Source organism: Corapipo altera, unplaced genomic scaffold (assembly GCF_003945725.1).
Source record: "Corapipo altera isolate COAL_440 unplaced genomic scaffold, ASM394572v1 46, whole genome shotgun sequence".
Classification (NCBI taxonomy): Eukaryota; Metazoa; Chordata; class Aves; order Passeriformes; family Pipridae; genus Corapipo; species Corapipo altera.
Window position 1 is genome coordinate 8436407 of NW_020884883.1, and position 54331 is coordinate 8490737.

Sequence of the window (54331 nt, forward strand, 5' to 3'; positions counted from 1 at the left end):
AGAGAGAGAGAGAGAAGGGAAACACATTTTTAGCGCGAGAAAGAACCCAGAGTACTTCCCGCGTCCCCCAGTGTGAGCCCCAATGCAGGGGCAGGTCCCGGGGGGTGACGGCCCCTCTCGGGCGGCGCCAGGGAACCCCCGGTCACCCCGTTCCGAGGGGTCTCTCCCGCCGCCGGTCCCGCTCCCTCGGCGCTGTCCCTGCCCCGCACGCGCGCCGGCCCCGCCCCCCCGCGCCCAGCCGCCCAATGCGGGCGCGGCGGCCCCGCCCCTCGGCCCGCAGCAGCCAATGGGGGGCGCGGCGAGGCGCGCGGCCACCTGCGGCTGCGGGAGCACCTGAGCGGGCGAGAGCAGCCGACAAAAGCCGTGGGAGCGGCGGGTGCGCGGCGCTGCTCCTCCCGACCCGCCCGGCCAGTTCTGCCGCCCGCTGCCTCCGCCAGACATGACACAGGACTACGACAAGTGAGTGAGCCTGGCGGGGGAAGAACCACCGCGGCCGGTCCGACCGGTGCCGCCGCCCCGCCGGGGGGCTGCGGCGAGAGGGGCTCGCCGCCCGGGGCCGCGCCGGGGGAGCCGCTCTGCCGGGGTCCGCCCCCCTCCGTCCTCTCAGCGGGGGAGTGACCGGAGGCTGCGGCGGGGCGGTGCGAAATGGGGGGGGCGGGGGGGGGGCGCCGAGCCCGGAGGGGGGTCCTGCGGCGCCGTGGGGCCACCCCGGCGGCCACCCCGCCCCGCGGGGCGAGCGGCGAGGCCGGGCCGGCTTTGAAACCCGATCCCTGCAGCGAGGCGTGGGGCCGCCCCCCGCCCCGCGGGACCGCGCCTTAAATGCGGGCGGCAGCGGCGGCGGCCGCGCCGTCCGGAGCAGCGGGCGCGGAGCAGCGCCTGGAGCCCCCTGTGCTGGGGCCGAGGGACCGGGCCGAGCCCCTGCGCCGCTGCCCGGCGGCCGCAGCGGCCCCCATGGACTTCTACGAGGCGCATCCCTCCGGCAAGGTGGACTTCGGCAGGTAAGGGGAGCTCCCGGCGAGCTCGGCTGCGGCGACCCCGGAGTAGCCGAAAGTGGGTGCGGAAAGAGTTAAACTGAGCTCGAGGTGTGTGTGCTGTAACTCCGCGGTGTTGAATGCGAGACCTCGCCTTCAAGCGGATCCCGGGCGGTGTTTAAAGATTCCCGTCTGTTCCTGCACTTGTCACCGTGTCCGTCTGTAGACGGTGGCCGTGGACGCTTGAATGCCAGAAAATGGGGTAACTCTGAACTGATTTGATTTGAAGAACCGATTATAAAATTGCTATACTTTGAATGGTTTGTGACTCAGCGCACTCCTTTCCTAGGGAAAGCATAGGTTTTTACCAAAGTTTTTATTTCAATATGCTACCCTATAAAGAGGAGTCCGGTGCAGCAGCTCCCTAACTCGTCTCTGTGATTAGGATTTTTCATAGGTGTTCTTATTTCCAGTGACACTTAGTAGATAAGGCCGTAGCAATTTGGTTACGTGCACTTCGCTGTTCTGGCACGCAGGAGACAGTGAAAGAAATCTTCGGTGCTGCCTCAGCATTAAAGGTGTGCGCTGAGCAGGAGCAGTTACAGCCCTGCTCAGGCTGGGCAGCCCTGAGCGTCGCCAGGTAAATTGCAGGGTGAGGGAGAAGAAGGCAGGATCTTGGATCAGTGAAGTAAGTAGGAATAGTTCTGTGATCTGAACACAGAGTGTTGAGGGCTGGGGGATCCTCGCAGGCAAAGAGAGAGTATCTGCTTTTTGTAATACTTCTCTGCTCCCATTGCATTCACGTAGAAAATGAAATTCAGAAATTATTAAAACTGCAGTAGGAAACTTAATTCCAGCCTTTGCTGGACGCATCTACTACTTTGTGAGCAGATCCGCATGCCAGTTATCTTTTAAAACTTAGGAAAAATATGTTTGCCTTCTCTTATTAATATATTCTTGTTTTCGTGAAAGAAGCTGTGTTTCTCCTGAAGGATTAAGTTCCTGCCAAACCTTGCACTTCTCTTGATAATTCTGCAAATAATTTTTTCAGCATTGTTTGTAGCGGGGTGGGTTACCTGTAGGGCAATGTGCATTATATTTGTGTGTTTCAATGACAAAGAAATCACACAAAAATATGTAGGTTTTGCATTTGCTGTGTTTCTGATTAGTTGCTGTTTTAGTTCTCAGTATTTTTGGTTCTTCCTAGGTTCTCTCTGTGCATGTGTGTTGCTTTGCTGGAGGGAATCAGCTTAGTGCTGTGAATTCTAGCAAGGCTCTTACCCCTTCAGCTTCACAGGGATGGATAAAGTGAACTGCACCCAGATTACTTCCAGTTACTTTTTCTCTATGAGAGTGTAACTGGAGGATTTACCCATTTGCAATGGATATTGGAGGCTTCTTTTATCACATTGTATAAGAATAGGAGTTTGTATCATGTCCCTGAAGAAAATTCTGCTTTGTCCTCTGCTGCTCCCCTGACTTTGATAGAAAGATGTCCTCGATACCAGAGGTATCCGCATTCTGTTGCGTACACAAATATGTGTGAAGACCTAAAGAAAGGGCTTGGTGCAAGAGCTTGTCTCCTTTGTCATCGTTGTTTGCTTTTTGCCAACTATATAATACTGATTTATAGCCAGAAAGTGCTCTTACAAGTCCTGGAAACTCCCACTTGCTTTCAGTGTCTTCAGCTCAGCCAAGCTGTCCGATGGAAGCTCAGCAAGATGACTTGTGTAACTGATAAAGCATCGAACGCGTAATTTGCTTTGCAATCTTTTTGGTAGAAGGTGGTGATAAATGTAGGATACTGCTAAGCTGATTATAGTGATTAGGGTATTTCACAACTTTCTATTTCACAACTTTTTGTACTTGTAGTATATTTCAGTCCCTGAATGCATCTGGGTAAATAGATGCAAAGAATGCTTATCTACCGGGGAAAGCGTGTGATGGTGGTGGGGAACTGCTTTTTGTGGGGTTAGTTGTCTTAAAATAATTATTTATTTATTTTAAACTATTAGCAGTTCATTAAAGATGAAAAGTTTGGGATTATTTAAGAAAATAAAGAGGCTTCCCCTTCTCCCTCAACCAATCTACAGTAAATTAATATTACACTTGCACCGGAAAGAAAACTGTTTGAACTGGTTTAAAAGTCAGATTTAAACATTATCTTGAACTGACCTGGGAGAAGAAGCATATATTTTGCCAATAGAACAAAAAAAAAAAAACTAAGTTGGCTGGGCTGGCAAGACAGCATTTTCTGCACATGTCCTGCTTTTGCCTATGGGTAGAAGGTCCAAGTTATGTTGGAGCTTTTCTGTTCTCAACAATCTCAAACTGTTCAGAGTAAAAATAATTTCTTTTTTATATATTGCAATATAAAGGGAATAACTCAGATTTTTTTCTTTTTTTTTTTCCTTCACTTATCTGTTGAGGGTGTTTCAAACTGGTGTCATGGTTTATTTCAATGGTAACCAGGCAGTAAATCTTTTGGTTTCTTCTCAAAGAGGAACACTTCCATGTTGATTTCAAGTCCCCTTGACCAGTTTCCCTGCACAGTCTGTAACTAATAAGTAGCTTCTAGGTGGTGTTTTTAGCTATATTCTGGGAGCGAAGACACTTGAAAGCACTGGAGGAAAGAGATGTTTTGTTAATTCACATTTTCTAGTTCCATGTGGTAACTGAAACAGGTTGCAGCTTGGCAGTATCACATAGGAGGCTTGGTAAGTGGTAGGCTAGTGTGTGTGTGTGTAACTCTTTCTGGGTTGGATTCAGAGCATGAGCAGGTCAGGTGCAGTCTTAAACGGCTTTGCCTTTTTATATAGGCTGGTGTAATCCATCTGAGTTTGGTCAAATTAATCCTGATTTACACCAAGCATGAGTGAGATCAGAATTAGGTTTCTGGGCTTTTTGTGTTGACTAATCCTTGTAGTACACTGAATCAGAGTGTGAACCCTGTGAAACTGGGGCAGCTTATTTTGAAGAATTTACAGAATGTTTTTCATGTGTTCTAACAGGTGGCTTTTTTTATTTCTTCTTTTTTTTTTTTTTTTATGATTCAAGTAAAAGACCCGTGTTGGTTCTTCAGAATGATTCTCTCTACTCTCAGAGACGTCCTTACACCAATGAAGATGAGGCCTGGAAAACCTTTCTTGAAAATCCCCTTACAGCAGCTACCAAAGCTATGATGAGCATCAATGGGGATGAAGACAGCGCGGCTGCCCTGGGACTGCTGTATGATTACTACAAGGTAGATTGGCGTGGGTACGCTCTGGCAGCCAGAGGAGCTCTTGTTCCACTTGTAGGAAAGGTGTCATTTGCTAGAGGATTTTACAGAATCTATGAATAGATCATGAGGACTTTAAACAATGTGGTTTTCAAAGGGAAAAAATTTCACATCTCTCTTTGTGAAATGTGGTTTATTTTTAGCTCAGTAAAATAAGATCCCCTGGATCTTAATGTAAAGGTTTGGTAGCACTTTGCTGCTTTTCAGCTTCCACAGCACTTTCCTTGCCTCTTGACCCTGGGCTCTGCAGAAGGCAGTGAGTTATAGAAATAGTCATGAAGAATGACACTTTGGTATCATATCCCTGTCTGAATGTAAATATACATGGAGAATGAAACTTCTCTTCTTTTGCTCATGTGGTGGACCATTGGCTTTGGCTGGGGCTTTGTTGTGTTACCTTAGTCTCAGCTGATACTAAGCTATGACTTTGGGTGGTGTGTGAGGCAGAACTGTCCACCTGAAGGAGTTGCTATCTTCATCTCTCTAACCCTCAGTGAGCTTCAGCTGCTGTAATCTGTTAATCCTTTGGCAATTGTGGTTCTCTTCCCCAGTGTTCATGGTCTTCTTGGAGACATGTGCCTTCCTAGTTGCTCACAGCTGAATTAAGTGGTCAAACAGATTCTGGTCTGCATGGGGTGCATTTTGCTGAGCTTTCTTTCCTAAATACCAGAAGTATAAGCCAGAGTAGTTGTCTCTGGTCCAGGTCAGAAGAGACCAACAGGCATTTCCAGGCAGGGAGGGGTCCTGCTTGTGTTAAGACACCTGTGTTATGGTGTCCTGGCTTACTGGGTGGAGATGCCTGTTTTTTCTTTGCTGAGCGTGCAGGAGTCTGACTTGGCTCTCGTGCCTGGCATTTTGGCTAGTGCCTTTCAGCAGTAGTGAGTGGAGTTGCCAGCCTCGGTATGTTCTTCAAGCACAAGGAGAGGTTGCCTGGTGCAGGCAAAATCCTTTCCTGCCCTTTTTAAAAGTTGAACACATCTTATGTATCAAAATATTCTTGTAATGCTTAATATGGAGATTAACGCTCCACACACACACACGACAGAATGCCACAGACTCACTGATGTGGATGTTATTCAGCTAGTTTTGTGAGAAAACTGGCTTTCTGCTTTGTGCCTGTGCTTGCTGTGCTTTTGGGGGGGGGAAAAAAAAGAAGAAACAACAACATGCTTTCACTGGAACAATTTTAATCCACAAAATCAATTTTGATCTCTAAACCTGTAGATTACAAAAGGAACGTTGATGTTGATCCTTCATGCTCAGCAAAGCAGAAGAGATTTGCTGTACATAAATGCCTAATTCAGGGTTTCCTCTTATGTTTGGGTATCAGTGGGTGTACAGAAAAAAATCAGTGGAAGAACAGGTATGCTGCACACCTGGGTGAAGCAAAATAGTTAGAGGTTGAAAGATTTATTGTGGGCTGTTATGGAGTAATGTTGGAGAGATGATGTCTAGGCAGTTCTAGTACGCCCCCTCTGCAATGTTAAAGGCAGCTGATGAGATCACTTTTGTATTAAAAAAACCCCCAAATCAGCAAAACTAAACAACTTTCATTTCCTTCCATTTGACTACTGGGCTACCTTGATTGCTCAACTGTGGTTAATAAGGCCTTATAGGCAACAAATTTTGAGAAAAATCTATCATTTGGGAGCACTGGCCAAATGCAGCTTGAAAGACCCTTGTTTTACAGACTAGCTAGTGCTGGTCTCCCAGCAGTCTCTAGCTAGATATTCTCCAAATTTTGCTGGTTACCACAGAAAATCTGAGAATTCTGCTGTTATTGGAGATTCATGGTTACGTAGAAGAATGAGGACTTAGTTTTCACTTGGGGATGTTTAAAATAGTATGCTGTTCATGCAGGTATTCTATCAGCCTTTGAGTTAGCACTAAAGTGGTAATTCTCCATGCTGGACCCAAGCTGGCAAACAGAGGCAGGATCTGAACAGGCTTCAGCAAAGGAGAGTGGTGGGAGTTCACTTGTCCATACACCAGAAGGTGTTTGCTTTCCTTGTTCCGGAGGCGTGTTGAGGGTGGCAAAAGTCCTGGGCCCTACATGTGGGTTGGCAGGGGAGCCTGTGTGGACTTGCTGTGTGGCTGAGGGGACCTGAGCACCATGGGCTTGTGCCAGTGGTTGCAAGAGCTGTTTGGGTTGCTGAGGCACTGGCTGTGTGCTCCATGCAAGAAACTGAGCCACCACAGCTCCAAGAGTTCACGGTCTGTGTGCCTTGGCCTTGCAGGGCAGCCGGGAAAATGGGTGTTCTATGTGTGTGGATAAGGTTACTTGTGTGATCGGTGTTTGTGTTTTCAGGGCCAATCGTGTCCATGGCATAAAATATGAGGAGCAGTATTGAGCTGTCTTAAATCCAGAGCACTGGTTCTTACCTTTTGTTTATAAAATATTTAGTATAGCTTGGGCCAATGTGTTGTGTGTGGCCATGCACAAATATGAACTGTAACATCTCAATATGCTTATTGGACCTGGTCCTCCACAAATCCCCTGGTGTCCGAGAAGAAAGGAGAGCCTCAAGTGGTCTTAGCGGGATGGCCTAGAGAGCATGTGTTCCTGGGGAGGTGGCTATGGAGCACTGTCCTTTCACAGGCTTTGAGTTCATCCAGCAGACTGAACTCTGCCAACCTGCAGAGGAGTAAACCTGCACTGCCAGCACAAACCTTGGGAAATCTCCTGGTCCTGTTCACCCTGGTGCTGATGCTCCAGCCAAGGATGGATGGCTTTGTACACTGGTTTTCCCACCACCTGGTGCTGACAGGAGCCCAGGGCTGACACAGCTGACCAAGTCAGCTGCAAGGGGATCTGTAGGGCATCTCCTGGCATGGGCTTGGCATCCCCAAACCCTGCAAATATTGGTCAAGCGGTAATGTTAATAATGACTGGCCATCAGGGAGTAACACTTTCATAATTTGACCAAAAGGCTCTGTTTTAAGGAAGTATGTTTTTTTTTTAATGGGAGTAAGAATTGAATTATAATATGTCTTAAATTTCCCAGGTTCCAAGGGAGAGGAGATCTTCAACAGCTAAACCAGAGGTAGAACATCCTGAACAAGATCATAGCAAAAGGTATTATTTTTTGTTATTGCTTCTCTGCTTAACTCCCTTCCCTCCTAGACCACCAAAGCTGCTGAAAGAAAGTAACTTGCTGCACTATTGTGTTGTGCTGGAAGAGACAGATTGTTTGCTTTTACTCTGTGCCTCAGATTCCTGTGTTGTCCCAGGAACAGGATGGGGATTGGAGAACAGTGTGGAGAGTTGAGGCTCAAACTGCTTCTTGTTGCCATCCATCCGCTTTTTGTGTCCTAGTGTCACACAGTCAGCATAGCAAAAGCTGCTCTCTCTAACATTAGGCAGAGTCCGGTAGCACAGGCACCCCTTCCCCAGGCTGTGGAGGTCACTGGTGACCCTTTTATTTTTGCATGGGGTTACTTCAGTTACTCTCTGCAGATGTTGCTCTCAGGTACCAGCAGCATTGTTGTTTCGTGCATTGGGCTAGTAGGGAAGGACTTCAAAGTGCTTGTAGTTTAGTTTTGGCTTGGTATTCGTTGGACTTCCTTTGTATCCTCTGGAACTCCTTTCTTCCCCTTCCTGCCCTCCCTCTCAAGCAGAAAATGATATTAAGTGAATGTTACCAATGTGAGGTTCACTCAAACCAGGCTTCCACTTCTACCATCCTCTTTTTTTGGACAGATTAGAATGCTTTAAGGACCCGAGGTGAGGTTTTGTGATCTGACTGAGCTGATTGAATACCCTGTTGTTTAGAAGAGCAGTCTGGTTCCCACTGCTCCCCTTGTACCAGCTCTGGTCTTACACTGACCCATCACCAAAAAAAGGTGGCTTGTTCCAGCAGAACAAGCTGAACTGGTTCATCAGGGAGGCAGGGGAGCATCAGAATTGGTGCAAGGGAGCGGGCAGGACCACTTTGTGGGGAGGAGGGAGAAAGGGAGGGCAGGCTGAGTTAGTGGCTACTAGCTGTGAGGTCAGCTCAGCCACAGATCTCAGTGTTGTCCTGGCAGAAATGAGTGTGGTGGGGTGGAGAGCGGCAAGTTATGCAAACCACTCCCAGGAGTCTCCGTGTGGATTTTCCTGGGGGTTTGTGCATGAGAGAGGGGTGTAATTTCCCTATTAGTGCTTCTCGAGTGGTGCGCAGTCCTGGGGCAGAGAAGCAACAACGTTGCTCTCAGTCCTTCTCTGTCTGCCAGAGAGCAGTTCCATGGAGCCTTGTGTGCTGATGTGTGTGGGAAGGGCCTCGAAGCACTTAGTTTTGGACTGCTGTCTTCCAAGCAGTGAGGATCTGGGCTGTGAACCCTCACCTTTTGCTCCAGGGTAATTCATCTCCAAGGTGGGCTGGTTAGCAGTGGGTGAGGAGTTTTTGGTTTTTCATGTGTTTATCAGCTTTTCAGGTTAGGATTGAGCTGTTCTGCACAAGCAGGAGAGTTGGTGTCAGATGTCCTTGTCTAAAAGGCCGAGAAGTGTTTCTAGCTCTTGTTTAATGAGAAAATAAACTGTATAAGTTATGCATGATTTCTTTTTGCCCTTTTTAGGAACAGCATCCCAAATGTGACAGAACAGTCGCTCATTTCTGCTGGAGAAAACAGAGTCCAGGTTCTGAAAAATGTGCCTTTCAATATTGTCCTTCCACACACGCCCCAGATGGGCATGGACAAGCGAGGCCACCTCACAACCCCTGACACGACAGTCACCGTTTCGATTGCCACGATGCCCACCCATTCCATCAAAACGGAGACACAGCCCCATGGCTTTGCCGTGGGGATCCCACCGAGTGTCTACCACCCTGAGCCCCCTGAGCGAGTGGTGGTCTTCGACAGGAACCTCAATCCTGACCAGTTCAGTTCCAACACCCAGCCCCAAAACTCCCAGAGGCGAACGCCAGACTCCACCTTCTCGGAGACTTTCAAGGAGGGCGTGCAAGAGGTACCAAGAGAGGCAGTTGCCCTGTGTATGTCTGTGTGTGTGTGCCTGCACGTGTCTTGATCTGGATGGAGAGATCCAGTTCCACCTTTAACTGTTCTTGTTACATGAATCAGTAATCTGTCCAGTGGTTTAGGAATAGAAGACTTTCTCAGAAAGGTGCATAAGTATAACTTAAAATAAAATCTTCACAACGTGAAATTATTATCAAAAGCAAATGACTAATCTTACCAGTGACAGAGGCTTTGGCTTGCATACTGTGGAAATGGTTATCTTGATCCACAGCACTGAGCCAGGTTTTGCAAGAGTTTAGCACTCCATGGTGCCTTTGCAGGTACCAAACTGAAGTGACTATGTAAGCTTCCTTACTGCCAGTTTCTAGGTGTGGTGTGTATCAGTGGAAAACAGTTGGATTATGTAGGGGCCTTGAATGAGAGTTAAACCTGGCTGAAAATCTGTGGGGTTTGTTTTATGGTACCAACTGAAAACAACGTTACTGCGTTTGATTTTTAAGCCAAACCTTAAAGAACTATGTAGCTATGCCCTTTCTTTGAGATTTGGGAAAGCTTTAAAATGTTGCCCTAAGCTGACTCAGAAGGCTTGTCAGATGTTGTTCTTAGTTGACACCCAGAAGTTTTGGATTAAAACACTGCTCAAGTGTCCTGTGTGTGCAGACCAAAAATCAGTTGTTATCTGATGATCAATTTGCTTGCCAGAAGTTCTGTGGTAATGAGTATCGGTTTAATCTTGACTTTTCTTGTTGCTGTTGTTTTAATTGTTGTGTTTTGTTTTGTGTCTACCCCAGGTTTTCTTTCCTACTGAACTGAATCTGCGAATGGCCAACATGAATTCAGAAGATTATGTTTTTGACAGCATTTCTGGGTAATGCTTTAAGGCCCCCATTTGCCCGTATCCTCCCATTCTCTTACAGTTGTCCACAAGCAAACAGTACAGCTCATGCCATTCTGTACCAAGTCTGTCAGATACTGGAGGTGCTGTGGATCTCAAAACCACAACAGTGTCTGCTCATTTGAATTTCACAGCTGAAAATCCTACCTTTGTCTTTAAAGAAAACTACTTTCAGGAAAACTGCTTGCAGGGTTGGAAATACACCCAGCTTCGGTCACTGCCCTTGCACCAGCGCCCTGTCCCCTGGGAAGGTGCAGTGCTATCTGTCAACTTTTTGGTGGTCTGGGAGTTTGCTTCCAGCTGTGTCCCTCTCCCTGGTCAGCTTGTCTTATTCTCTCTCTGCTGGAATTCTACAGCAGAGATAGGAACTCATCTGAATTCCAAGGAAGGGGAGCAAATTAGTTATTTGATTAGTTGCAGTTGACCAAGAGGGCCATGGCCACTGAATAGCTTGTGAATTTAATTAAATTGCTAATAGATACTTTTCTGTTCTGTGAGAGCAGCTTGCTGCTCTCAGCCTGAATAGGGACCTTCCAGTGTTGCCTGCTGATGTGTCTTGGGATTTAGCTTGCCAAGAACTTCTCTTAAATGTTCATTCATGAAGGAAATGGTTGAAAAAGGGGCTCATCCTGTTTTCCAACTTCCTTGCCTGTTGATGGCTTAGTGAGTCAACTAACAACTTTGGAATTTCTCCAAATTAAATGTGGAATGTTTAGTCGGCTTTCCAGGAAAATGCCTTAGCAATCACTACCCTCTTTGCTCTATAGGAATAACTTTGAGTACACTCTGGAAGCCTCCAAGTCCCTCCGACAGAAGCCTGGGGACAGCACAATGACTTACTTGAACAAAGGTCAATTTTACCCCATCACGCTGAAAGAAGTCAGCAGCAGTGAAGGAATCCATCACCCCATCAGTAAAGTCCGAGTGAGTGGCAGCTTTTGTGGTTTCTTGGGAAAGAGGGTGTGTACAGTGGTGGCCTTAAACTCTCCCAAAGTGCAGTAATCTAAACTAGAGCATCAGCACTAAGGCCAGCTTACCCGCGCTCTTACGTCAACGTTGGTTCCTTTGCTGTCCACCTACTTCCACACCAGCCCATCCTGGCTCAGTCTGTTAAGAAGTGGTGTCAGCACTTGTGTAAAGGTGATGCAACACCTGGAATGAGATCCTGAATTCTAGTTAGGAGAGCAGCTCTGCTCTGTTTATGACCCAGAAAGTGATGCTGTCTGCCTTCCAGTTCGGCAGCAGTGTGGCAGGTACACTGTGATGCCTCAAGTGGGAAAGCCTAAAGCAGAAAACCTGATACCAATGATAACTTCCAAAACAAATGTACTCTCTGGCCTTTTATCTTTCACATTTTTGTTATTTATTTTTTTTAATCTTTCTTTCCCTCTCCTTTCAGAGTGTCATTATGGTCGTGTTTGCTGAAGACAAAACAAGGGAAGATCAGCTCAGGCACTGGAAATACTGGCACTCAAGACAGCACACGGCCAAACAAAGATGCATTGACATAGGTAAGGAACACTCATTGCTGGTGTCAAACTTCATGCCTAATTCCTTGGCAAGGTTTGGTTTTCTGCTAAAGCTTTGTTATTTTAAGGAACACTCTCTGCTATCCATGGGTTTGCTGAAAGCCCAGAGAGAGCTTTTGATTGCTTGGAGCTAATGCAGTTTTTAGGACTCCTTAAAGAAACTGATCTTTGGGGGATTTTGGTTGGTGGTCTTTAGACGTTTGCATTAGGAGATCTAACACCCTCTTTCAAACAACAGTTGCTTTGGCATGTCCTGGTGCTTGCAGCTAAATCACAGCTTGTAGTCTCAGTGTCTGTCCTAAATATTGTATTTCTTCAAAGGACAAGATCCTCATAGAAGTACCTCAACACTAATGATCCTCCTTCCCACAACTTTGCTCACAACTGGTCTTTGGTACATGTGAAAAAAGAAAACACTGCAAATTTCCACTTGCCTCCAGACAAGGCTGGGGCTGGCTGACTTCCAGCCTTCTCTGGCTGAAGGCTGGGTTGTACTCCTCGTCCCTTCCTTCTGTGAATCAAAGCAGGGATTAATCACCTGGCACTTAAAGCAGACGCGCATGCAAATCTTTGTTTGTTATTGAAGGAGTTTATTGAGAACTTATGTCCTTGCTGTGCAGGGTAGAGTTTCCTGCACATAGCAGGTTATGGCATGGAACACCTGATATTTGGGATATCTTCCTTTCTCACTGGAGTTTAGAATTTCTGCAAGTCCCATTTTCCTCCTTCCTCATGTTTGTTGGGGTTGTTTTGTACAAGAACCATTTCCGGGCTTTTTAATGATCCATTCCTAAGTACAGTTCAGCTTCCTTCGCTGAAGAGTTGCAGTTTCTGGCTGCTTTGTGTGATTAAGGACTTTACATAGTATTTCTTCTTCCTCTCCCTCATGAGTCCTTCTTTCTGACAGCTGACTACAAAGAGAGCTTTAACACCATCAGTAACATTGAGGAGATCGCTTACAACGCCATATCCTTCACTTGGGACATCAATGAGGAAGCGAAGGTATGTGACCACAATTATATTTCCTGTCCTTTTAGCAGATTCAGGGGCTGGGGGAGGGGAAGGGTGTGTGGCCTACCTGGTGATTAGCATGTAACAAGTTTGTTTACGCTCTTACATTAGGCAAAACCTTCTGGCTATTTCTTAAGAGGGTTTGGATGTGCAACTGGGAGAGCTTTGCAACTGCTTTAAGGTTCTTGGCAGAACTGCCTGCCTGACAGACAAGTACTGACAGAAGGAAGCACTGAGCGTTTCCAGAGCTGATGAAGTGGTGCGGGAGGTGTGATGGAGCATAGCTGGGCTTGGCAGTGAGCACAGCCTCCTGAAGGATCCCTGTGGGAGGCAGGGGGCAGCTTCTGAGGCCGTTAAGGCTGTAGCAATGGGCTTGCCTTCAGCAGAAGAGGGAGTAGCAGCTGCCTCTGAGCTCCCAAAGCATGTGTTGCTTAAACCATAGATCCCAACACCCAGTGACCTATTTCAAAGTAGAGCAGCCTCCTGGTGAACCCTGGTTTGATCTTTTCTCAGAACTGTGGGCACTATGGAAGGTGTGTAGGTAGGGGCAGCATCCCTAGCTAGTAGCTAACTGCAGCTGTTTGAGCCACTCCAGCTTTTGGAAAAGGCCTGTATATCTAAAGGTGCAAGGACAGCAGGTCAGTTTCCCACCAGTTTGTTGCTGGAGTTAAAGAGCAGAAGTTTTCTTTGGAGAGTTTTATTACTGTTTGGATTTTCGTGAAAAATTGGGAATGGTTCTCCTTCAATTTTTGGAGACTGGCTGTTCCCTTGCTAGTATGGTATGTGCTAGTCACCAGCATCACGGGGAAAACTACTGATGGCTGCAGAGTGCCATATCTAGGGAGAGCCTGGCCTGGGGGCCATGGGAACTCTCAGTGGACAACACAGGTCCTTCTCTGGAGCTGTGTGTGACAATGTGCTCTGCAGGAGGAACAAAGGCTGTACAGAGGCTCGCTCTCACCATGAGCTTTGCTCTGTGCTACACAGTGACTGTGGAGAAAAGGTATGGGGAGTGCTGTTGGGTTTCAGCTCTGTGGGAGACATGTAGGATGCTTGGCAGGCAGCACTGAGGAGCTGTGTGTGCTGCTGCTGAAAGTGCTGCCTTGCACCATGTGTGACATTGCTTGTGAAGCTGGTGTTGAGTGCCAGGCTTCCCTGTTCACCAGGTTTGGCTTCAGTCAGGTTGAGAGGGCTGGCAGGGAGGGTCTTACCTGCTGGAGAATGCTAAAAGGCTGACATGATTTCTGAAACATGAAGGACTTCGCTATGTGAACAAGCAGAGGATGCTTCAGAAGGTCAGTCAAAAGGAGTCAGTAAATATTCCCAAAGTGTTATCCTACTGCCACAGCCAGTCAGACATTTAACAAACCTGGGTAGTCAGTGTCTACAAGGTACACAAAGGCTTAGGATTTGCACACAGGAGTGGGTTGTGGAGGCAGAGCAATTCAAGCCCTCAGGGAGATGGAAGCACTTTCTGCAGCTGCCTCTCTACTGGCTGAGCCATTCTGCAGCAGTAGGGATGGGTCACTAACCCAGGAGCAGGGCTTAGAGGTGGTGCTGAGAACCCTGTGTCTGCCCCAAGGAAAACCATCCCTTCTTACCAGGTAGTTATTGCCCAGTCACTCTACAGACCCCTGAATGAGTATTTTCAGGCATCTTGTAAAGTTCTAAGGACCCTCATGGTGATACTTCATCTCAGGACTGAACTTCATGGGATGAAGTCGTGTGGGGGGGGTGTGAGACAGACTGGTTTGGTAGCTAGAGACAAATTTTCTTCCAGATTCACAGTCTTAGTGTGTGAGATCCATATACTGTGAGTACTGGTTTGTATGAACCTGCAGAGGGGACTGTTGATACCAAATGTGCAAGCCTTGGCTCCTGGTATCAGAATCATATTAAGACAAAAATAGTCTTGACTTCAGTGTTTAAAGAATTGGCATTTTTAGCAAGTGCTCTGTGTGCTTAAGTGTCTGTTTAACTTCAGTATTTTCACTGAGTGGATGTGTTTTGTCAATGGTTGAATTTCTCACCAGTAGAGCTGCAATTCTTTCTCAACTTCTGTGATTTTATCAGGAGATGTCTGAGCCAATTTCAACAATTTTTATTGCATGGTTCATTTACCTTGCATGCTCTTGCTCTCTCCTTTCCCTCCCCCGCTGCCCCCCCCAACAGTAGTCTTAAAGCGTATGAAGAGAGCAAGGATTAGACAGAGCTGAGTTTCTAATGCTGCAGAAAGTCCTTCACAGTAATAGTGTTTTGTGTTTAATAACAGCAGAAGTGCTGCATAGATGGTATGTTTAACCAGCCAACAAGCCTTTGATTATTAGAAATTTGCTTCCTGAGCCCTGGAGTTACCTGGACCAGAGCCAGGTGATTCTTCTGGGCTTGCTGCTTCTCCTGTTTCCTTCTCTTGCTTTTGCTTCCAGTTTGCTGTGGGAATGATTTGATCCCAGTGTCAAGCAGCATTGCAGCAGTGTCAAGTGGGAGGTGATGAGGCTCTGTGTCTGGGATTTCTGATGTAGTTATTCATTTAAGCACCCAGGACTCTGGATGTGTGTCATATTTAATGTAAAGTAGCATATTATCACAAGGAGTTGCCCCTAGCAGCTCTGGGACCAAGTTCTTGCCTTCTTGTGGGCATGTGCAGGGATATTGCACCTCTGCCACTGTGTCTGTTCAGGAGGGTGTCACCTGCCAGACAGAGTGCTTTGCTGGTCCCCTTAGGGCACTATGGGGATTTAGTGAACTACACCTTTCTGGTGAAGAAATGCTCCTTTCACACAGTGAGTCATGTGCTTCCTCTGTGGCAAGGAAAATGTGTGGATTTTGCAGCTGTCGAGTTGTGGGATGGAAAAAAGAAGTTTGAGATGCCCTTAGCAACAAGTATTTCCCATTTCCCAGTTGCATTGTGCTGGGAGAGCTGAGAGCAAGGCCAGGGCTTTGGTCACTGGATGCATCGGACATGCCTGGCTCTGCATGGATGGGATTGTCACACAGCTGGCTGTGTTGTTGTGCTGTTTTGTGAGCCTGTGGGTGTAGGAACCAGGAAGATTTCATCCATGACAGATGCTTCCCACCCTGTGACCCAGACCGTATCCATAAATTTCAGAGCAAATTCGCTTCTCTGGCAGCTCCCCTCTGCCCTCTTCTGTTATTTTGGGACATCACAGGATCTGCTGGAAGCAGCTGCTTCATAGAAGAGGCTGGGTTAAGTATTCTCTGACCTTTGCAAGAGTGTATTCAAACTGGAAAAGGGCCCAGGATCCAAAGGCTCCTTGCTCTGAGACAGTGAAGGGAGCTGAGGGTGAGGGGAGGAAGGCCAGGCTTCAAGAGGAAAAGGCAAACTGCCCTGAAGTGGTGCTGTTGAGATTAAAAGGAGAGTGTGGTCAGGGTTAGAAAGATTGTCAGGAAACACTGTGGAGTGTTGAAGTGGTAATTCAGATGGGCTTTCAGGTGTCTGTGTTAGGGGTGAGGTCTGATCTCATCACCTCACAGACCAGGGAAGGGGAATAATTGGATGAGGAGACAATCACGCTTTGTGAGAAGGAAAGGGAAGATGGTGAACTGGAAAATTAACATTAGATGAACTGGTAAGTTGTTGAATGGGATATTTAAGAAAGCCAGTGTAGCTGCTCAGTCAGGAGCCATCCTGCTTGGGTGGAAGCGCGATTCGATGAGTCTGACAAAGATGTGTAGCTGATACTCACTTGCACGCAACAGGTAGCGCTGGAGTTACCCTGAGGCTTATGGAGACTTCAAAGAGTGTCCCACCCTATCCTGGATGTCTGCCGGGTTGGGCAGACAGTCGAGGTGGGGTTCTTCTCCTGCAAAGAAGCTTTTAGATGTCTGAGCATATACTCGTCATCTTTCACATCTATGACTTCATTAGGGACAGGGTGTCTATAGCTGGGATGGAGCTTTCTCTGGAGGTGCCTGCCCCTTGTTGACTAAGCAGGCTTGACCATCTTTAAAATGGGGGTTTTAAAGGTAGGGAAGAGAAATTGTGTCCTTGCAGTCCTTTTTGTGTCTTTGACCTCTGTATGTCAATCAGGAGAAGCGTTTATAGATTCAGATAATGAGTTTTTGAAGTTGGGAGCCATCTCTTCCCAGGTACAACACACCTGGTTCCCCATTACAGGTCTTTTAATGAAAATTGCCATTATGTGCATGGTTAAATGCACATTTCATGCTGCTCTTCATACTGTTGGCTGTTGTTCTGTTACCTCTATCTATTGTGTTACCCGTTAGGCTGCGAAGCAAATTCTCTGTCCCTTAACTCTGGCCTGGGGACATGGCCTGCTCTCAGGTCAGTGGCAGCTGAACAATCTGGACAGATTGGTTTACCCAGGGTTAACTGGCTTTGCTGGATCCTGCTTTGCACAAATGTTGTCTGAGCTCCTGCCCTGTGGAGCAGGAGGGTTGGGGCCTCCTGTCTGAACAGAGCGAGTTGTGTGCGTGGTGATTGCGAGATCCTTCTTGCCCTGTTTTTGTAGCTCTAGCAGTGCAAGGACTCTGCTGTTGTGCTGTGGCACCCCTTCAGTGCTTCCCAGTGGGTTTCTTCTGAAACACAGCATTGCTTCCAGCAGCTCCCAGAGAAGGGCCCCGTGGAGGTCTTCTGTCTGGCTTGCTTAAGGTTAGATGGTGGGACTGTAGCCAAAAATGATGTCACTGCACATTAAGGGTTCTATTGTCCTCCTACTCTTTCCCTCCAAAAAAAAAGGCATTGTAAGCCAGATGCTCTGTGTGAAAAGACCCTTTCTACTAAGAAGGGTGTTAGTGTAACAAGCATTTTGAGCTGGAGAATATCATGGTAGAGCTTTTTCTGCTTTTTCACAAATGGAAGGTGCTGTATTATCTCTTAAGTGATGCCCTGAATGACAGAGCAATTAATCAATGCTTCTTTTTTTTTTCTTGCCTAAGAAGAGTTGAATGGTCCTATATTACAGTAATTTGCGTCTAATTTGGAATGGCTTTTTGAAATAGCAAATTGGGCAATGAGGGTGGTCTTCTTGGCATATCGTCTCTTGTCTTGGCAGGATTTTTTTGTTCAGATGAGCTCAATTTTTGGAGAGGGCGGATCTCTTGCTACAACTTGAAGTGAGGCTGGGCTGTAGGCTGATTTATTTTAAGGGTTTATTCTAGTGTAATCCTCTCTTGGTGTTCACTGTAGGAAGAATTTCAACTTTTTTGACTGATGAATGTTGCATACATTTATATGGATGCCATTATAATGAAGCAGCAGTCATATGCCTCATTAAAGAAGGTGTTGCCACCTTCAGCAGCATTGAGGAGGTACAGGTTTGGCTAGTTGGAAATGAAACTATGAAATGTGATGAGTCAAACATACTTAAAGGGAAGAGATTGGTGTGAAGCCAAGGCTGCAGACCACAAATACTTTGAGGCACAAGTACACACAGCCTTTGGAGCAGTGACATAGGAAAGTCATAGCAAGTATTGCTTACCTGCCTCTTAACACACACCTCTCCCTGCTCTGTCATGGATTTTCTGAAAAACAGGCATATGCTGCCCTTGATTTTAAGCATTGTCAGCTAGAACCAAGTTTTCAACTCACTGTATTTCTTTCAAACTTGGTGTCCCAAGTTCTGCCATTGTCTGGTCCTTCCAACTATGGGGCTCATGATGTACTTCCTAAAGCTGAATGAAAAATCTCCTGACATTAGCTTTTCTGTAGAGAAAATTAGTAGGAAAATTAGGATGATCTTTTTTTTTCCTTTTCTTTTCTTTGCTTTCCTTTTATACCTGATGATTACTCTTCCTTTTCAGCCATTTTTGTGCCTTTGTAGACTTAATTCTTGGTTTTGTCAGGGTTTTGGGTTTTTTTTGGTTTTTAAGGGGCTTTTATTGGTGGTGGTGGTGGTTTGGAAGTGTGAGTTGGTTTTCTGTGGGGTTTTTTGTTTGCTTGGTGATTTTTTTTTTCTCTCCATATTACCACTTTTTTGCCAAACTGCTGTTTTTACTTTCTTTCCAACTAACCTAACAAAACCTGGCCCCACACCTTTATCTTATCAAAGTACGGGGTGGGAGGAAGCATCGGTATGACTGGGAACCTCTATCCCCAGGTTTCCCATGTGCTGTGAGCAGAGACATTGCTATATTTCCTTGCCTTGGAACAGGTTGGAATAACAATCAACATTGTTCTTTGTGAGCAGGAAAATGTATTTTCCTTTCATTACCATGCATTTTTGTTTTGTTGATGGGGTGAACTTGCTAGAGGATGTTCTCTTATCTGGAACTGGGTGATATTTCCCACTTGTCATTCCTTGGTGTGGTGTGGGACCCGTGGTAGGCTCTGTGTCAGTCACCCAAATTGGGCTTGGTACGTTTGAATGCAAACTAACTTCCCTGGGCTGCGAGCAGGATGGTTCTGAGTCTGACTGGGTGGAGCTGGAACGGATGCAGCCCTATTGCACATCTGCCAGACAAGCCTTATTTGGAGTGTCCGATCCCAAAGGCAAGAGGTAGCTGAGGAGCCCACAGGTGCATGAATTGCCCAATTTTTTTTATCTTTCTCTCCTGGCTCACCTCCTGCTGATGCAAAACCTGTGGTGCATGTGGGAGGTGAAGAAACGAATGTGAGAGCAGTAAGATGAGGCACCTCTCAGGTGATCTGTACCCAAGTGTGGGTTTGGGGTTTTTTCTTTTAAAGACAGAAGAGTCTTCCCAGCATTGCTTTTCTAGGACATGCCTTTGTGATGTGTGCAGGCAGACCTGTGCTTGCCTGCCTGCACTTCGAGCTCCCTGGCTCTGACCCAGAGCCAATCCTGGAAGCCATGGATCTGGATTGGCACAAGACAGTGCCCAGGCTGACAGCTCTGCCTCTTGGAAGGGCTTGGAACTGTGCTGGTGTAATTTAAAAGGGTTTTGGACTGGAGATATTTTGTATACAACCAGTTCACAGCATAGGTGAAACATATGTGGACAAATGTTTAGAAAATGCCCTTTATTTTTTCCTTTTATATTTGTCCAAGCATTTAGAGAAACCATATGCTTTCAGCTATCAGCATTGAAATAACCAACTTCGAGCTTCTGAGTAATTTTTCTTTACAGGAGGGGGAGACACTGCCTTTGTGTCAGAGAAATGGTCTCAGGACCCACTGGAATCCCTTTGTCTGCTGTATTTTGGGCAGAACATTGAAACTATTTAACCAAGGTCAAGAAAAACAATATCCAACTGCATTCCCTGGAAAGAAGCTCATCACAGTTTAATCTGTCTCTGGTTGTTGTACTGTAGGCTTCAGACTCTATTCTTTACAGACACAGTAATCCAAAATTAAAAGCATCCTGACAATTTCAAGTTGAATATAATATAGACCGAATATAATATAAGTTGAATATAACAAAGGCTGGAGCATCGCTTCTATGAAGAGAGGCTGAAGAGCTGGGGTTGTACAGCCTGGAGAAGAGACAGCTCTGGGGAGACCTTAGAGCACCTTCCAGTACCTAAAGGAGACCAGAAGGAAAGCTGGAGAGGGACCTTTTATGGGGGCTTGTAGTGATACAGAGCAAGGGGGAATGGCTTTAAACTGACAGATTTAGATTAGATATTAGGAAGAAATCTTTACTATGAGGGACTAGAACAGGTTACCCAGAGAAGTTATGGATGTCCCATCCCTGGGTGTGTTCAAGGCCAGGTTTGATGAGGTTTTGAGCAAGCTGATCTTGTAGAGTGTCCCTGCCCATGGCAGGGGGGTTGGACTGGATGATCTTTAGGGTCACTTCAGCCCAAGCCATTCTGTGGTTAAAATGAGTGGCTTTTGCCTACTAGTGTCAGAAAAGTTAAAGTTTTTATCTGAAGAGAAAGACATATCCAGTAGACTTGGATTAGTGAGTAATGTCTTGATCCTTTGGGTACAAAAATATAACAGCATAAATAGGAGAAGGTAAATACAATTTACCTGTCTTCTCTTGAAATGAAAGCCATGTGGAGCAAGGTGATCAGACTGGAAAAAAATCCCAAGTCTGCCTCTGTAGGGCCTTATCCAGAAGGATGTACAGGACTTTGCACAATAGTGTGACCCATGCCTGTGTCTGGGGACTGGTCGGAGCTCATGGTGTGCTTGTACCCAGTGGAATTGCTCACCATTACCTATGGCAGCCCCAGATGTCACTGGTGTGTACCTACGTACCGCTGCTTTTCAACTGTGCTCTGCAGTGAGTCAGATGAGGCTGTACAAGGTGACATTTCATCTAAAGCTGCTGCATATGTAGCCTTTGGACTAACAAAATTGCTGGTGCTTTTTGTGTGACAAAAGAGTACGGCGTCCAAGATAAACCAAGGAGAAGAGATCTGGGTATGCAAGCCTTCATTTAAAAAAGGCATCTTTCATCTCGCTGACAGTGAGGTTCCTGCAGGGCTTTGATTGCCCTTTAATTATGCCTGTTTTTCCTGGTTTGTTTGAAAGGCAGATCTTGTTAGAAAAAGGTGCTGTGTGGAAAGAACTTGGCTGTCTCTGCTGCCCTTCCTTGAGGGCACACAGCAGAGCTGTCGGATTAATTTTTTTTTCTGCATTATTAAAATGGAAGATTGTTTCTTGTAGATTTGAATGTAGGCACGGTGTGTTCCTCCCAACTTAGGTGAGGAGGGGCGTGAGGGGTCAGGTGGTTAAAGCAGGCTGGGAAGTCATGAGGTCTGACTTCTTCCCACGTTAGCTTCCAGCATGATCCCAGAGGAGGTGCTTTAATCCTTCTGCCTTCGGTCTTTTGCTGTGTGCAGCTGGGCCACTGCTCATCTGCCCCAAAGGCTGCAGGAATCTCAGCCTAGTGTTGGGGAAAGGAGACTCTAGTGTGTTGGGGTGAATGCCAGGTGTGGGGGGTTAGCAGTTCGTACCAGCTCACACTTTTTGTGCTGTTCGGTGTTTCATCTGAGACCCCACTGTTGTGGAGCCATTTGTCTCAATGACTACCTTGACTTTCATGAGCAAGAGTTAGAAAAAATCATGGAAAAAAATTAACAAAAAGTAAAAGAAAAATAAAGCCTGAGTTTGTTGGAGAGAAAAGCCTAGATATACTATTCAAATATAGACTAAAAACTTAACTGCCAAGCAAGCAAAATTACTTGAGAACAGGTTTCTAATCCCTTCAGAAATCTCAGTTTTAAAGAAAATCTGGGTAACTTTTGAGGGCTTCACTCATGTTTGTAAGTGCCTAGGCTTGACAGCACTCTATTTTTAAGTGCTGTCTTTATGTTGAATCTTGGGAGGCAAGATGAAAATGGTTTGGGTTTTTTTTGGTTTTGTTTTTTTTTTTTAAGTAACAGCAAATCTTAATATAGCTGAGAATGCGGAACTGCCTTTAGAAAAATAGGTTGAACACATGAAAAGGAATCTTGCTCAGCAGGCTGAAGACGCAGAGCAACTTCTGCGGTTATGTTTTTCTTTCTTCTGGCAATTTTGGGGTGGGGATGTAGCTGGCGCAGTCACTTTGCCTTATGTTCCTTTTCGAATGCAAGTCAAATCTTCCTGAACAAAAAGTACCCGGCTGAAACTGTTTTAGCCCAAACTGGAAGAGCTGTTTGCTAAAACTCTTGTTTTGTGAAACTTGAGGTATCCTGAAGTTCCTCAAAAATAGGAGTTACAGGATGAGTAGGGAGAAGTATATGGTCCTTTTGTACTGGCTCAATACAAACAGAAGACAGGCTGGTGGCTCCCTGTAGCTTCAGAGAGGTGATTAGGTTTTAGTTGTCATCTCCTGCCTAGAGTCCTGAAGACTTAAATGGTATGAAAATGAAGTCAGCTGCTTAAAGCCAAAGCTAATCAAATGAGGAGACTCTAAAGCAGAAGGATAATCTTTATCATCTCACAGGCATGGGAGATTCCCATGGGATACCCATGCAGCTCCACTGTAGTAACATGCATCTGTCATGCAGAGACTCTTTGACCTTCAACCCACTGTGGTGCATGGGCTTTGTGTGGCTGGTAAGCCATAAAAACTGAAACCAGGTCTGAAGTCTCAAAAGAGAAGTGACAACATATGCTGGAGAACTGGTGACTGGTGTTCAACGCTGCTGGTGTCCAGTGATGTGAAACTCAGTTGAGGGATTTCACAGAAATTTTGAGGTGGTGGTGGACCTGCTGACATGGTTGCTTGGGCATGTTTTCCTTAAAGAATGCAGTAACTTTTTCATACAGAAATGAGTTATGCATGAATATGCAGTGTAGGTAAATTTAAAATTAAAATTTAAAATGTAAAAATATGCAAACACCAGAGCTGAGGGTCTTTTAAAAAACAAAACCCCTACTCAGGGAATGCAATTATTTAGGCTGTGCATACATCTGATTACCTAGCTCCTAAGCCAGTGAGAGCAGCTCTTCAGACTCCTTGAAGCTTCCCCCTGGGGTGTGCCAGTGCTGCAGGCAAAATGCCAAAGGTAAAGCCAAAGGTAGCAAAAAGGGAAGCAGGTGGATAAAAGCTGGCAAAGCCATCCGTTGAGTTGGTCTGGGGAAGACTGAGAAGAGTTTATTTTAAAATAATTTTCCTGGCTGTGATTTGAGATGTATATAACACTGTCACAAAAAGTTGTCGTAGAACAGCACAGGTTCGAGAGAAGACAGAGAAGTTGCTTAATTGCACTACTCTTCCTCCCTGCCCTGTCTTTTTATACAGCAAAAAGATGGAAAAAACATCCATGGTGGGGGAAAAAACAATTACTTTATAACCCTAATCTGGTGATAGTTACAAAATTTCCATTTCCCCTTTTTCGTTAAAACTGTTAAAGGGTGTTGCAGAACCTGTGCGAAGAGGACCACGATAAGCGGCACTCAGCAAAACCAAAGCCCATAAGATTTTCCAAGCCTGGCGTGAGCCTTTGCGGCTCCGGGAGGTGGCACCAGCTCCCTGCGGAGGCTCCAACGGCGCTTCCCGGAAGCACCGCGGAGCTGTCGGGTCGTGGGGATGGGGCTGCCGCGAGATCTCTGGGAAGGTGCTTCTGGCTCCCAAGGCTTTTGACTACTTTGTGAAGCAGTGAGCTCCCAGCCTTTATTCTTGAGGCAGAGAGGAGTCATTGCAGGTCTTGGTGGCTCGTAAATTCCTGGTAATTAATCCTTGCAGCTTCTTCTGAGACGTGCTGGTAATGGGCATTGTGCCTGTAGAAAAGCCTGGCACGCTGCAAGCCCGTGTTCTGGATACAAAATACTCTGGTCTATCTGTTCATACCCACATAAGGATATTTCTTCCTTCTGTTAAGCAGCACTGGACTTGTTCTCTGCCTGCGTGTGTGTTTTGGCTTCTTTGGTTTTTCTTGGTTTTTTAGACCATTATGAAAATTAAATTAGATACATTCAAAATCACAGTTAATTTCCCCTGTAATTAAGTTTTTTATAAGAATAATACAAATATTTCTCTTTCCCTTTCAATCTGAATGTTAACAGGATATTGAAGGTCTTACTGAGGAATATTCAAAGTAGTGTTCAACTTCTTAGTATGAAGCCCAGAAATTTTTACTGAAATAATGGCATTATTCCTGTGTGTAAAGATAACATGTTCCCTAATATTTTTAAAAAGCTTTTAATAACATTTACAAAAAACAACATAAAACCCCTTCAACCAAGTAGTTTCAAGCATAAGCTGTGGTAGCAGCAGCTTATGTAAAACTCAGGAAAAGATTTGTTCTAACTTGCCCAAAGTAGCATAAATTTTTCAAAGCATGGTTGTGTCCTTACCAGGGTGATAAACACTGAGCAGTGAGGATTGAGTACAGGATGATTCCTTCTGCTAAAAATTTGGTGATATTTGGGATTTCTTGGGTGGAAAAAACTGGGAAAGATGGGTGGAGTCTTCCTAAAGTTGGGAGAGTTCGTTGAAATCTATTCTGGATAAAGTGGCTTTGTCCCCTCTAATGGCTTATATAAAGACTTAAGAATATTGTGGTGCTTGGGGATTTTACCTGATGTCTCAGAGGAAAAGAGGTCCTGCTCGTAGTGGCAAGGACCAGCATTTAGATCTCAACAGTCACCGAGCAGTGCCTCACTCAGTGGTCAGCCAGAAGTCCGTGTGTCACTACTGATGGGTTCTGCTTTCTTCTTCTGCAGGTTTTCATTTCTGTGAACTGCCTCAGCACAGATTTCTCCTCTCAGAAGGGAGTTAAAGGCCTGCCCCTGAATCTTCAGATTGACACCTACAGCTACAATAACAGGAGTAACAAACCTGTCCACAGAGCCTACTGTCAAATTAAAGTCTTCTGTGACAAGGTAAGGTTGGGTCACTGTGCCAGTGACGGTTTGAGAAAGGTTGTTCCACAGCTTAGCAGCTTTTTTTTTTTTCTCCTCCTAATTCTGTCACTTGCTATTTTGACTCACTGAAAAGTCCTGTCTGTGTCTAGCCTTTGCAAGGAAAAAATTTCAACCCCTTCTGCTTGGCTCATAAATGTTGTGATGACCTCAGATAAATATGCTGCTCTCAAAATGCTGGAGTGCCGAGAAGTGTTCCTGAGCATTGACTTTGGAGAAAGGTCAGTCAGTGACAGACTGACACTGGGAAGTCCTGCAGAGTGCCTTCAGCAGGAGAAATCATTGCCAATGATTGGAGCAAGAGAAGGCTTGTCTTTTTGCCCTTGTTGTCTTGGTCCTTTTAAAATTTTTTGCCTGTTCTTACTGCACTTGTAATAAAAAAAAAAAACAAACAACAACAAAACAAACCAATAACTTGCATATCTTGTGAGCAGAAAATGTATCACTGTGTGATACATCAGTGGAGTAAAGCCCCTTTACAAGCTGGATGGGTGCTGTGGTTTGACTGCTCTGCCTTTTGAATTTAGCACACAGGGAATTGATGCCTGTCCCAAAGCCACTGCTCACCAGAAGCTGTGAAAGAAACAGTAGGAGCTGAGCTGGAAGCCACTGTAAAAGTTTAACTGCAAAGAAAGGATGTTTCCCAATCTTTGTAACCTGTTGCTGCCTGAGCAGTCTTTTGAAGGACCATGGCAAGTAATGTGCAACGTTGCTATTTCCAGAGTGACCAAGATTGTTCTAGGCAGAGATAAATGCTTCCTGGACTTCCTCAGTCCTTCCTTTGATTGCTGTGAACCATGTGGACTTCCTATTTTGCTGATATCCTACTTGATTAGGGCCTCTCATTCTTTGCATCCAGACTCCATCTTCATAGGACGAACTTTTACAAGTGATATCTCAAATATCTCTGTGCAGCTGCAGGCCTGAGATGGGCTTGTAACCCTCAGTCTCTAGTCCTGTGCTGGCTTTTCCCTCGTCACGCTGTGTGGTCTTGCCTGGTGATTGCTCAGGGCACTGACCCAAAGATGCATCTCATGCACCGCTGTTCTGCCTCCACTTACTGCCCAAAATATGCAGAGCCCTCTGCACTGTCCCCTTCCTGTAGCATTCCCATTGACTCATCCTGCTGTGTTCTGTTGTCCATCTATATGCCTTTAAATAGGCCCCTCTACTTTCCTGCATGGCTAGGAGAGCTGCCTGTAGCTGCTCCCATTGTGATGTTTTCAGCAAAGAATTTACAGGGAAATAGCATAGGCTTTCCAGAGCCATCCTTAAGACTTGCCAGTAAGCCTAAGAAGCTTGGGTCTTAGGGGCTTTCTTCAGGTCTTTTTTTTTTTTTTTTTCTCCTCCTCTTTTTAATTTTCTTCTTTAAGGCAAGCGTGCCATCTAAAGTTCTTTCATTAAAGTAATCTTGTAGTCTTGTGTGTTATCAACCTGTATTCTCTACAAAACAGTGAATATGAACTTGCTGCAGGGTAGGGGGGGATCTTTTACTCATAAGTTGTTCGGTCAATTACTGACACCATGCTAAAATTACTGACAGGCTTGTGCTGCTGCTAATAAGACAAATCAGTTAATAAAAAGGCAGATGTGTACTCAGCACATAACTTGGAGACCATTGGAGTCTGTCAGAAATTTCAGCAAATCTAGTAGTACAGGAATGGCAGTGCAAGTTTTATTTTCTTTTCGGATTTTGACTTATTCTCCTGCTTTATTCCTCTAGACACTGCAAATTTTACCTGAATTAAAAGAGAAGGGAAAGAAGGAGAAATGCCAATCAAAATCAGAATGGGATAATAAAAAATAAGACTGAATCTAATCTTAAAGCACCTTCCCTCTCCCTCCTCTTCTTCCTGGGCTCAACTTCACTTACTAATTATCTTCCTCCTCCCCACAGCAGCACATGGGAACAGGGAATGGAGGTTGCAGTCAGTTCATCACATACTGTCTTCTGCTCCTTCCTCCTCAGCAGGACTCCTCCTCACACTATTCCCCTGCTGGTCCACTGTGGGTCCCTCCCACAGGAGACAGTCCTCCACAAACTTCTCCAATATGAGTTCATCCCAAAGATTGCAGTTCTTCACAAACTGCTCCACTGTAGGTCCCCCATGGGGTCACAAGTCCTGCCAGCAAACCTGCTCCAGTGTGGGCTGCTCTCTCTGTGGGGCCACAGGTCCTACCAGGACCCTGCCTGCTCCAGCAGGGGCTTCCCATGGAGTCACAGCTTCCTTTGGCCATCCACCTGCTCTGGTCTGGGGGTCCTTCGTGGGCTGCAGGGGGACAGCCTGCTCACCATGGATTGTACTACAGGCTGCAGGGGAACCTCAGCTCCAGAGTCTGGAGCACCTTCTCCCCTTTCTTCACTGACCTTTGTGTTTGCAGAACTGTTTCTCTCACATATTCTCCCTTGTCTCTTCTGACAGCTGCTGCACAGAGGGTTTTCTCCCTTTTTTAAATTCATTAGCCCAGAGGCACTACCACTGTTGCTGGTGGGCCTTGGCCAGCGGCAGGTCTGTCTTGGAGTCAGCTGGCATCAGCTCTGTTGGGCATGGGGCAAGTTGCTTCTTAGAATAAACATCTTCTCAGAGAAGCCACCCCTGTAATGCCCCCAAACTGCCACTCCAAAACCTTACCCCACAAACCCAATGTACTCATTGAACCTGATGCTGTCTGCTTGTTCCAGGCTCCTGTAAGAGCATTGGCGCTTCAGAAAGGGTGCCTATTTTCTGCATTGAATCTTGGGTAATCAGTCAGCTGGTTTTGAATGTTTACAGGACCATTGTTACTACAGTACCCACACCTGTTGCAGTCCTGAATGTGTTTGTCCTTGTGTGGCCACTCTTACCTGTAGAAGTTCTGTTATCCATGTTTATTCTGTGTAGGTCCAAGCCTGTAGTGTGGAGGTGTGCTGGAAAAAAGCAGCAAATTGCGGTGCTATTGCCTCCTAACGGGGACAGTTCTGTGTCCTCAGTTCCTTTGACTGTTAAGACCGTGCTTGCACTGTACGGCTGAACTGACTCTGAACCCAGATAGTGGCATGGCAATCCTCTGCTGTCTCTTTTTTCTTTGTACAAATCAATAGATATGCTATGGAAGGTCAAACAGTTTTAGTTGATGTTGGGGGGAGCCTTCACACAGGGAAGCAGTGAAAGAGGAGGGTTCCTACGCTTGGGTGGAAGGGAAAGCTCCTGATACATGTTTCTACTTATTATCTGCTGCTTCTGAGACAAGTTTCTTCCTGTGTTTCTGTCTTCTCCTTTGTATTCTCTCTGTGGAAAGGGTGTCCACAGATGCCCAGGATGTTTGGTTTTTATGTAATCCTATATGGTTTCAAGACCTGAGTAAAGCAGTATGGGTGTAATGATGTCATCCTATTGCATGTTATGGTACAAGCTTCATTCAGGCTTGGCCTAGCAGTATTTGGGCTGTGCAGAGATGGGGCTGACCTGTCCTAGAGGAAGAAGACCTCTGCTGTAAATGGTACCTCAGCTATGCATCCACATGAAGAAGATTAAATACAGGGTTTCACAGATTATAGCTAGTGTTGCCCTCTGGGATCTGCTGTTACTCTGGTACCAATGGGCAGTGCTTTGGGAAGGCTTTTGTGGGAAGAAGTGAGTGAGGTGCTGCTGGAAGGAGGGAGTGGATGCAAGGTAGCTGGGGGCAGAGTGGGCAGCAACACGGAGACTGTTCCTTTAGTTGCATGATCACAGGATGTTTTGGACTGTACAGGGCTCTTAAAGGTCATCTAACCCAGACCTCTGCCATTGGCAGGGATACCTTCCACTAAACCTGGTTGCTCAAAGCCATGTTTAACCTGGTCTTGATGACTTCTAGGGATGAGGCATCCACAGCTTCTCATGGGTAACCTGTTCCAGTGTCTTATCACCTTCATCATAAAAAAAATTTCCTCCTTCTGTCCAATATAAATCTACCCTCTTTCAGTTTAAAACGATCTCTCCCTGAGCTCTGCTGCAAGGCAGAAAAGCCTGTTACCAAGGCATAACTTGCTATTTTTATGTGGGATTTGAGATGTGTTTACCTGAGCCCCAGTAGCTTGGATCAAGTTGACTTTCAAGCAGGGAACAGGAGGGCAGAGGTTTTCTCAAAATGTGTGCTCTTGTTGGATCAGCATATTCTCCACGTGGAAGCAGGTGCTGTTCTGTAGCACAGTGAGTAGCAGAACTTTATTATTTCCACATGAAAGGTAAAAATCATATCTGGAGCCAGTCTGATCTTTCTACTCTCAAGCTGAGATGTGACTTATTCTGGTAAGGGAAGTCACAGAGGGGTGTGAGTCTAGGTCTGCGGAGGTTTAGGTGGGATGTCTTCACTGTAGTAGCTGTATCATATTTATGGGGTCAAGCAAAGCTAGCAATGCCTGTGTCTTCATGTGTAATTTTTTTCTCTTTTTCACAGTAATTGCCTGAAGCTGCTTGTGTCCCTCTCATGGGAGAAAAGATGATACATGTTAATGTGCATCCAATATCTTGGCTAACTTTCCTTCTTATTGCTAGTGCAGATGTTCCCATTGTTACCTAGCAGGCATAAGCACCTATAGAGCATTGATTTAGTGGGAGGTAAGGAGGGCTGTTCCCCTTCTCCCATGCACTGTTAGGCACCAATTCCGATCCCATGGCCACGTGGTTTTTGACACCGTGTTTGTCATAGCTAATCTCTTCTTCCTCCAGCACCAGGTGAGGATATGGGTGTGTTTTGTCAGCTTTGCAGGAGTGGGAATGAGAAATAGTGGCATCCTATGGCCGGATAACTGTTACCTTTTACCCTGCTTTGCAAGAGGGTGTTGAGAGACAGGTAGAACTTGTGTATACCAGTTTGGGCAATAATCTGATGGTAGCACCAGGATTGAGTGTTGGGGATCTACTGTGGGCTTATCACCTCATGGAACTGGCAATGTGACATCCCTGATGTAACCCACAGTCACATGTGAGGTCTGGGCAGAGTTGGATGAATTAACACTATTCCAGTACAAACCTTCTTCCTTCCTTCTCCCTCTCTATCATAGTTGCCTGCACCTTGCAGAAAATATGGCACTGTCCCCACATCTGCTTGGTTTGGAAGGCCAGGAACAGTGCACGCATGAAGTTGGGGATCTGTGTATTCCACCATGGCCTAGCCCTGATGAAAAGAGAAGAAGTAATACCTGCTTTAAAAGGATGCATGTCTGCAGCTTGAGATGAGTGGAGGCTGTTATAAGTGCTGCAGGCTCGATGTGAAATGTGCAGGAAGGTATTTTGCGCTTGGTGATCCAAGCATGGTGTGACTTCTATAGATCAGGATCTATCAAGTGAACAGAGGGAATGTGCAATTTTTTATTGTCTTAAACATTTAACCTATATTTTTATCTCACACTATACAATTTTTATAGATGTGGGTATCTTTTGTCATCATATCCCCATCTGACTTAAAAGAAAAGCAAGTGTTTGCATCTTGGGTATGGTTGTTGGATTTCATTAGATGCTAGGACTCAAAAGTAAGCAGATCTCAGAGTTGGCGCTCACTGACAAACCTAGAGCTCTGGTACTGTGGAGTTGACCTCCACAAACACAGCTCTGGGATAATTGGTGTTCCTGCCTCTGCAGCTGAAAAAAAAATTAAAAAAATTAAAAGTGTCTCTCTCCCTCCCTCCTTCCCTCTCTTTCTCTCCTTTCTCTCTCTCCCTTTTCCCTTAATCTCTTGTCTGACAGGGAGCAGAGAGGAAGATCAGGGATGAAGAGCGAAAGCAAAGCAAAAGAAAAGGCAAGTGCACTGACCCCAGCTCTCAGTTGAATGCCTGTAAGTAGAAATTATTCCATCAGTGTTTTAAATACCAGTTTTGATTTTGGCTACAAATATCTTGTGCAGTAGAACTCTAAAGTCAATTTTTCCCACGTGGAATAGCGCTTATTTTAAGCAGTTGCGGATGGAGTTGTCATGTTCTGCAACACACTGGGTCACTTAGGGCTTTGTTCTGCATAGTTCTTTCTGTCCTAGACAGGGTCGTGCTGTGTATTCAATCAGGTATGGGTTGTAGCAATTGAAGTGAGAGGGTGTGGGTGGGATTCTTGGGCACTGCTGGAACCCCAGCAGATCCAGGTGGCAGCGAGAACTGTATCTGTTCCAAATGTTTCCAGCTTGATCCTAAACTTATGCTTTAACTTATATTGAAAATGTTTTACAATTCCTCAGCAAGGCAGTGGCAGCCTTGGGGCTGAGCCTTCAGCCTCCCAGCCCTATGCTCACTCTTCTAGAGCAAAGTGGTCCTTAGTAAATAATTTCAAAGTTTCTGCAGTGTGAAGGATGTGGAGACCTCAGCACTGTAGTATGTAAGGGCTGAGGAGTTTCTTTCTGCTGAGCATCTTCCTTTAGCTGCTGCAGATGACAGATCCTGTATTTGGATGACTATTCACTAGCAGAGCTGCTTAGAGGAAAATGTATCTCCCTGTTCTTTGTTTGCACGGGGCAGGTGCGTGCTCTCACTTGCTCTGCGCCGTGTGCTATTAACAGCCCGACTGGTTCAACAGGCAGGCACCTCACAGCTTGTCGGGCAGGATTTTCCTGACACAGCAGGTACAGGTTGCTGGAGCAGCTTCAGAAGAAGATAATGCTGTAAGGGAACCTATTTGCTCAAGGGCAGTTGTGGAAAGGGCTGGGGTTTTGTTTTTTTCCCCAAAGTACATGGTGAGGGGTAGGTTTAGCACACTGTTAGCATTTCACAAATGAAGTAGCCCCAGAGGCTCCCAAAAGATTACTGCACACAGCCCTTTGCATAATGGCTGGAAAGGGAGGACAGTTTCAATATGCCTTTCCAGGATCTTATGATTTTACAAAAGCTGTTTTCCATTATTAATCTTCTAGGCTCGGGCTTAGCCTGACGTGACCCTTATTTTCCTGGAAAGTACAATCCTTTGCTCTTTAGTTCTTGTGTTGGAAGTTTTTGATTTCTTTAAAACTAAGTTATAAGCTGTTATACCCACCTGCAGGATTGCAAATGCCATGTGTGCATGAACTCGTCAATAGCATAGAAATAGTTGGTGGCTTTTGATCAAATTTATTTTTGCAGGGATTGCGCAAGTTTCTTTAAGAAACTCAGTTTTGCAAGGAGAAAAATGTGTATTTTCTACTGAGGATATGAGAAATGAAGTGGGTTTTTTTGCAAAGCACTTTTTTTGTTTGCAGTTGGTTCGACCCCAAATTGATATGTTTCCACTGGGTAAAATGAAGTCATCAGATGTGGTAGTTTGACATAAATGTGTCTGAAGTGCAGTTCAAGGCACCTCCTGTCTCACTGTCTCCCAACTGGGTCATTGTGGTTGAAGTCTACCCTCTTGGTGGCTTGTGTCACGTCAGCTGGTACATTGTGAGAGCCAAAGTGCTCCGTGGGAGACAGTGCTGGTTCTTGGAGGAGGTGGACTAGGATCTGACAGCTTGAGGTGACCAGAATGAACAGTGAGATGAACCAAAATGTGAAACTTTAAAGTGTGGAATCAAAACGTAACTCTCAGTGTAGCAACTTGGACACCACACAATTTTTACTGCGTCTGTAGTAGGTAGTTATCCTGTGGTGCTGTCTCTTTGGGACCAACTGGGACCACATGAGTTGCAAGTTGTCCCCTTGTCTTCTTTCTGCCTTCCTGGTATGGGAACACCAGCAAGCTTTTGAGGGGAATGGACAGGGAAAAGATGGGGCATGGACTAGTTTTTGCCCTCTGTTTGCATGGTTTGCTTGGTACATGGAAGACCTAGGTTTCTCTGTTGGGGTGAGTGGCCAGGTTATTCTCCATCCCGCTTAATATCTGAACAAAGTCAAGCGGCTCAATTGGAGAGAGAGAGAACTTTTACTACTCTGTGAAGCAAACTGTTTCCTTAGTGCCCAGTCCCTCAGTTGAGAGGCAGACAATCCAAGTTCAAACTCCCTCACTACAGAAGCTTTTTGCTTTGACCCTGAAACAGAGTACCCTTGTTCAGTAGCATATGTACCTTTTAAATGATGGAGGAAAGCCACAGCCCTATTAGGGCCTTCACTATCCTTTCTTCTGATCTTTGTCTCTGCAGTTTCTGATGTCAAAGTGCCCATGCTTCCCTCACACAAACGTACGGACATCACCATCTTCAAGCCCTTCATGGATCTGGACACTCAGCCTGTCCTTTTCATTCCTGACGTTCACTTTGCAAACCTCCAGCGTGGAGCTCACGTAAGTAAAGTTCATGGGTGTGGGCATGAAGAGGCTCTGGGATGCTGTGTGTGCTCATGAAATGTCAGACTGTCTGCATCAATGCTGTAATCAAATACAGGCTGAGTCTCGTGAAAGCAAGGGTTGTTGCTCCAAGCTGCATTGGCAAGAGTTAACTGGGGATGTTTTCCCATCAAATTGGTTTCCTATGAAGTCCAGTTTCTGTGAATCTGAAAGGATTTTACATAACATCTCCACTAATTGAACTGCAGGCTGGTTTTCCCTTGTAATGCCCGTTGGGATCCTGGTGCTCTGTTGTACAGCACGGGCTCCTCCACCCGCCTGCTGCAGGGTGAGAATCCATCCTGTGGAACTGGCACACGTGTCAGCTCTGTGATCCGCTGCCAGAGCACCCTGCCTCAGTGTTCCTGGAAAGTTCCAGCTTACAGGAAGCCAGAAGGGAAAAAATTAGTGTGCAACCAGGTTTCAAAATCTTGGACTTTCCTGAGCCAGGAGTTCTGGTGTGCTGTAACATAATCTAAACTATACTTTTTTAAGAGTATAGTCTAGACTCCTAGCAGGGATGGAGAATAAACATCTGCATGTTTTCCTACAAAGGCCCTAGTGCTGAGGTCTGTCAGACTCTACACCAGTCCAGGTAGAAAGCTGGTTAGCTATTCTTTGTTCCTGTCTCTCTCATTTGAGATCCTTTAATCCTTTTTATGAAAAAAGAAGATGCTTACTGGCTTTTGGAAGATTGATTGAAAGTGTCATTTGATACAGGGTTGAAAGATTATAAGAAGAAATTAATTGTAGTTCTGGATAAAATTTTCACAAAATTTCTCCTTTGTTTTGAAAGGTCCTTCCTGTTGCTTCAGAAGAACTAGAGGGTGAAAGGTAAGAGCTGCCCTTCTTCAACCTACTGATGTCTTGCTCTCAGATAGAGGAGTAAGTCCCTGTACAACTGCTAACTTTTCGCCCTGTCAATGACAGCTCCAACCTGAAGAGAGGAGCTTATATTGGTGAAGAGGACTTCATCGCTACTCCAAATAAGATGGCCAGAATAGAAGAGCCAAAAAGAGGTATTTTCTTCTTTCAGTGACTAAATGGTTGGAGTATTTGTCCATCATGATAGAGAGATGCATCTGAGGTTAAAGAGTGTTTTAATTTACTTTGTGTATTCTTCACCCTGATTTCTCTGGCTTTGAGCAGTGACAGAGTTTGTGTGTCAGGATGTAGTTCAGCTCTGCAAATCTTTTAGTGTCAGAATGTTTGGGGTATTCTGCCAACTCAGACACTAATTGGCTCTGAACCTGTAAGGAAAAAGAAAGTCAAGAGGAGGTGAGCAGCTTACCAGTCTCTCTGATGGATTGGGGAAGAGAATTTATCATGTAAGCCACTACAAAATCTCAAAATCTGCTCCAGAACTTTAGGCAATACTCAAGAACTGGTTCTAGGTATAAGATCGTTGCATCTTTCATGGTGCCAGAAAATGGGCTAAGAGAATATTCTGCTAATTTTAGCTGTGTTTCAATTGTTGCAATTTCACGTGGGACTGGATGTTGCTGTGGTGTCGTGGAAGGAGATAAGAGGTCCCTTTAGGGTGGTGGACATGGTGTATTTGCCTGATGACAGTCATGTGTGGAAGGACCACAACAAAGCTTGAAATATTAAACTTGTATTGCAGCAAAGGATTAGTCTAGCAAGTCTGACCATAATGGGGCTGCACTTCTGTAGTCTGGATATACTAGTAAGGAAGGATGGATTTTATAAAAGAAAATTAGACTTCTTGTTTTTTCATGTTTCTGTATGCCATAAGACAAGACCCATGGGATTCTTTCTCCTTTGACTTGGTGTCATCTGACCTGCGCTGTAACTGAGAGCATGTGTGCTGTCTTCCTTTTTTTAGATCTACAGTCTTTCTTTTTTAAACCTGCCTTTAGCAGAGGAAATGCACCCGGGTGCTGTGCTGTCCTGAGTTGACCTTGTTCAATTAGAAATGCCAGTAGTTGTTCCATGTTGCAGGTGTGTCAAAACTGTGGCTGATAAACCCCTGCAAAGAATCCAGGCTGCAATACCTAGTCATTAGAAGATGGATTAAAGACAGCAAAGCTGTTAAAGGCCAAGCTTTCTTGCTTTCCTGGCTTATTCCTCAACCTTAATGCAGTTTTTAATGAGGCTGATGTTACATATAATGACTGTGCTAGCTTGAGAACGCTGGGGATGCTCACCTAATTGGGCTTCTTACTCCTTCATTGCCCTCCTAGCAGGAGACCAAGCCTGTATTGTCCGTCAGCTGTGGTGGTATGAGCATTACTGAAACACAGCAAGGGATTGGAAGAGAGATGAGACAGCTAGGAGGAGCAGAGGACTGTACAAATAAATTATTTAAAAATTAGAAGGTGTCCAGGATGGGCTTCACCTGGTGTGGTAGCATCTGTCAGATCATTTGATTGTGCAAAGTCTTATGGCAGATAACCTGTGAGACATAGAGGAACCCAAGAGTCTCAAAAGTTTGTGTTTTGTCTTCCTCCTTTCTGTGTTTCAAGTATGACCTTTTTTCAAATAATAGAGAAAATATCAAATAGAGAAAATATTGAAGTATTTTGACAATAAAGATGCTTGAGCATGCAATAGCTTTATGTGCAAAAAAAGTACTTTTGAGTTAACCTAGCTGTGCATGTCTGTGATGCAGTCTGCAATGTGTATTGAACATATGTATGTCCATCTCTTCGTAAGATCCTCGGAGCGTGTCACTGTGTGCTTAGCCGCTATGAGATATAGATCTTTTTGAGGACCAATTACGCAGTTAATTCCTCTCTCCAAATTGCTTTTCAGTGTTGCTGTATGTGCGAAAAGAGTCAGAGGAAGTCTTTGATGCACTAATGTTAAAGACACCATCTCTGAAAGGCCTAATGGAAGCGGTAAGTGACGAGGTTGTTTTATAGTCCTTGCCTCTCGCTTGAGAAAGAGCGACTGTAGCCTTGGCTACCCAATGCTGACACACTGGACAGTCACAGGAGTCAGACTCTCAATCACAGCTTGTGTCCACATATTTCTGCCCTTCTGGATAAGAAGCATAAAGCTGATTTCCTTTCAGTAACATGGAAATTAATTTAAATAATGCTTTAATTCATTATTAAGGGACTTCAGGAAGCTTCTCTTTTAAGCACCTTCTCCCACATCTGTGGGGTCTGAGTGTAAGAAGCCTTTCTGAAAATCTGGGTGATTCAAACTTGATGACTGGATGTTCCTCTTGTCGGAGAGGGTATTTTAGTCAGAAGATGGAGTGATTCCCAGAATGTGTTCAGTGGTTTGGGTTTGTTTCAGTCTTTCAAAGTCTCGTTTGGGGGCCTTCCCTCTCGTTTCATAAGCAGTTATGCAGAGCTCCAAGTCCCAGCTTCTGTGTGTGCTTGAAGACTTTTATATATCTGTGCACCTGTGTGAAATTGCTCTCTGGTACCTGACTTCCAAAACAGCCTTCCACTACCCCTGCTGCTGCAGTGCAAGGGAAATACAGAGTTTGAGTCCAAGGAATGATGTAATGTTTGGCAGGAGCTCAAAACTGATGTTTCTGTCTGTCTGTTTCTGTGACTAATGCCTTGTTGATGCTCAGAGCACAGGAGCTTGGGGCTGTAAAGACAGGTCTTGCCATTAACTTTGGGACCCAGAGGTGGTTCTGTAACCAGAATCTTTATCTCTTCCTGGCTTTGAGGCTTTGCCAGCACAGACAGCTGGAGGTGGGGGGCTAATGGAGAGAGGGATTGAAGGCTGTGAAATCTTCCCTTTCTCCGTGGTCCTGAAATGAAGCTGCACCTTTGTTACTCTTGGATTTCTTAAAGCAAGGAACTAAGAGCTCACAGCTGTAGCTTGGGGGAAACTCCATGTGCTTTTTCTGCATGCTGAAACAGCATATTGGTTTGGTAATTGCTCTTGGTGTCATAGAGCAATTTGCCAAAGTAAACCAGGCTTAGGTTACTGACCTCCTGACTTCCTGGAGTGCAATGAGATGCTGTGGTCAGTGGCTGTGGTTTCACACACACACATTGGCATCACCTTGCTGGGTAGGGGGAATGTTTCTGATCACCTTGTGCCCTTAACAGCAGAGAGCTTCACTCCATTGCTATTTTCTTCCTGCACCACCCACTGTCATGACTAGTTTTCACTTGATTCCTCTGGCACTGAATTTAAAAATGTGTTTCAGTATGCTAAGAGAACAGACAGTCAAGAGAGAATAAGAGTCAGGGTGTGGAATGGGTTTTTAATGCTTTTGAGTGTAGGGGCAGGAGGTTGCTGTATGAGAAGTCAGTAGCCAGGTTTCAAACATAATTAAATTTTTTTCACAGAATTTGGCAAACTGCAGAGGAGGGTTTCTGATCTGTAGGCTTATATTATAGGTCAGGATTTAGTGTTGCCTTTATAGAGCAGAGCAGTTGTCTTCATTTGGAGGCTTTTTTTTTGGTTGTTCCTTTCTGTAAAATAGGAAGGGGAGGATGGTGCCAGCAGTCTCCTTGCCTTACCAATGATCGCTGTCTTTCATTCTAGATATCTGACAAGTATGACGTTCCTTTTGATAAAATAGGAAAAATCTTCAAAAAGTGTAAAAAAGGGTGAGTATGTACGTATGCAAAAACTGCCTAAGAATATGAACACCTTTTTTCAAACCTGTAGGAAGGTCTGCTTTATAATTCCTCATACACTGCATATATATGAAAACCATATGCAGTTATGTGTGTGTGTGTACACAACATACACACATTCCAACATCATTCATAGAGCCGAAGACTGGAAGACTATAGGAAGGGTCCTGTAGAAATATGTAGTTTAACTTCCTGGGTAAATACTAGTCATGGAACCTCTCTGAGCTAATTGTTACTTGAACTGAAGTTGATTATGTCAGAGGAAGAAGGGTTCAGTTTGTTTAAAGACTCACAATGATGAAGAACTTCCTTCAACCCATGTTAAATTGTTCCAGCGGTTGACTGTGCTCACTGTATCTGCATTTGGCTACAGTTACTACACCTGGTTGTCTTTTTGTGAGCTAAATTGAAGAGAACTTTATTGTGAAGTGTCTGTTTCTCACAGAGGCCACACTCCACCATGTTTTTATTTTGTAGCATAAATAACTGAGTTTGCTTTTGCTTTTCCTTTTAATTTCTCAGTAATTTTGGGGGGTTTTCTCTAAAGTCACATTGATGTTTCAGCCCCTTCACCAAAGTCCTTCTGGCCAGAAAATTATATCTTTTGAGGGTTGTGCTTTTATAGCAGAGTTACCCCACCAGAACAGCTGCAAAAGTTTAGAATTTATGGTACCTAAATCACTGCTAAGCACAGCTTTGCATGCATGTGTGCCCACAAACACACAGGTATCCTTTCTGGCAAATGGAAAAAGTGGCCAAGTATTGGTGGTTTCTTCCCTGCAAACTCTGTAGGGTTTTGTGCTGATAGTTTATAAACTGTCAAGCAAACCCATTAAGAGCCCCAAGTGTCTGGAGCTTCAGAAGGATTTCTGCTGAGATCTCTCTCCCTTTCTGGTCCAGGAGCCAGATTTAACCCTTCCGTTCAGACCCTAAAAGTGTGGTAGCAAGCCTTGATGGCAGGTTTGGGTAAAGACAGCCAGATCTGCTGTAGGAAGCAATGAGTCAGAGAGAGGTGAGCAGGGATCCACTGTTACCCCTGGATAGTCCAGGCTTTCTGAGGTTTGAGGGTGCCTTTGCTGTCTTTGGCATTTAGAACTGTAATATTTATATAAATTATAAATAAATAGATCTGTTTTATTTTTCCAGAATTCTGGTCAACATGGATGATAACATTGTGAAACACTATTCTAATGAAGATACCTTCCAGTTGCAGATTGAAGAAGTTGGAGGATCTTATAAGCTCACTCTGACTGAGATCTAAGATCACAGATCCTCTGTGGATTCTAAACAAAGGTCTCATGTGAACATTTTCCCATAATTCAGTACATTGGGCAAAACACTAATGACCTTCTCCAGAAGAAAGCCATGTGTTGACTTGTTCTGGGGAGCAGAGCAGTGGTTTTGCTTAATACATTTGTGTTTCTGTTCTTGCTCATGACCTTATTTGCACTTGAAATGAGCGAGCAAAGATCTGCAATTAAATGGAGAGCATGTATATATTTATACTAGTGTATAAAACACTAGTAAATACAGGAGGGTAACACTCCTGGAAGGTGGCCTTTTAGACTGGTGATATCTTATTTATCTATTCAGTAACCATGTTTGAGCCCATTATCAGCTAATACCATTTTACTGGACTGTTTTCTGCTAGGTAGAGCTGCACAACTACTAATTGATACTAGTAGGAGTTGCATGCAGGTTGGACAAAAGTCTTTATAATGTTTACTCGTGACCAGGGCAGACTGTTGAAATCATTTGTGTCACTTGGGGGGAACATAAAACTGCCTTGCTTATGAAGAACTCGCCTTAGTAACTGTGTGAACTCTCATCAGATGAAGCTATATTGTATATAAGTGCAATATATTTTTGAAGGTTTGTAAATGTGTACATACAAGTGATATATAATATATATATAAAATATGGTGTTCTGTATATACCGTGAATATATGCAACGAAGCCCATCTAAAAGGATGCCATATACAGAGAAAACATATTTAACATAGATATTTAAAAATGGACAAACCCTTAACATGCACCAAAGGTGAGCACACGTTTGTATGTTCATAGGAGGCACAAGGGACCTGCTTGTTCAACATGGATCTTCCTGTGTGGGAGGAAAATGGTAGTGGCTCTCTCCTAAACCCTCCTGCACAGCCAGGATGGCAGTCTTGGCTTCTCTTAAGAACTGCCACTTTGAAACAGCTGGGTACTGCTGCCCTGGGAGGTAATTTGGGCCAAGTTTGAGAGTTGGATCCCAGGAGGAGCTGAGCAGATGCAATTCCCTTGAAGTCTCACTTCTAGGGGTCAGGAAGGTGGATTTTTTTCTGTAGCATTGTACTTAAGGCTCAGCTGGATGCTGCCCACACCAGCAGCTCAGGCTGGATGAACCCATGTGCTGGTGCCAGCTTGCAAAGTCACAGGATGTCAACAACTGGAAATGCACAGGCAAGGTTTTTGAGAGAGAAAGGTGGCATCATGGCTCAGTGGGCCAGCATTGGCAGGGGAGTAGGGCCTGCAAGCAGGTTACACATTCTTGGTGTCTGTGCATCACATGGACCCACTGCAGAGCTGGAGAGACCACACGGGCAGCAGGCATCTTGAGCCTAGAACCAGCTGGGAGTGCCAAACACCTCAAAAATTTCACTATTTACTTGTTGTGTGCATGTGCTTATGAAGGAAAGGCACCCTCTGGTTAGTAGCAAGTGAGGGAGGAGCATTTAAACAGCAGCACTTGGCTCTAAGGCAAAAAACTGCATTACATGGTGAGCAGATGAATGTGAGTGCCATGTCCAGTGTCAGAGATTTTATTAGGAATCTGGATAATGAAAAAAGGTTTATAATATTTTTAGATGGCACAAAGCTGCACATGCCTCACTTAGGACATGAAGGCCAACCTGTAAACCCTGGAGAAATAGTCCAGAAAAGTAGGATATGAATCTGTTTAATAATTAAGGATTCTACTTGATAATTAATGAATCATAACTTAAATTGTTCAGCTCTTTTGTGGTTCTGTTTGGAAGAGGGAGGCAAATACCACGTTGAGTTGATCAACAGCAGCATGGCCTGCAGGAAATCTGAGATCCACCTTTTGCATCGCTGAGGCCTCTGCTGGAGAGTGGTGCCCTGCCAGCAGAGCCTGGTCCTAGTGGATGACTCAGAGAGGCCAGACCATCCAGTCCTTCAGCCAGAGCTCGTGGCTTCTGAAGCAGAAGGGCTGGATGATTTGGCTAGTGAAGGGTCATGTTCAGAAGGGAAGGTTGACGGGAGCAGCCTCCCAACCTGTGGAAGTGTTCTCCACATCCATTGCAAGCACAAGTAGTGGGTGTAAATTGCAGATATTCAGGTCAGGTGTCGAGGCAGTTTCCTCTAGTGAGAAGAGCAGGTTGCTCAGGAAGGTGGTGGTTTGGCATTGGAGGTCTTCAGAGCCAGGCTGGGCAAAGATATCTCTGGACTGTCACAGGTGTAATTGATTGTCCCTTGGTGCTGAAACCAGGTGATCACTTCAAGTCCCTCCCCACCTTATCTTTTCATGATTTATATGAAATACAGTATTTTGGGATTTGTATTAATCCTGAGCTGGTTCATGGACCACTCCATTACCCCCTCCTTCCTTCTCCTCTGTTGATGGGCCCACCAGAGGACTGACAATGCTCTGGGTACCAGTGCTCCCCTCTTTGCTCTGTGGCTGGAGTTGGGCAAACTCCACATGGATGCATCTATGACAGTGAGTATGTGGACAGAACCCATGGGCTCAAAGCTGAAGGAGAGAAGCTGATGTGCAGCACAACATGCAGAGACTTGGCCAACACATGCCACCCCATACAGGAATCCACCGCCTGCAGAGCAGCCACGGGACTCGCCAACCCGCCACTTGGGCTTCCCTTCATCAGTCATGGGAATAATGTTACTATGGCAAGGGAATTTTTTTAAAAACTTGATATATAGAATACATATATATATTTACACATTTTTATTGAAAATGGAAGTTTTATTACAGAAACTCGGTCTAGGGTCAGGGAAATAGATTTAGAGTCTCCATAGAGGTAAGATTGATATGAATGTTATTTCTTTTTACTGCTTAATGAAGTATGTGAACTAAATCTGGCAATTGTTTTCCACTATAAGATACTCTGGGACACGGGTCTTATAACAGTAGCAGCAATGTCATGTATGTTTTATGAAACTGATTTTTTTGTTTTGCCTGCTGTTTTTTAATTGAAAATGTATTTTAAACCAAGCTATTAAATTTTTTATGTTCATTTCTAATGATGAGTCTTTTATATAACAAATGTATCTGCTCTTATCCCTTTGTTTTTCCTTTGACGGGGAATCTGTAAAACCCCAGTGATCATTTCCTTGTTTTTTTTCCAAAAAAAAATAATACCACTGCCAGCCTTGCTGCTGTTCCTGCATAAGAAATGGTCACTCCTATTCTCACTCCCTGCTTTATTTCAACACATTCATTTCAATTCATTTTGCATGTGAGGAATCTGTGCAGTATTTTGTTTCCATAGGACCCTTTGGCAGGAGAGCAAAACATCCAGCTCAGGTGTCCAACTGGGTCGGTGATGCCTGGTGGCCTCTGCTGGAGGGGCATTGCCACCTTCTGGGCCCTCTGCAGCAGTGGATGGGCTCTTCTATCTCTGTAGATGTGGAAGTGAGCTGTGGGCTCATAGTGGTGCTGGCAGCTGTCCCTGGCTGCCAGTCCATGGTGCTTCGTGTAACTTCCAGCCCACAATCACTACAGGGAGTAGTGGATGTCCTTCCAGGAGGAGCTGGTTGTAATGGGCACTTCCTGGCAGGCACGGGGACCACTGGTGAAGCTGCAGGTACTGACTTTCCCAAGCTGAAAACAAAATTCGTGCTAATATCTCCAGGATAACCCTAATGCCATGGTGTCTTGAGGGGTATGCACCTCCTCTTTTTCACTGTCAGAAAATGTCTCAACAAGCTTTGGCTGCAGCTGGCTCCCCAGCCCCTGCAGCGGTTGCTGTCCTGGGGCAGATTCTGTGCCGGCACCTTCCCAACTCTGGGTTTGCATCGACATGCCCAGAGCTGGGTGGGGAGCAGTGTGGGTGGCAGAAGATTTCTGAGGTAGGAAAAGGCAGGTAAAACTTTTATTTATTTCCTTATTTGTTTCTAGTTTCTATACAGGCTGTGCTGTAGTTCTGTGTCCCAAATGTAGGAATATGCTGCAGCATATGCTGCTCATCTGTATGTGCTATGGGGCCAGGGACCACAGCAGTGCCTCACACCCTGTCACCTGGCGAGTCATGGCATGCCTTGGGTGGTGCACAAGTGCTGGGGGATGCCCTGTGTCACCTCCACCTGAGTCAGTGTCACTGAAAGACTGAGCGGGGTGTTGCCCTCATAAAGTTGGTGTGTGGCATGGTGGCCTCACAGCAAACCTCAGCATGAGGTGCAGTCCTGCTGCCACTGCCCAGGAGTTTGGATTCAGCCAACTTGCCTGCTCCAGGCATTGGCATGTGCCCAGGCAGAGCCCAGTCCCCTGCCTGGAGAGACACGTTCGCTGGAGCAGCTGCTGTCCACAGGGACTGCTCTGGGGACAATGCTCAGCCCTGCTCAGAGGATGACAGGTGCCTGGAATCAGGGCATGGGAGTGCAGGGATTGGCACTGGCTCTGCCAGGCAGCTGTGCCAGTGCCACAGGGGTTGTTGCCAGTGCTTGGTTTGATGATGCTTCTAATCTTGTTGTGAAAAGATATTTTTTTTTCTTAAATAATTGCATGACCTTTGTAAATTAAGAATAAGTAAAGGAAAAGTGATCACACAGTGGTCAGCTCTGCAGGTTGACTCTCCACAGTCTCTGGTCCTTCTCGCTTGAAATGCTTTGAGCCTGTCAGCCAGCACTGGCCAAGGGTTTTTGGGAGGCAGCAGTGCTGGGTCCCCCATCTTGTGGGTGTCCTAAATGGCCCTAAACCAGCCCTTGCTCTCCGCATTTGCTTCTGCTCTGTGAGCTTAAAGAAGAGCCCAGGCTGCAGGGAAGAGGCTGGTTGAGACTTGCTGCCTACCAAGCCCCAGGTCAGGGTAATGCATGAGACAAAAGGAGACAGTTATAAAATCAGTGATAGCAAGCTAAAAAAAAAAATCCATTACTGCTTAAATCACCTCTTGCTGTGCTATGTGGCCATTGCCAAATGAGCTGGCACCTCCTGGCAGTCCTGTCCAGAGCTTTGCCTGCGAGTGACCCCCCCCCCCCCCCCTGGCCTTAGCAGGGGCTGAGCTCTTCCTGTGGGGATGCTTCCTGTGGGCTGCCCCGGCTCAGCAGGGGTGATGGTTTTGATGAGAGAAGGGCCGAAATCCAGCACATCGCTATAGAGACACAGCTCGTTCCTGCTCATCTGTATGTGCTGTGGGGCCAGGGACCACAGCAGTGCCTCACACCCATGGCTAACATCACACCCAAGACCCCATGCTGACTTCCATTGCTTTTCATTGCTTCAAAATTTTAAGCGTCCCTTCAGGAACTGCAGAGGAAATTTGAAAGATGTCTCAAAAGGAAGAAAAATTATGATAATTTTGATCCTAAATCACTTCCCTTTGGTTTTTTTTTTCCCTTCAGGTCCATGTTTCAATTCTTCAGTGCTCGGGGTTAATGATGCTCTTCAACACCATCAAATTGTGCAATATTTAACTTCTTGGCAGAATTTCCCCCTGTTGCCCAGCTTTGAAAACCCTCTTTCTCCTCAAGGTTTTCTTCACGCTGCATTACATCTATCCATTACCCCGCTGTTATTTTGCTCCAAAGGTACATCTTGAGGCTTTTATGAAGTATATTTGAGCTCCCTGGCGACAGCGCTCGGGCAGATATAATACAGAGTGACAGACCATTGTGAATGCCATAAAGTGCAGAGATAGCAGGTGGAAATCTGGCTGGGGGGACCTGCCTGGCTGCAGTGGTGCTGGGATGTCATCCCCTGCTGAAGGAAAAAGGAGGACTTGACCTGAGCTGGGGCAAAAACTGAGCTGTCCACTGGTCTGTGTTTGGCACTGAATAGAAGCCCAAACCTTCAGGTTAAGTATCCAGGCAGGGTATTCACAGCTCAGCTTACTTCAGTCAGTCACTCAGGAGAGAAGGAGAGGTGGCGCTTGTAGAGCGGAAGGAGCTGTGGCCAGGGCTCAACCATAAGGCTGGAAATTACTGGGTGTGTGGGGAAGGTTCTGGGGTAAAAGCAGTGTTTCTCCCCAGTCCAGGGCCTTTCCCATCCAGCAGAACTGTGAAAGTTCAGCCTCAGACTGCTCTTCACAGGTCACTGCATTCTTGGGGTTGGAAGGGATGTCTGGAGGGCATCTAGTCCAACCTCTTTGCTCAAGCAGGGCCACCTGCAGTCAGCTGTCCAGATGGCTTTTGAATATCCCCAGGGACAGAGATTCCACAGCCTCCCTGGGCAACTTGTGCCAGTGCTGGGTCACCCTCACAGTGAAGAAGTATTTCCTGATGTTCAGAACCTCCTGTGTTTCAGTTTGCGCCTTTTGTCTTGTGAAGGTATGTGGTGGGTCTCCTGAAGGAAATGGTACCAAGAGATCAGAGATAAAGTGGTGGTTTTGGACTGCTTCAGATGAGCTGCAGCCATGGGGAAGAGAGGTGGAGCAGCCTAAAGTGGGGTGTGCAGCTGGGGCCATCCCTGGACAACATTCACCCCTTGGAAAAGCACTGCAAGGTGTGGTACCACCTCATTTCTCTGTTCTGTTGGCACCATGGAAGGATGCCCAAGGGGAAAGAAATTGAGTGTAAACAGCATTGCCTGTACTCACAAAGGAAAAACAGCACAGCTACGAACCAGAAGAGCTGCAGCCCAGAACTGGAACCTGAGTTTATTTCACATTAGTCATCTTGTTGCACCTCTTAATATCCTGAAGAACTGCAGCAGTGGAGAGGAAGTGCACACCCAAGGCTGATGTAAGGATTTACCCATGCTGGGAAAAAATGAGGACTCCTTGTCCTTTTAATGTAAACACTGTAAAACTAAGTAGGAAAGTGCCTTTGAAGGGAGGAATTAGGATCTCCACTGTGCAAGGGAACTAGCAGCAAGTCCAAGAAAGCACCAGTTATGATAAAAAGCTTCAAGCCATGTTCAGCAGCCCAGCCTGGTGGGATAGCTTATCCAAACCACAAGCAGGGTCTGCTCTGCTTCTGAGCAAGTGGGTGGAGCCAACTGAGTCATGTATGACCAGAAGTACTGCTAGGGAGGTATCACAACAGCAGGAATTGCAGTTTTCCATCTCCTTAGCTAGAGCAGGGATGGGATGTGGGCACTGATGGGGTGAGACACCCCTCCTCAGACAGTAGGACAAGGATTTAAAATGCCAATTGCTACTGACTTTCCTCCCTAAACCCCCAAAAGCTCAGAAGAACAGAAGTGGCTCTTTTATTTATTTAGCTCTTAGTGGAAAATGTATTTGTCGGTAGTAAAATCTTATACTTGACCATGTCCTTTTAATATATAGTTATAAAGGAGGGGTGCTCAGAGTATATAGTGGCACAGTTTGAGTGCAAGCACTGTGCAGGGGGGAAATTACCCTTGTAAGTATTCTCCTCAGCTTATGCCCTCCTTTGCTTTGGCTGTCCCTGGCTTGGTGTCTGTCCTGCCAGGTGCAACTCTTCTCCAGACCCCAGCAGAAATGTGGCTTTGGAGAGGGACACAGAAACCCCATCACCGATGAGGGAGCATGAGCTGACTTAGCTGGAGACAATGTGCTTTTAAGAGCACTGCTGTTGTGCCCACTGAGCAGCATCTGGGGAGGCAAAGGAAGGTGTCAGGTGAGCGTGAAAGGAGACCCTGCAATGAGGAGCAGAAATGAGAGTGGGCACAGCAGAGCCCAAGGAAACTGAAGAAGGTGATGTCATAGCCACAGTGTTTGGTGAGGAGTTTATTTATAAACATGATGGGTTAGCAATCTCATGTCTGTTTGGATGTGTGTAGCTGTCACAGGGAGGATTTTGTACAGCAAAACTCACAGTGGCACTCACTCTGACATAATTTCAGGCATTTATGTTGTTATAGGAAGCAGCAAGCAAAGCTGAGCATGCAGAACAGGGGTACCTCAGCTTTTGTCTCTTGCTCATCTACTCCTGCAGACCCTGTGCATCTGTGAGCAGCAAGGTGGGGCAGGCCATGGTCCCACTGTGCTGTTGGCCCCATAGCCAGGTTCTTCACTCCTGGCCAGAACACATCTGGAGGAAAGCAGGGCTGAGCTTTAGTGTCCATGAGGACATCCATGTGCATCCATGTGCATCATGCTTGGTGCCAAGGTCAGTCCCTTGAAGGTGGCTGTCTCATTTGTCCCCTTCTCTTCCACATGAGCTCTGTGCTTACTTCTGTTCAAAGTTGTTCTGGCTAATCTCCTCTCCTGCCCCTACTCAGCCCCCTCATCTGTCTGATTTTCAGTGATAGTCATTAACTGCAACCCAAGATAGTTATATTTTTACTGAGATGTTCCTTATTCTGAATATTTTGCCAAGATAGGGCCAAGAAAGAAGAGGGAGAGGTTCATTGTACAGGGATGGGGAAGGAAAGGGTAAGACACCTAGCTCCAGGGGGGAGGAGGAGGAGGAGGGAGGAGAGGAGGCTGCAAAATGGACAGTGTGGACCAGGGATATATGAGTGATTAATTCCCCAGGATGTGCAGGGTCGAGAGTCACCCTGAAGGTGGGGGACTGGGTAGGGGAGCAAGGATACAGGTAAGGCAGTAGCCCAGAAGTTACATGGACTCTTATTTTTAGGTTTGCTTAGAAATGTGACCTCAAGTGGCAGCAACCTTTCATTGTACAACAAGGTCTAGGATGTCTTGGCCCCTCTCAGGCACATAAGAAGGGCCCATTCCAAGAAAGAGGTGTTGGGAGAAGCTTTTGAAGGTGCTCAGTAGTGTCTCACATTATCAAACATGACAAGGCACAGAGATCATACATCTGAACTATGCAGAGAGCCCCTCTGATATCAGCCAGGTAATCCAGAAGCAGTGTGTGAAGGACAGGAAAAAATTACAGGATCTTAAACAAACCCCATCTGGTGTCAAAAAAGATGACCCTTAGTGAGCTGCCTGCAGTAGTTAAGACCACATTGACCAGCTCTTCTGACCACATATGGACCTTGGCCAAGAGCCAGTGAAGAGAAAACTGAACACATATGAGAAGACCTCTGGGCACCTGCCATCAGCCAAAATCCCCACCATGCCCCACAGACCTCCCTTGGACTTGGCACCATTCTGTGCTCAGTGCTGCACAAGTACTCAGATGCACATAGACAACACCCCAGAGGAGATGCCAGTGTTGGTGCTGGAGGAGTTACTGCTAATGCTGTGTGTGGGCCGCTGCTGTGCCATTGGAACTCTGTGGAACCAGTCCCCCCCACCTGGGAGCAATGTCTGATGGTCCAGAAGTCGGTCCCTGGTGGCACAGGATGTCTTCCCAGTATCTGAGCGCTGCATGAAAACACCCCAGAGTTGTTAACATGTGAAAGATGATTCAAGATGAAACACGTTTCCACATAGGCTTCATACCTGCCCCAGCAAGTCCTGAGTTGACCAAAAGAGGAGAGCATCCATCAGCATTGCTAATGCTTTAATATACTGCGTGTCAGAAAATATGCGTGGGCTTAGCTAACAGTAATACTGAGGTCAAGGGAACAGTGAAAATGATGAAGACATCCACTTAAGTGGAACAATAAATAAATAGCATGTAATTTCAATTTTTGCTGGTATTTGAATCCATCTCCTGGTGCCACTAAAATAGGATCAGGGCACAAATAGCAGTAGAAAAACCAGATGGTGCACTAGAATGAGCAGATGGTGCACTAGCACACCATACTTATTACTGTCACTTTATTATTTCTATTACAGTGGATCTGTGGACAGTCCACACCTGTAATCAATATTTGTGGATTGCATTTTTTTTTAATTCAGTAAACACTATGTTTTACATACTCGTAGCAAATCTGTTTGAGTAGTGATTTCTCCCTGTAGTACTGCCAGGTCTCACAAAGTGTTTGATGCAGTCAATCTTTTTTCAGGTAGATATATATTTTGGGGAGTGAAGAAAAAAAATAAAATTGGCAGTGTGTGTTTATTCTATAAGCACTCTGAGTCCAAAATAGAGTGGGAAACAGTTTTTGTGCCTCTTCTCTTAAAGCCCTTCCTTTTGTTGTAACCTGGCTATGTTTCCTTATGCTGTGATGGCTGCTAACCCACCCCTTGGATGCTTATCCACACGCCAAAAGCTCAATCTGCTTCTGAAAGTGAATATGAAAGATGCAGGTGAAGTAGAATTTGACTTTTGACTCAACCAATTGGGGATGGCACGTGAGGACTGTGGGTTTTGTCCTCCCTGTGGGCAAAGGCTGCTGTGTCACAGCCTGTCCCTGCTAGTAGACACGTAGGCAGTTTGCCGGGGAGGACTGGGGGGGGATTTGCTGTGCTATCCGATAGCCTGCAGTGATAAATGAGATCTCCCCATCGGCAGCTGGCCCACATGCAGCGTGACAGTGCGGGGGACAGCATGTCTGCACCCCCCTTCCCTGTGACACCCTGTCTAGCACCGCACTCGCCTCTCTTGGCACACTGGGAGTGTGTCCCTCCAGCTCCGCGATGCTGCCGGGCACGGTCGTGGGCAGGAGCAGCAAAGGCTGGATGGTCTGTATGGCTGTACCTGCTTGCTCCATAGGAAAGAGGTAATCCCTCAAAACATCCCTCAGACACACACTCAGCGTCAGCTGGGCCAAAGCCTGTGTAAAACCCCATGGATTTATCATCACTTTGTATTCAGGAATTATTCTACTAAGAAATATTCTTTGTTGGCCTGTCTGCTTTCTTTTATTCCCTTTTTTCTTCCCATCTCTATTCTTCATAGTTATCCCTTATACTCCTTTCCCCCCACTCTTCTTGACAGATACCCTCTGACTATAAATACCTTTCCACTGATGTCAGTGCATTCACCCTCTGGATGAATCCCTTCAGTCCTGCTCCTGCCCTTAACCAAGGGCTGCTCCAGCCATTTCCATCAGCTGGTGACAGACACCACCTGGCAGAACTCCTTAGTTTCCTCCGTGGGAGGAAACTCCTCTGTCTGCTGCTGTCAGCCAAGCAAGTGTATTTTGGGACAATCTGGGGCTATGGCAGCTCTGACTGCTCTATCCTTCACAACAGAGGAGGGGGAGTGGACAGAGAAGCATCCTCACACACACATATCACAGTCTTTCATTTCTTCCCATGTATCTTCTCACATACTCTGCACGAGAGCTCTGATTGTAATTATCTATATTTATTTAATCCTGTCCTATTTGCTAGGCTCTCTGTGTTTGCTACACTAGCCCACTGCTGTGTTCAGCCAGACCAGATGTCGCTGCCAAATTGCACTAACTGTAGAGCTGCACCCCAGACAACTGCTTTGGTCTATTTTTAACTGCTGGTAAATATTAGGGAAACTGTCTGAGCCCATAATATTCTCCCTCTAGACTCTTTTGAATTGTTTATGGCATAATTAGCTGCAAAAAGGGAATGGGGGAGAGCTGCCTGCATGACCTTTTGTTGTTTTCAGTCTACAGTACTAAATATTTTCCCTCCTACTCACATTCATTTGATTCTTTCTTGTCATCCCAGCTGAAAGGATAAGATAACCAGAGCAGAGCCTTCTCAACCCTCTGCTGCAGCCTCTTACATCTGCTCCTTCCCAGGTTGGAACAAAGACATTGTCTATCTCCAACAAAGAAAGCTTTTCTCTGAAGTGTTTGCCAGCAGTCTGAGTAAACCAGGCCTTTATAAAATCAAACGGTCCCCAGAGAGCCCAGTCCAGAGGATACCAGAGCAGCAGCAGCACTGGAGGGGCAGGCTGGTGCAGGGTGGCTCTGCTAGGATGGGGAGCACACTGCCACAGCCAGGCAGGGCAGGGACACCAGCATCCTGCAGCCACTGACATGGGGAGGCTCCTCCAAGCTCTTTGGAAAGATACTGAGGATATCTGGGCCTTGTTCCAGATTACTAGCTTCAGGAGGGAAACCACAGCCAGTGTGGATAATCCCAATGAGCTCACTCGTGCACTGCTCAGGAAGCTGTGCTGCTGGCTGGAACCCATGGGGAAGTCGGTGGGTGTAAGTACAAGTACAAAGAAGCAGGATAATGTTAACTGCTTTGTTATTCACCTTGGTGCAGCCTCAGGAAGGGAAAGAGAGGAGGGAGAAGTAAGAGTGGGGAGAGGAGAAGTTCTAGGCTGCCAAGGTTGGAGGCTCAGGCTCCATGGAGTTCAGACTCGTGCTCTGCCACATCATCCGATGTGAGGATAAAGATGCTCGTTTCTCATCTAACACTGCCTCAGCTGGCAGCGGCAGAACAAGGCAGACAAGGTGGTTTTGGTAAGAGCTCCGAGGATTTATTTTAAAACTTTAGTTGCCATTTTTAGCTCAGGAAGGGGAACATAATCAAATATATTTTCCCTATGGCACAAGTTGGAGTACAGATGTGTAACATGACTTCTTTTAACTGGTCTTGCGTCCATGAATTTCAGTGCCTGGTAAGGTTATGGAGAAGATTATTCTCGGAGGTACTGAAAAACACCTGAAAGACAACGCAGTCATTGGTCACAGCCAGCATGACTTCATGAGAGAAAAGTCCTGCTTATCAAACCTGATTTCCTTTTATGACAAAGTTACCCACCTAACTGATCAAGGGAAGCCAGCTGATGTAATCTTTTTGGATTTCAGTAAAGCTTTTGATACTGTCTCTCACAGGATCTTTCTGGACAAAATGTCCAGCACACAGCTGGATAAACACATCATGGGCTGGGTGAGCAATTGGCTCACGGGTTGAGCACAGAGGGTAACAGCGAGTGGGGTAACATCAGACCAGTGACCTGTCTCTAGTGGGGTTCCACAGGGATTCATCTTGGGCCCTGTGCTCTTCAACATCTTCATAAAGGACTTGGACACAGGACTGGAAGGGATACTAAGCCAGTTGGCAGATGACACAAAACTGGGAGGAGCTGTTCAGTCCCTCAAAGCAGGGAGGCCCTGCAGAGAGACCTCGACAAATTAGGAGGACTGGGTCATATATAAAGTTCAATATGGGAAAGTGCCAGATTCTGCACCTGGGATGGGACAACCTGGGATGCACGGACAGACTGGGGAATGAGATGCTGGAAAGCAGTGCCATGGAAAGGGACCTGGGAGTCCTGGTTGATGGCAAGTTGAATATGAGTCAGCAGTGCCCTGGCAGCCAGGAGGGACAACTGTGTCCTGGGGGGCATCAGGCAAAGCATCGCCGGGGGTGGAGCGAGGTGATTGTCCTGCTCTGCTCTCCACTGGTGTGGCCTCACCTGGAATATTGTGTGCAGGTTTGGGCACTCCAATAAAAGAAAAATATAAAGTTATTGGAGAGCATCCAAAGGAGGGCAACAAGGATCGTGAAGGGCCTTGAGGGGAAGCCATATGAGGAGCAGCTGAGGGCACTTGGTCTGTTCAGCCTGGAGAAGAAGAGACTGAGGGAAGACCTCATTGCAGTTACAACTTCCTCGTGAAGGGAAGAGGAGGGGCAGACACTGATCCCTTCTCTCTGGTGACCAGTGACAGGACCCAAGGGAATGGCCTGAAGTTGTGTCAGGGGAGGTTTAGGTTGGATATTAGAAAAAGGTTCTTCATCCAGAGAGTGGTTGGGTGCTGGAACAGGCTCCCCTGGGAAGTAATCACAGCACCAAGCCTGACAGAGTTCAAGAAGCATTTGGACAATACTCTCAGGCACATGGTGTGACTCTTGGGGATGGTCCTGTGCAGGGCCAGGAGGTGGACTGGATGATCCTTGTGGGTCCCTTCTAATTCAGCATATTCTGTGATTCTGTGAGGACCCCTGGGTGACTTGGAACATGTAGGCAGTCTGTGGTACGTGACACAGGAAAACATCCTGCTGGGAGCTGGGAGAAGTGATCCACTCTTCTTTCCTGCAACTGCTTCTTCCCTGGTAAGGTTGCTGTGCTGCCTTCAGATGCTCTTACTCAATTAAAAGTCAGTGCTGTCAGTGACTAAGGCTGTGTGTGTAACTGCAGAAGTAAGTTTCTGAGCAGAAACTGCATATGTTACAACAAGCAGCAAAGAGACAAACACAAGTCACTTCTCAACTACAGTGGAACTGGAGAACATGCAAAGTAGAACAGCATGGTATATTCCTAGTTTTACAATTCCCTAAAGGTTTTCCTTGAAATGAGTCTATGCAACTGGCTTTGGTTTTACAAGGATTTAGTGTAAAAATAGTGATTTTTAGGAGAGGCACAAACCCTGTGTCCTCACTGTGCTTTTTAGTCACCAACAGCATTTTCCCAAAATTTGTTTCAGTCCATGTCACACAACTGATTCCCTTTTCTGACCACAACTCTTTAACGTTAGATCTCAATTTGCAGTTTGAATTATCAGTGTTTTCCTTACCATCACACAGCAGAGACTGGGGCTCCAGCATGGCAGGTACCACACAAACACAGTGAGAAAGCTGCTGGTAACCTATACACAGCATGAGTCGCTGGCCAGGAAGATCCTTTTAATTTGATGTTTGATGGGCTGGGAAGTGCTAGTGCTGGGAAAGCTAAAGTATATGAAATGTGAATTAATAGATATCAGGAATGAGCACAGGACAATGAAGCTTTAGAAACTATGTGGACAGCCGGGAAGGATGGTGATACAGAAGAGCTGTAATGGAAAAGATAAACTCTGGTGGCCAAGTGAAACTAACAGCAAAAGGAGCGGGAGAGATTCAAGGTGATCCCTCCCATGTCCTCCACATGGACACTGAGGATGTCACATCTTGAGAAACCGGGGAAGGAACAAGTAGAGATAATTCAGCAGGATGCTTTTTACTGTGCACATTCTGTGTCAGGGAGGTGCTCAGGGGAGAGCTGGGCTGGGAAAGCGCTGGCATGGCCAGCAGCCAACAGGGGCCCACAGGACTGATGTCTGTCCCATCCCAGGGGATGGAAGTCTGCCCCATCCAGAGCTGCCCTGGCTGTGGCCACAGGCAAGGGGTCGGTGTCACCACTACCAACACTCGGTGCCGCCCGTACAACTACAAACCCTGCTGGAAACCACAGGGCCGATACACTCCAGCTGCCACTGGAAAATGGAAACAAGGGGCTGGGGAAGATGAAAACCCGAAGAACACACGTTGTTTCATAGAATGCATGTTGTGACCTCTTAAAAGACGCTTGCTGGGTTGAATCCAATAATCCACAATAACGACCCTTCCTGGTTTTGGGGTGGGGGCTTAGGGTTATTTTTAAGGCCGGACAGTCAGGCCGGCAGAAGAGCGCCCTCCCCGCCGCACGTGGCTGGCGGGATCTCGACGGGAGAGCTGCAGGAGAGTGTCGGGAAGCTTCAGGAAGAGGGACGGTTCCCCAGACCGGGAGAGCCGCAGGCCAGTGTCGGGAAGCTGCGGGAACAAGGACGTTCCCCGCGCACGCGGGCGGGGGTTGGCGGGAGCGCGCGTGCCGCTCCGCACGCACCGCGGGGGGACGGAGAACGCACGTCGGCCCCGCCCCCTCGCGCGCGCGGGGCACTCCCGGCCGCCGCCCCGCCCTCGACCTTTCCCCCAGTTTCCAGCGCGCGCTCCCCCGCCCCGGCCCCGCCCCCTCCCCGCCCGCCCGC

At 46.1% G+C, this 54331-nt stretch overlaps 1 protein-coding gene across 1 annotated transcript; it reads left to right on the forward strand.

Annotated features, from left to right (window-relative positions):
* Nucleotides 1–350: 350 nt before the first annotated feature.
* On the forward strand, nucleotides 351–39501 carry GRHL1 (grainyhead like transcription factor 1). The gene is made up of 16 exons (XM_027641184.1): nucleotides 351–459; nucleotides 4029–4215; nucleotides 7257–7327; nucleotides 8806–9196; nucleotides 9999–10075; nucleotides 10870–11026; nucleotides 11502–11613; nucleotides 12539–12633; nucleotides 24690–24848; nucleotides 30596–30683; nucleotides 32943–33082; nucleotides 33921–33958; nucleotides 34055–34143; nucleotides 35900–35985; nucleotides 37607–37671; nucleotides 38848–39501. Exons 1-16 carry the CDS (start codon nucleotides 440–442, stop codon nucleotides 38960–38962), a joined length of 1890 nt encoding a protein of 629 aa, XP_027496985.1. The 5' UTR covers nucleotides 351–439; the 3' UTR covers nucleotides 38963–39501.
* Nucleotides 39502–54331: the final 14830 nt, after the last annotated feature.

What these genes read in the sequence shown, in the direction of transcription:
- GRHL1 (XM_027641184.1), top strand. Translation starts at nt 440, where the DNA reads ATGACACAGGACTACGACAA. An exon ending in ACCCCATCAGTAAAGTCCGA is followed by an intron (nt 11,027 to 11,501) that starts GTGAGTGGCAGC and finishes CTCTCCTTTCAG; the next exon opens with AGTGTCATTATGGTCGTGTT. An exon ending in ACCTCCAGCGTGGAGCTCAC is followed by an intron (nt 33,083 to 33,920) that starts GTAAGTAAAGTT and finishes TTGTTTTGAAAG; the next exon opens with GTCCTTCCTGTTGCTTCAGA.